This window comes from Dermacentor albipictus, chromosome 1, assembly GCF_038994185.2.
Source record: "Dermacentor albipictus isolate Rhodes 1998 colony chromosome 1, USDA_Dalb.pri_finalv2, whole genome shotgun sequence".
Classification (NCBI taxonomy): Eukaryota; Metazoa; Arthropoda; class Arachnida; order Ixodida; family Ixodidae; genus Dermacentor; species Dermacentor albipictus.
The window spans coordinates 425511601-425583689 of record NC_091821.1 but is presented as its reverse complement, the minus strand read 5'-3'; the positions used below and the strand labels follow the sequence as shown (position 1 = coordinate 425583689).

General features: G+C 43.9%; 1 protein-coding gene across 1 annotated transcript; it reads right to left on the bottom strand.

Annotated features, from left to right (window-relative positions):
- Positions 1-34602: 34602 nt before the first annotated feature.
- Positions 34603-67076, bottom strand: LOC135896556 (uncharacterized). Its single transcript, XM_065424989.1, has 6 exons — positions 66952-67076; positions 53634-53754; positions 52902-53053; positions 49733-49800; positions 41521-41607; positions 34603-35529 (listed from the first exon to the last, which is right to left on the bottom strand). The coding sequence occupies exons 2-6, from the start codon at positions 53748-53750 to the stop codon at positions 35396-35398; spliced, it is 558 nt and encodes a 185-aa protein (XP_065281061.1). The 5' UTR covers positions 53751-53754; positions 66952-67076; the 3' UTR covers positions 34603-35395.
- Positions 67077-72089: the final 5013 nt, after the last annotated feature.

The window sequence follows — 72089 nt, the reverse complement described above, 5'->3', positions numbered from 1 at the left end:
TGCAAGAAAATTATGTGAGCTGGAAATTATTGAAAAGGAAAATTGACATGCACCCGTATGTAGCAGAAAGCTACAAAGTAAACCCACACGGGTTTCTCAGAAACAAAGCTTCGTATTGGAAGAAAAAATTCCTCCTGCTCCGGGATACGGGTGCCACATACGAGTGAATGCCAATTTTCCCCTTTTCATGGACCTTCCTCCACCTTGCGCAATTTCAAGCTGATTTGCCATATTCAGTGTCCTTAAGCATATAGTTATCCGCCATTTCGCCCTCACGCGGCGATCTGCTGGACTCCTGGTTAGCTCAGATGTCAAAGCGACCGCACCGGAAAGGCTTTGGTGCAGGTTCCTGTCGCTCAAAAAGACAAATTTTTCTAAACCTACGAATATTTGTTTCTGAGGAACCCGTGGTGGATTGCATGTCTAGCTTTGTGCCACACGCGGGTGGATGTCAATTGTTCCCTTTCATGAACCTTCCTCCAAGTTAAGAAATCACGCCGAGCTGATTAACTGCGAATTAATAGATCAATCATGCCTGCTTTTTTATGAGCTAATGCGCGCAATTGATGGACCTGCAATATCTATTTTTATTACCTAGTTACAGAATAAGTAAACTCTATTTAGCACTTCTATTTTTGAAGCTTAATCATTTGGTGATAATATATGTGGACAATTTACAGGCCCTTAATCTAAATTCCACTTGCAACAGACGCTGCTATTGAACGTTTTTCTTTCAAATGCAATGAAGTCAATTCGGGTTCTGTGCAGGGGTTGTTTCATAAAAGTTTTTCTGAGTTTTACATGTATTTGAATTGTCAACATTGTAGTTGGCCTGAGCAAAGCCCACTCTTAATCGCTGTGTTTAAGACTATCAGAAAAGTCGCAGTGTCGCAGGAAAGGCGACGCATGGATAGAGATAGCAAATTATCGGTGTACTACATGAAGTAAGGTTGGTAGTTTCCCCCCGTGTATAATGTAATAAAGATTGAATGAATGAATGAATTTATTTCCATAAATATGCAAGCTTATGGAGGATATAAGGAAAAAAGTTACAAAAGGGCAACTTGACTAGTCCTTAATCCTTCTCGTGACAGCAGCAGCAGAAAACAAAGACACGGCAAAAAAAAGGGAGGATAAGAGAGAAAGAAACAAAAGAAAAACAATAAACGTTCGCATACAAGTGTACATACAGCAGATAACAATAGAAAAAATACATAACTCAATAAAAAGAAGCCTACTTATACAGAGATTAACGGCTAATAGGCACCAAAGTAATTTATTAACTTGTTTTTACTGCAAGAAAAGACATCAATACCATCGTTCATTAACTTATTTAATAAATGCGGTAAAGTGTATGAGAGCTTTTGTTTCGCATAGTTGGTACGTGGGTATGGCACAAACCAATATTCCGGAAATCTTGTAGCATGATAGCTTCTATTTCGTGTCAAGTTGGCTATAGAGATGACGTGGTTAATGTTTTTCTGGCATTCCTTACCTTATGTTAACGCTAAGCGAAAATTCAAGAGATCAGGAGCTTTAAGCATCTTTAAGTCTTTAAATAATGAATTAGTTGGAAAGTCAAATGGCACTTTGCACACAACACGAATGGCTCTCTTTTGCAGATGAAAGATACGATTAATGTTAGTGGCAGATGTTGTGCTCCAAACCAGGCAGCCGTAATTTAGGTGGCAAAAAAATAAAGAGATATAGAGCAGAAGTTTTACCTTCTGTGGAATCTGTTTAATAGTAAAAAGAAGACCTGAAACTTCAGAAAGCTTGTTTCTTAAAAAATTAGTATGACAGTTCCAAGACATATCATGATCAAAGAAAACACCTAAGGTTTTAATGGAATTCACGAGCATGATTTTGGGAGAGCCAAGTTTAATGTCATCTTTCAGGAGAGCATTCTTATTCTTGGTTTGAAACAAAATTGCTTTAGTTTTTTCTGTGTTGATTTTCAACCCATTTTCGACAGACCAAGTATATAATTTCTTAAGCACACAATTCGCAACTGTAAGCAGTGTTATAGCATTACTTGAGGAAAAGCACGTGGATGCATCATCAGCATACAAAATAAACTTGGTAGGGAAATCTACATTAACAATATCATTAATAAAGATAATAAAGAGAAGAGGGCCTAAAATGCTACCCTGCAGAACGCCAATATAAACTGGTTTAACTTGGGATGAAATGTTATTAATTTGCACAAATTGGCATCTATGACGCACATATGACCTAAGCAGGTCTAAAGCGATGCCACGAATACCATAGCGATTAATTTTATTTAACAGAAGCTCGTGGTTAATACAGTCAAAGGCCTTGCTAAAGTCTATAAAAATGCCTAGAGTAAGAAGGCCTTTATCAAAATTATCCAAAATGAATTCTTTTTGCTGAAGCAGGGCAAGTTGAGTAGACCTATTTTTACGAAAGGCAAACTGACAATCGGTTAAAAACCTTTTGCTTTCGAGGAAATCAGAAATTCACGCACTAATTAAAAAAATGAAGAAAAAGACATGCATTGTGCAACGTGCGCAAAGGCGAATGTAAACAGTTCTCAATCGATTACAGCAAACACTCGCTGTTCCAACACTACGTACGCAGGAAAACAGCACGCACACAGCCATCAGTCATGCTGACTCACCAAATTTTGCATCCACCCTAGTTTACCTCTAAGACAGAGCCCGTGGGCCGCGTATCTGCCCAGCCGTGCAGAGCCGCACACAACCAAGGCTGGCCTAGGCGGGAAGACGCGCTCTCACCTGCTCAGCAGCTTTTCGAGCGGTTTTTAATTGCTTTACGTATTTTTAGGTACTAATACAACACTCTGGGCTATGAGGCGAGCCATGTTGGAGGCCTCCGGATTGCAGATTTCCGAGAACTGGGACATTTTGCCATTTCATTGGCATCAAAATGCAGCTACTACAAAGAAGAAAAAAAATTGGTGCAATATTTAGTGGTTATGCGCCTTCTTTATTGCAGCGTACAAATTGACCAATCATGAGCGCTGTCCGAACAAAAACAAATTAAAAACTGAAAATGTGGCATGCCAAATAGCAGTACATGCTACAAACATAAGTTTTCATAATTGGCTTCATTATCGTGAGGGGTTCCCTTGTTTAGCATCCACATTGCCTCAAGGGTCTCCGAACTTTGAGGGCGGCCGTTTCCTTTTAGTTTGAAATAATATTTTCCTCTGTTCTAGAGCAAGGCATTGCTATTCTGCAACCTTATTTAAATGAGACGGATAACGCTAACATGTCAACTGCTTATCCGTCAACGCGGTTAAAAACACCCGAACGCGCTAGCCCATTTTGGGATCAGCACAGCACCGCGCACGGCAAGACACGGTGACGCGAAACACATAAGATGCGGCAGCTGGCATGCTTTTGCCCCTTCAAGATGGCGACGTGGCGGCTTCACTCGACGGGTGCTTCTTCCACTCCAGCAGTTTTGTTTTGACCGCCTTGGTCATGACCATCAGCAGCATAACAACCGCACAGTGCACTAGAAATTTGTCAAGCTTGACAAGGCACCGCGTCAGAAAGAGCGAAGTCTGGCGTCACTTGGGGCACTCTCGCCGTCAGCGCGCGGAGCGAGATGTCAGCATCGCGGTGCCACCCCGCAGCCGATACGCCCACATAGGTCGTGGCCCGTTTGCTTCTTTGGCCGTTAGCACGTAGTTCGTTTACTCAGCCTCCTCGGTGAACAAAATGAGGCAGGTATATGCTACTTTCAGAATTTTTTATACATGCATTCAAGAGGGTTGCCACATCGTTTCCCGAACAGCGTAGGCACTTCACTGAATACCCTAATACAATTCGCTGTTCTTAAAGGTAGACGTTTTTGTCAAATGTAGGGCGTAGCACTTACGGTCTTGGAACATAATTAAAAGAGTGCCATACGGTCGTTATTCGCAATGCATTTAAAGTACTAGCCGCCTCCGGCTGCTACTGATGAAGACTGCCGTCTGCAATACTGCACACAGACTGAACAGCACTTTTGTATAGAGGCATAAATGGGCTTATTTGGCCGCCATCATTCGCGAGAAAGAATGCGCAGGCAAAGGCCGCAAGAACATGAAGCATGCTCATGTCCCATGCTATAGGTCCGTTTGCCCATAGGACAAACGTATGTGGAACTTAGCCCTAATTAACTGTGCCTGAATTATCGACGCTTTCATTGACCCCAAAGGCCGATGATTGGACTCCGAGCAAAGTTCGTGGGTTCGAGTGCCTTAACTCCATCTTAAATGTGCCTGAATTCACGTCGTATTCATTAATACCAAAGATCATGGATTCGGCTCCCACAAATGGTTGTGGTTCGAGAGAGGTCGAGAGTTCGTAGCCGTAATTAAACCCAAAGGTGGTGGTTTCGCCTCACACCAAAGGTCGAGGGTTCATGGCCTTTTTATACCTTCCGTGTCGTCGACGCGTTTTCGATCAAGGTAGACTGACTGGGACATATGAGGCTTTTGCCTTAATAACGCCTTCGTCTTGCTTTTCATTTCAGTTCCTGTTCAGTACCATTCTACCTAGCGCCGAACATTTCAAGTGTTCAGGGCATTTATGTTATTTGAAAAAAATACAGTATATTCGTTTTCGCCGAATTTTCATCAGTTATCCGAAGTGTGTCGCTGCTCTCCTCAGTTCTTTACTGAACTAAAAACAAGGAAATTTATTTACATTTATTTGAAATAGGAAGCATCTTGTCGATAGCATATGTTAAATGGTTTAACAGTCCAGGTAAACTAGAACCTTGTTAAAAACTACTAATTCGAGCATTCCAGAGTTTAGTGAGCATTTCACGAATCACTAAGAAAATTCGCGCAGTGAGCTGAAAAAATCAACGAACCCCGAAAAATTTACATATATACTCAAGGAATAGGCTGCTGTTTGTATGAAGATTCAGGAGCTTCACTCAAATAACCGCATTGCAGAAAATGCGCATAAGCAAGTGTTTGAAAGCGACACACAGCCGCTATCCGCAATGTTGCATGTTTCGCTTATCTACGTAGCAGTTTGCAGTAGCTGTTGTATTGATGTCTCCATGAAACTCAAACTCACAGAAGCATTCGCTAAGCACCAAAGATTGATGAAAGTAAGAATTATTATTATGGCTGTATCAATTGTGATGTCCAGTTTTGTCCCATTTTAGAAGCAGTCAAGTATTCCTTCGTTATTCTGTTTTGTCTCCTTTCGTGAACTTCATTGAAAACTTGTCAAATTGATGACGATGCCACATGAAATGACGTTCCTACGGGGCGAATGCAGCACAGCTTTCTTCGTCGTAGACGCTCACCGCATCTCCACAGATGTCCTTGTACTGGTCCGTACATTGTTCCGGCAAATCGTTCAAAAAGTCCTTCGTAGTCCACAATATGCACTCTTTCAAGACAGAACGAGTAAGATGGATATACAGTAAGAGAGAGAGGAAAAACAAAGGAGGAAAGCAGCGTGAATCATCAGAACTGAACATTCTCTTTCCTGCCTTATGCTGGTGAATGTGGGAGGGGAGGTGGAGAGATAGGAAAGAAGAGATGGAGCACATATGCAAGATCACAGCCGTTCGCGATCGCCGCCACAATAACAGCACAGTATGACGTTCAAAACAACAAAAAGCGATTCACACTAGCGGAAGCAAACACTGGGTGGTTAACGGCAGACACTAGTTAGGCTACGCCATACCAAGCAAGACTGATGGGGATAGAAAGAAATGGAAAGTAACAAAACACAGGAAAGGGGGGGTGCAAAGAGTAATTTAAAGGAGTGAAAAATAAGCGCCAACCCTATGCAATGGTCAAAACTTTGCTAGAGGGCATAAAAGAGGCATAGTTATTCCGCCCTGTGGTCACAGCACGCGATATACCTACTAAGCAATAATTAAGCGTAAATGCCGAGCCAGATGTATGCTTATCTTTTCATCCGCTTTGTTCTCTTTGTCATTACGTCCTTCTGACACGGCGCCTTTTCTGGTGGCTTTGTGATCAAAGCAGACCGTGAAGTGTATGTTTGCTGTTTATGCGTAACGGTATTACATCCGGCTATAGTGCAAGAGAGGTTACACATTAAAAAGAACTACTCATTGTTGCTTACAACATTTTATAACATGCCCCGGCATTGCCCTCTCCCCTCACGAAGGTTGCCCCCATCGCCCACTCTGCTCCAGTCAGGCTTGCACGTGACGTGGTGCCGCAGCGAATGGAAATACAGGTGCCTTCCGCTCCTACAGACGCCGGTTTCCTCGCTCAATGGGCCACTTATTGCTTTTGCATCAATAAAGACTAACCATAAATTCTCAAACGAGCCTCTGTTCAAAGTTGTTACTCTAAAATGATGATGATAAAATGAACACCCACTTTGGAATGAAGCGTTCGCATGTGCCACCAAACTGGTGATCTAGAGATTTCTCGTGCTGTACCGCGTTATTCGTACATACATACATACATACATACATACATACATACATACATACATACATACATACATACATACATACATACATACATACATACATACATACATACATACATACATACATACATACATACATACATACATACATACATACATACATACATACATACATACATACATACATACATACATACATACATACATACATACATACATACATACATACATACATACATACATACATACATACATACATTTAACATTGCTGGAAGATTTTCGTGCATCCGCCGGAGGACTACCGGTGGTTCTATACTCCTTAACTCCTCCAATAAAAAGTCAGTTCCGTCATCTTCCATTTTTGTTTACGCAGTGTTTCTAGCCACGTATTCAGGCTCAATACATTATTCGCGTTCATCTAGGTCTCATCTCGCGAACCATCCAGATGCGACACCTGATGACTGACCAGCCGCCATTTATGGCGCACAGACGCGGTATGTTGAGAACTGTATTGCTCCAGAGGGAACATTAATTTAACTGGAGGCATCTTCGCGGTCGAAATGCCCTCCTTCTTTCCATCTTCACAGCACCAACCCCTCCGATATATCATATATCTTTTTGAAGGCACGCTATGAAAGTTTTAGCATAATCAGTCATGAAGCAGAGCGTTTAAAATAAGTGGTTGTGATGATTTGATGACGATAAGGAGTTGCGTATATAGTGCCGGGAGGTGACAAGATTATAAACACTTTTAGTTATTTAGTACGCAGACTCTCGGCTTCTTCATCGATTTAGGTCTGCATCGCCAGCGCTTTTGCGATGACTGGCTTCGGCAGTTCTTTGTACCTCGGTTAAAACTTGAAGTAACGTTCATCCTCACCTTGCCTGCCCCCGAAGGGAAACTCCATGACAGTGCAGCTCTTGTAGTCAGAGTAAACAAAATGGCCTTCTTGCACAAAGTCATAATCTGTGAAAAGATAAACAGGTGCAGGCGAAATAGCTTAAGCTTACAGTAAAAGAACACAGATGCCTGCAATGTAAACAAGAAATCGTGACACTGTAACTGGATGCGGCCATCAACACATTGTGAGCAGTTGTCTTGAAGAATTCAAAATATTTTTGTTTAATATATAGTTAACTAAATAGTGCATTGTACAAGTATTTATTAATTTCACTACTTAAACTGTTTTTGGACGAGTTCTGGTCTATGTTGCCAATACCGGATGGGGTGGTTATGAATTGCTTGCCTCGTATGTGGTTTAAAACAAATAACTGTATTGGCTGTTTCGCCGATATTCGTGCTCGGTGGGGAAGGCGAGGGCGGGCTTCAGTGGGGTTTTGGTGGTAATTGGACTTTGCACACTTTTCTTAACTGATAGTAATCACCTACCTGGCAAATATAAGTTGACTCATTTGTTTTTTTACAGATGGTGCAGTATCTACACCAAAGCTGCTACTTCCACCACCACCGTAATCCGGAAAAGCCAGTCAGAGAATACTGATGCTGTATAACTTTGAAAAGAAGCGTTATTGATGACCTAGAAGACTGCTGGAGTGAGGCTTGGGTGGAGAGCTGCTAAAAAACGCGGACCTCTCTGTTCAGCTTAAGGAGCAGAAGGGTTGTTTTGTTGAAGTGATTGAGTATGGTCGTAAAGCTTTCATGTAAACTGGACGTGAGGTTCCTGCTGCTCGTCGTAATAATTGTATTAAGGGGCTCAAAATGACACTGAGTCGAACCTAGATTTTTTTGTTTGCAATGCAGGACCAGTGTTATATATAAAAGGCGTTTTCTACAACTTCAAGATCCAAGTGCACAGACCACTGGCTACACTTTTCAAGTCGATGAAATCCCAGCGGTAACGGTGGATGGGATCGTCAGAAAGGCGAATAACATAGAGAACAATAACCTCTTATGCGACTTCCAGAAGTGTGAGCGCAATTGGCAGTGCTGCTGTTTTCCTTGTTAGCCGATTTCTCGGTGACCTACTTTATCTTTCGTGTCTGCGAATGTCCAGATCACTTAAAGCATAATCGTGTATGCTCTGTTGAGAAGCCAGCAGCAGTGCGGCGCATAAACGTAATGTCTGTCATGCTTAGATTGCACTAGCGTACAGAAATGACGTAACCCAATGCACAAGCTACATCCGTTCTCGCATTACAAAGATTGCATGCCTAACTTACGATAACGTTAGTTTGTATTTGAGGTTTAATATCGCCGTCATACTCGCTGTCTATGCGGGCCCTTTGTTTTGCACTCTCACCCTGGTTACTCCGAGGTGGGCTGTGTAGTAGCAATTTAGGCAGCCAATGATGCAACTCGGTTGAGTGAGGTGACTCGGGTGCCGGCGGTGGCTGGGTCGGTGGCTTTGGGCCCTAGCGGCTTTGAGGCTTTCATTCGATTCGTGCAACTTTGCGCACTTTGCAAGTTGAACCCGGTGTAACGGTAACATTTGACTTGTACCGTCTTTATCTAAGATAATAGACAATGACCCTATTGATTTCAGCATCAAAGTCGCGTGTAGACATCACTTAAGAGGGTCTTGATTTTTCATGTGTCCGAGGGAGGTTCCCAGCGTGTCAAAGGCCTGGTCCGCCTTCATTGTAGATGAATTAGGCGAGATGCACCGGTAGATGGAAAGCGTCCTTTATAATGCTGTGGCGAGAAACAAATCGATTTGTCCAATGTGGATAGCTGGCTATCTCGAGGTATTCAATCCATGATGCGTTTCCGGATAGGCCGGTCTCTAGGAAAACCCAACATTAGTTGTCATTTAGTAGATTGTTGCTCGCATGATACATGTTGCGCGCCTTGTTTTCCTTTGGCTTGTCACCAAAGAAGAGATGTCTGTCGTGCTAGGACATCGTGGCATCGTGGCAAGACGTACGACCCGCAGTACCGGTAGACAGTGCGAATGCCGTGTATGAAAGTGGAACGAGGACACGCATCAGTGACGGTGGTATCGTTTGCCGGCTGCAGGCTAAAATTTTAATTGAATTATCGCGCCTACAGGATCTCAGCCTGCCGGAGACAAGTTCAGTTCGCCTGTTAGCACTAGTGGCACATCAGCTCGAGGAAAGCCATCAGATCGCAGTACGGCCACATGATGAAAGTTTTGCCTCTGGTAAATATACACCATGCTGATGACGAACCGCATTCCATCGGATGGTTACTTAAAATTGGCTACGATATTCCCGATGTGGTGTCTTGTTGCGCGAGCCTTCTCTCGCCTTTTATTGACCGTACGTGTCGGATGCAGGGGCGCCGTATCCCAGCACCTGTCGAACTTGTGGCTAAAATTCTGGGGTACACTATACACTCCGGATGTGTATAGGTTTTACTTTGATAGATTATATCTACTAATCGCAGACAACTTTCTTAAGCGCCGTCACTCGAGCTCGAATTGACAAACGTATAGCCTGCTATGCCTCCTTGGAACGCGAGCGACAGGCTAAATTTGCCTCCTGTTGCGTCGTGCGTAGCTATTCTACTGCGTCAACTTTGCGTGCGACACGTATATGATCGAATTAAGGCTTCTTTCCAATACAAAAGGATGTCAAAGTAAGGCGCGCTGGTTGTATAATTGGTAATGTAAAGCAAGAATAGTACAAAATGTTTTCGTTAGATCTGGTTTTATCAAGGGACCACCTATACTAAATTAACTCAATGGTGATTCAACTCAAAAGAACGTGGAGAAACAGGGAGAAATAATGAAATGAAACAGCTTTAAGAATAGGCATCGTTATGTCGCTTACGTTTGTGTTGTGCTAGAACGTGTTTTATCAACGTAGCAATACGGTACGGTACGTTTCGTACTCCCTAACAGTCATCTAACATTCACTGTAACATGAAATATAGCCTGAATCTCCTCACCTTGTCATGCGCTGAAAATTGCCTCGCTTCTATATTTTTCGCACGATATATGATCATGATCGCCTACTTTTATCGGCCTAGACACAAGCTCTGTGTTCCATATCAGCTCTCCTTGGTGACGATTACAAAGTTTATCTTCCACGAAAACACTGCACTATATTCCCAATGTTTATATCTAAAATTTGCCCTGAATGAATTCGCCTACTCTCCATGCTTAGAAGTGAGCTAGCTTTATAATATAGTTTTACTTATCGTAATATGCGGTATTGGCTTACGCTTGTTTATTTACCTCCATACTTTTTTAGTGCAATAGTCGGTTTGTCACTAGCTCCGGCAGGCCATAAATCTGCTGACGCATGTTGTGGTATTACTTATTTTTTCTCAGTCATCACATTTAACGGACCTTTTAAAAAGATGCAGTGCCTTAAAACATTGATGGTCTATTAATAAATACTGATATTAGTAAGGACGAAGTCTGGTGTATCATGAAGCAATAGTAGATATCGCCGTGGGTAGCTCTTCTTCATGAAAAAAATCATACTTGCGACAGAATGTGCAATAAGGAATATATATATATATATATATATATATATATATATATATATATATATATATATATATATATATATATATATATATATATATATATATACATATATATATATATATAAACGAGAAGAAAGGGGGTTAACCGAGGGGCCCGATATTTATTAGTGATATAATAAGAAGCCAACAAACACTCACACCAAGTACAACATAGGGAAAATTGTATGTGCTTAATAGATGTGGAACATAAACGTGGAAATAAATGTGGAATAATAAACGTGGAACGTCTTTTTTGCCGCAGGCGTCACGAGAACGTGATCTTTTCGGGTGAAGGCAACTGGGCAATAAACCCACATATGCTGCCTGCAGGCATCAATGTTGCCGGATTCGAGACCCTCGTTATGTAATAAACGAGAAGAAAGGGGGTTAACCGAGGGGCCCGATATTTATTAGTTATATAATGAGAAGCCAACAAACACTGACACCAACTACAACATACGGAAAACTGCATGTGCTTAATAAATGAAATAAAGTAATGATAAATTAATGGAAATTAAAAAGCTTCATCCACTTTAATTTCCATTAATTTATCATTACTTTATTTCATTTATTAAGCACATGCAATTTTCCCTATGTTGTACTTGGTGTCAGTGTTTGTTGGCTTCTCATTATATGACTATATATATATATATATATATATATACGTGTGTGTGTGTTTGTGTGAGTGTGTGTAGACGTAGACCTCCACAATTTCAAGACTGCAATATTTACCATCGTCCACAGTGTAGGGCACTACATCAGGTGTCGGTCCAGGCTTGATGTGAAACGTAATGTTGGGCCTGTAAAAATTATTGCACGCAGGCAAATGATGGCGAGTAATGCAAGCGCGCCGGCAAAACCAAAGAAACCATAAGATAAAAGTTTCTATATGCTGCAGTTTATCAAATTGCATTTGAGATATATTGAAATGCTACCTTATTTTAAAAATGAGTGCGTGCTTAAATCCTGCTAACAAAAAAGAGGCACCCAGTTCAACCATTGTTCTCATATCTATTTTTTTCAAACACATCTATGCGCTGAAGGCCCGCCAATAACGTTGTACACGCAGCTATCTATGCTTCACATATTCCAAAGAACACATAAGCAAGATATTTATTTCTTTTTTTAAAGAGCATGTCTGTTAAAGAGTATTTTTAGGAGAAATTAAAGGGGATAATCCTGAACGATACAAATACAGAACTCCGGACCTTGTGTTTCGAAATAATTATAATTTCACTATTCGCGAGTTTGTTTATTCTCGCAGAATAAATAATGTCGTCGCAACGTAGATTACCGGGCACCGTTTAGCGCTTCACTAACTCTCACAAATGCACGTGCGTAAACTTTACCCACAGAAAATTTCAACTAAATCGTTCTTTTGTAGAACTCCCAGAACAAATAATTCCCGGCGTGTTGGTACAAAGGGTGGTCTATATATGACGTGAACATGGTATACATGCAAAAAAAATGACAATTTCAACGTCGTTGTCCTGTTTCTCTTTTTTTCGCATATAAGAATGAACTGTTCACAGTGTGAATCCTAAACCACGCCATTTAGAATACGTTCAACCTTGGCAATTTATTTCTGCAATCACGTTCGCGCAGAGTATGCCCTTGACCCAAAATTACGTCTTTGCATCGTCATTGTCGTTTTTCTTCCAGTTTTACGGTAATACTTCGTGGTATTCAAGGTGGTACAGAAGAATTCAGAGGCAATGGACAAACATAAGCCACCCCACAAAAGAGCGTCTTTGTAATTCCCGATAATCTTGCCGTAACATACTGATGCTGATACTCTTGCTTACGTCAAGTTGTGTCATGTGCGCATAAAGCAGCCCACGTCATTCGCTCATATGCAGCATCGGATGCTGAGCAGAACTGTGTGCACGTAGTGGGATTGTTCGTCCATCTTACAGCCAAGATTGGTTCACCAGCTTATTACGAAAGTGGTCCACGATGCCTTGGCAATAAAAACTACTGCATAGACTCCATAGGGGGATTTGTCATATAGTATGTAACCGTTATTTTCCATCGCTCATATTATACCGATGGTACGAATGATTGATTGAGTGGTCCAGTTACGCACACCACCGCTCGATGTGTCGAGGATGAGGCATCGTGTTGTAGGTATTGCCCAATGACGTGTTGCAACAATCTAATTGTGGAACATAAATAGTCGAAATTATTCCTATTGGAAAAAATAAGTCCATTCGTTAATAATATATATTAGGTATAAATAATGTAATATGAAAATTATCAATTCCCGCCTTAATCTTGATTGTGATCATGAAATCTAATCGTAATTCATCTTAATTCGACGTATTTCATTTTAATTCTACCTAATTTATCGGGTTAGCTTTAATCGAATTACCTGGATCTACCAAAATTATGCTGAAGTTATTCAAATTACGCTTGATTATCCTGACTAACCTTAATAAATTTAATGTTTCTCATTCAAAAATACGCCAAACTTCTGACACTGATTGCTCTTATTATGCTTAATAATAGTTAAATGCTTATATGATGATAAATACCCAATAAATCTCTAGTACGTTTTCTTGCACTTCATTAGCTTTAAGGAACCTTGTATAGCTTAAATAACATCATCGTAAATAATTTTATCAGTCGTTCATTAACCTGAATTTTCCGTAATAATTTTTCAGTACTCACTATATATAATTATTGTCATAAATCACCGTTGCCAAACATAACCATAAGGCATTCTCATATATATCGCTATTGGAGCCAATGCATACCTTTTCAGCGCATTGTATCACGCATTGCAGACAGATCGACGGACCAACTGACGGATTTCCGAGCGTAGTAACCCTAGCTAGAATACTTACGCATTAAATAGTAATGCAGATCTGCTAGTCACGCAAGCGCGTCGCTTACAAAAACGTACACTTTGCACACTGCAGCGATGATCGATTTAGTGTTCTTCCCTATTTATCGACGACTGTTTCATCCGCAGCCCAAATCTATTTCATCATATACAACAGCTATACAGGCCTTGCGCCTTAGTACCCCAGAAATCACGCCCCAGCTTTTCGTTCGAACAATTGATCATTATCTAGAGAATCAGAAGTGAGAGACAGAAGTCAGCACCTAAAATGGCAAACTGGCCTGAAAAAGATGCGTATACCCGACCCAACCCGTTTACTGGCTTATCTTTCATTACTTTGATGGCTCACCTATTGCTTCCCGCACTTATTCTACACCTGCTTGTTTTTGTAGAAAGTCTGTTTTAAACAGTGCTGTTGGTGTGAAGGTGTGTCCTGGCTTCAGGGCAGCTCGTCAGCTCGGATGCGCACGTGGGTTTTTACGAGACATTATCAAATTAAAATGACGGTTCTCATATAAGTTATGGGGTGAATATGTAGCTATTGCTCTTGCGCGTTGGTGCACCCATAAATCGACGAACGCACAAAACATTAGCTGGTAATCGAACTTGTTGTGATGAGATCAGTAACAGGCGTATCCTTGCTGCTACAGTCTTTCTAGAACAAACAGTGCTATAATGACAAAGCGTCCTTCCTTCAAATTCCTGAACTTGGGTTGAGTCTCTACCAAGTTCCGGCTTTCCACATCCACGAAGTGCACTTCTCCGCAGGAAACAAGGACAACGCGTTGATAGCGACAGGACAAGTGCACGCTTTTCATCGGATGGAATCCCGCAAAAGCCACATTGTGTTCGCTGCCTGGCAATGCGATTCGTTGTACCAGTTCACTAATGAAGCAATGAAGTTTGCATGGCTGGTGCAAACTCGTGATTACGCTGGGCTCAGTTTTCCACTGGCGTTGCAACATGACATGTCAGTACTTGCCCCGCTCCGCTTTTCACTCTGTTTATTATTGCGTTTTCTAGCAAAAATAAATAGCTGTGCGGCAGTTTGTGCTTCGCCTGTCTGCGTCTTTGTTCCTTTTTTATGTTTTCGCCAATGTAAAAATCAGCACAACGTAATCATGAGGTCACTGGAATTCTTAGTACGTTTGGTTCCTGGAGACCCTTTTCACCTCACCGTTTCCTGTCATCACCAGTATTGACTTGTCAACCACACGTAAAAAAGCTATCCACAGCTGCAAGTGTTTCTGTTGACCGTTCTATCAAATACATCATTTCGCTCGCTTTTATTTTGTCTTTCTTTATTTCAGAAAGCAGCCTGTCATGGTGTCCCTCACTAGTCAGTGGAATTGAAACTTACGATTCATTCCCTCCGAGACCTCTCAGAATAAAAACATAGGTCGCACTCAGGGGTTCTTCGCTGAAATCGGTTTGAACTGTTGTTAAGCAGTCAAGGTTTCCATCATTGTCTACGTCGTATACTGCTACGGCGTATGGAAAGCTTCGAAAAATCTGTAATACAGAACATATCAGTGAAGGCGGAAACATTCATAAGATTTCCGCGTGCTTTGCATAAGCCACGCTTCTGTCTCAGTATCAAAGACTGGTGTTTCCACTGTAATGCTACCATAAAAAAAAAACTTCTCGTAATAATGAAGTGACCTTGCCCTTCGGAGGAGAAGGGAAGGGGAGGTAGGCACGAAATGCTGTGCTGTATAAAATTTTACCCCTGAGTGTATTACAGAATCTGCTACGATGCACAGCACTAGCCTTCGTATCAATAACTACTACTGATCCTTCCTTGTCCCTGTCACACCTATGCGCCACTATTTTTCTCCGCACCTACTCCAATGGAAAATCCTACATGTCCTGCTCCATATTCCTGTTTGCTCATGTATGGCTTGTATAGGAATGAACAGGGGATAGTTATTATGGAGTGCATGTGGCATTCTCTAACAAGGTAGGCTTTTAAACCATAAATATTCTTTGCAGAATATTTTAAGGGGAGTTTTAAAGGATTGGAATAAGACCTGCATTGCATAAAACTATGTAGCATAGCAGAACACGTTGCTTCGTACACAGGAAATTATTATTGTGCACTCAATGAATCTTTGCTATCAGCTGTTTTCTGCACATAGCAGTAAAATGACCCCACAAAAGAGACGTAACTGAAGCAAATGCAGGAACAGCTCAACACACATACCTGGAAAGCATCCACAACATCGTGCTCTAGTTGATGCTTCCCTTCACCGCGGACATTTGTTAGCGACAGTGCCAGCATGTAAATTACAGTGAACGGTGCTTTAGTAGTCGCCGCCATGTTTCTGCGAAGAAAGGAAAACATTGCTCCTTGTTTTTACAACGCCAATATTCACAAAGGTGGTGCCTCTGCATATTCATAAGTGCCGAATCTCCCAAAACCTCCACAAATTTTACGAGTTTGGACCGGCTGTACGATTTTAGGAATGTGGTATCAAGTTTCCCGACAAGTAGGCTCTGTTCAGGAACAAACTTTAGATGAACCAAAGGTCGGGGTGGCGCAAGGCTGCACATAAAAAAAGAAATAAGGAAATGAGGACTCCTTTCACGCTGTTAAAAGCGACGCTGTAGGATTACAAATACGTACGATATGGCGCCGAGACAAGCAGTAAACTTTGGCAAATGTTCTTCGTATTAGTGTAGTATACTGATTACTGTGATATACACTGTGATATATTGTGATATACGGGGCTATGATCAATAGCATTTTTGGCTTGCTTACGGAGGTTTCGGTCATTGTTTCCGCGGGTATGAGCCATCGATTATCACAGTTTTCGACATCTGCCAACTAGCCTTCACGCGGCGAAACATTACTACGCCACTTGTGGCTGGGAGTGGCGTTCACAAACGCCTACTCCTATCGTTTGGGAACGGCCGTGAGCCCAGTGTGCGACTCCTGTGGGTGCGAGAAAACCATCGAACACCTATTGTGTACCTGCCCTCGCTACGATGCACAACGCCTCTCTCTGCGGGCAACTTTGCACCGACTGCACTCAAGACCATCTACTGAGTCAAAAATACTCGAACCGTGGCTACACCCCTCACTAGTACGAAAAGTGATTCGCGCACAAGTACAATACTTGAAGTGCACTGGCTTAAGAGACCGTTTACAGCGTACCGGTGCATACTGTCCACCCCACACGCACTCAGCGCTTACTGTCTCCCTTTTTTCCTCTTTTTTCCTCTTTTTTTCTCCTTTCCCCCCGAGTGTAGGACAGCAAACCGGATGCTCGTCCGGTTTCATCTATTATACCCCTCAGGGCCAAGGGCATTACAGAGGAGGAGTGGTAAATTCAAAAGAATGAAGAAGACAAATACAGTTGGTTAGATGAGTGTTTATATGGCACCTGTATATACAATATTAGCTAAGGCTCCACGGAACTGTTCCTAACTAATAAGGCCTACAACTTCGGCGGGAAGATGGTTCCAGCCACGTGAGGTCACGGCAGGAATGATTGTGAAAAACTTTTAGTGTTGCATGACGAAATACCGACTTTATACTGATGATCAATGCGGCGGCATACATAAATTTTATGGGGGATGAGGGGATCTCGTAGAGTATGATGGTGGTACAACTTGTGGAAGAGGGCAATGCGAGACACTTTTCGGCGAGATGCCAGCGATGGGAGGCAAAGATTATATTTCATGTTAGTTGTACTTGCTGTGCAGTTGTAGTTAGCAAAAATAAAACGTACAGAGTTATTTTGAACCATCTCGATTCAGTGATTAGGTCAGTCAGTGATTCAGTCAGTGATTAAACCTTCATGAGAAGTTTCCCATACCGCAGTTGCGTGTTCGAGTTTGGGTCATATTAAAGTTTTATATAACAAAAGTTTCAAATGAGTAGGTACGTTGAAAAAGTTGCGACGTAGGTAGCCAAGCATGCGATTAGCGTTTTTAATTATGTTCTCAGTATGAAGAGACCAGCTTGGGTTAAAAGTGATGTAAACACCAAGGTATTTATATGAAGAAACTGAGTCCAACGACATATTGTTAATGTAGTACGACGGCATTGTAGATGCTTTCCAAGAGACGCACATGAGTTTGCATTCCTTAAGATTTAGCTCCATTAACCATTCATTGCACCAGTTCCCTATACTGGTAAGGTCCGACTGAAGTAATTCCATATCGTTAACATTGGAAACTTCTCTGATAATGACGCAATCATCAGCGAACAGATGGATATGGGAGTTGATAAGCGAGGGAAGATCATTAATGTAAATTAGGAACAGTTGGCGTCCAAGGACGGAACACTGTGGAACACCTGAACGGACCTCTGTAAAACCGGCGTTAATGCCATTAGCACAAACAAATTGCGAGCGGCTGAGAAGGAAACACTCAATCCATTTCAAAAGGTTACCGATGATGCTAAGTCGTTTTAGTTGATGAAGTAGTAGTTTGTGACACACCTTGTCAAATGCTTTTGAAAAATGTAAGAGTATACATTCAGCTAGTGGCAATTTGTCAAGAATATGGTGTAGTCCATGTGTAAACGATATTAATTGGGTTTCACAGGAGTAAGATTTCCGAAAACCGTGTTGTGCTAACGTAAAAAATGAGTGCAATTCAAGGACGTTAACCAGGTAGGTAAAAATAATATGCTCGAGCATTTTACAGCATGTACTGGTGAGAGAGATGGGACGACAATGATTAGGGGGTGCTTTGCTGCCGGATTTATACACTGGAATCACTTTGCCTATTTTCAACTCATTAGGTAGCGTACAATGGTCAAGGAATTGCTGGAAAAGTTTCGACAGTGTGGTAGAAGAATAATATGAAATGTTTTTTAAGAACTTCGAGTTCATACAATCGTACCCGGGAGCAGAATGAGTGCATAGTTCATCAATCAGCTTACCGATACCGGATGGAGCAACAATTATGGAGGGCATGGTAACATAGGTTAAGTGCTGCGTACTTGGTATATGTGTGCTAGATGTGGCCGTCAAATTTTCTGAAAATGTATGGTTTAGTATGGTGGCAGAAAGGCCGAAAGGTATTGGAACACCGGAACAGTAGGCTAAGGCAAGGCTGTTGTCAGTCGAAGGAATAATTGCACGCCAAAATTCTTCAACACCCTTTTTAACCTTCTCTTTTTGACCTCCTTGCATTTCCTCTCCTTGCTCTCTCTCTTTCGACATGTTCTATATGATGCATTTTTTGCTTGCTTAGGGCGCATGAGCCATTGCTGATGATGATAGTCTTTTGTTCGAACTCTTTTGTCCGCGGACACGATTGTGCCATTGGAAGTAGCAGTGTGAGTCATTGCTGACAATGATAGTTGTTGCTCGCACTTTTTGTGTCCGCGGATGCTATTGTGCTTTTAGCGTGTAGCGGTAAATAGCTTCGCTATAAAATACATCGAAAAGAAGGCTGTGAGGCTTCCTGTGTGTTGCTCTTGTGTGGTAGCGGAAGACACCTACACGAGAAGGCAGTTGCTCGAAGCAAGGCGATTCGGACAACTGAAACTTGCGAAAGTGTCTAGAGAGAAATCATTACAAAAGGCACTGTGGTCTAAAAAAATGTGTTTCTCCATAGTCTATGCAACCGAAAAAGGTGAGTGTTCAGAGAAAACTTTAAAAAATCCGAGGACCTTAAGGCACTCCTTTTAGTGGTCAGTTTGAAAGCAATAATGTCCTGTTGATGCCGCTTGCCGGTCCTTTGAGTTTGGAACTCCTTGCGGGCTGGAGAGTGCGTTGAGATGCATTGCCAACGCCTCCTAGAAGCACAAGGCCGGTGCACTTCGATCCGTAGCGTAATGCTACCTAGCCCTACTGCCATAGAATCTAATAGGGACGCTCCCGAGTAAGCCGCGGTGATTTTGACATCCCAGCTTTCATCATTCCGGGATCGGCAATAGAAATTTCACTCAATGTAGCATGATGTCATAATGCGGATGCGGAGTGTGCAAGCCTGCCAGGCTAATAGATCATGGTCAAGCGCGCAAAAACAAGGACAAAGTGTGGAGTAGACAACACAAGCGCTTTTAGGTACAGACATGAAGGAAGTGAGCCTGATGTACTAATCGCTTGTGCTGTCTGCTCCTCACTTTGTCCTTGTTTGTGTACGCTTGACCATGATCTGCTATGCGTAACCATGCAACTAGCCGAAAAGTCGGTGCTCTTGAGCTGCTATGCTAAGCCCAGTGGGCAGGACACTCGGCTTATGAGCATGGGGTCGTAAGTTCGAAACTCATAACCACCAACGTTATTCCTTCTAAATTTATTCTGTTTTTATACTGTAATTTCTTTACAATGATTACCGAGGCGAAATTAGAATGCAGGCGGGAGCTTGCGCGGTCAAGGAACGCGTTGATACCACACGCCTCCGACAGTGAGGGCGACGTTGTATCGCGGCGGTGCCCTCGCACAAGACTTAGAGCGCCAGCGTGGCAGCTGCCATTCTCCTTCGTCCCCTCTGCTCCGTTGGGGCGCGCAAGTGATATGACCTGATTCCTATCTTATTTCACTATTGATTGTGATCTGCATTTTACTGCATCAAAACCCACTACTGCGAGATTCCAAATTGGGACTAAGAGTAGATCAAAGTAAATATAAAATAAAATAAATGTACCAGTTCAGGCTATGTTCTCTGCCGAATGAAAACGCCAAAGAACAAAAGGTATCTAAATATCCTTAGCGCAGAAGTATATGTATTCCTTTATGAAAGTGTGTTCTTCGCCGAGGTTTCACGCCTCTGCTGAGTCGGTATATTGCCTTGTGACGTTGGCAGGTGCTACAGATGGTGCAGTGTTGGACTGGGTCGGTCACGGAAATTACTTTCATAAAAGTTGACAAATCCCGGTGACTGTGAAAACCGCAGAATTGTGAATCTTGCGTGTCGGGTAGTGCTGGTTTCCGCCTTGTGGCAAATTGCCTAGTCGCCCCATAACTACATTCTACGAAACACCTTCTAGCAAATGAACAGTGTTATAGTATTTTTTTTTTACCCGCTTCATGGAAGCTTCACTGTACATAGGTTCCACAACGTCCGTTGGCTCTGCATGCCTTTTTGTAATCTGTTTGCCTAAGTGTTCCTAGATTCTTTCGCTTTCTACCTCCCTTTGTGCCGCCAGCTACTCTCCTGTGGTATATTTTAAAAGTTATTACTTTTGAAAGAAAGTGCGCAATAATGGAAGGAAAACGTTCAAAATGAAAATAACTACCTTAAAAACACTGCGAGCTTTCTATTCACCAAAGTTAAACTTTCTCTTTGTTGCTCCACTCGGCATCTTCAATGGACAGGTAAGCAGACAAAGCTGACGCTCTGGTTGGCATCGCAGCTGCATGAGCGGCAGCCGCAACTGGAAGAAATATTCTTTTCCAAGCCATTTGCGTGTGAAATATCTATAAAGAACCCATCGGTCTAGGTTACAGAGAAGGCATGTTTTTATGGAAAATCTAGGAATGGCATGCGGCTCAACCAACTTCCAACTTCATTTAAAGCAGAATAGTTCCAAACGCCTTGCTGACGTATCGGTAAAAAGGAGCAAATAACTGTCTTACCTTGGATTTAATTGTCGCTACCAACGTAATGCTGTCCTAAAAAGGACGCACCAACTCAAGCGGAAAGGTCTCTGCTGTTCCGTGGGTCAGACTTTAGCTACTTTTATACTATTTGATGACTATTTCCACTTTAGTGTTACTTGAAAGGATCGAGTGACGCGAAGTAGTTCAAAACCTGCATTCCACATCAATTACACCCCGACGTAGAGAAAATTCGAAATGCACAAGTGCTGGCATAATGTTGCTTGCTGTTAATTAAACATACCCTTTAACCCCCCGCTAAGATTGAAATTGGAAAGGTCAGATTGCAAACTGATTTTGTATTACCTCTGACAAGTTGTAAGTTAAGAGGCCTCTAGAATCAGATATGATGCCCATTTGTGCGGCGAAAGGCAACAACAAGTGATAGCCTAATCTTGACATTTTGCCATGCACGTGGCACTGTTCGAACAAAACATGTCTTAAATTTCTCAGTGCTTCAAACGTAAACGCTTCTGGTATGTGGTTTTCGGCATTACCTTTTATCTGCTCCGTTGGCCTAAATGTGACAAAAAGATTGCTCGCGTTTTTGTTAGGTGCAGGGAGGTAACTAGCTATTACAGATTGGGGAGGATCTGTTTTCCTCCCGCACACCCATCACTTAATAAGCAGCAGGTGGTGGTATAGCAACTCCTTCAAACCAATATGTATCCAAACCCGGTTACTTATAATCGCTATCACGCAGAACAATATTAGGCCAATTATAAATTTTGTCAATGAAGGGCACACCTGTCAATTGTCAATGAAGGGCACACCTGCATCACATTATCTGGGCATGCCCTCGGGTGCCCGAGAGGGCTGAAAAAATTTAGTATTGCAAGCAGCGGAACACAGTGCTGGTCAGCTCAGCCCCCGAGCTGCGCACAAATTCTTGGCCATCTAGAAGGCCGAGGATGCCGTCGGAGCCCTAGGACTTCTGGTCGCCATAAAGGCGGGGTTGGCCCCTCCGCCAATCATCCGGCTAAATAAATAAACGTTATTTCTCACTATGCAGATATAGATGTTTCGTTTTCATTTATTTGAATCATGGTATTTTCACATTGTTTTCAGGGACCGGAACACAAAAGCGCACACGACATGTACGTCAATTAATAAATGATTGCGCACATCTTAATATCTAAGCCAGTCAAATGCCTGGGACTACTGGTCGATTCGCAAGTACAAAGCCCGAATCAATAAACAATACTGTAGGCTCGCCAATACAATGACAATAAAGCAACGTTATGAAAGTGTGTGCTCTATGAAAATCGTCATTTGCGGTTCGGCTTCCAAGTATCAGAACACTCAGCAAACACAACTGCCTTTGTGAGAAATAATTCACCAATCAATACACAGCAGCTTCAGAATTATTCCGATGAATTAAGTTTTATTTCTAGAGTCGTGCTTCACGACAAAGCCATCTGGATTCCCTTACAGATTATGCTTACCGCGATAACACCTTTATATAGCATTTAGTTTGGGATGCACCATTAGATAATGTAAACGATTTCACCAACACTAGAACAGTTACTACAACAATTCTTGGTATTTTGTTGCTGTTATCCTGGTGCAGCATATTTCGAAAATGTTTCGGTGTATACACTGCACTCCTGCTATGGCCTCCTACAAGACTGGCACCATTGTAAATGAATTGCTATTATTACTACTAGTAGCAATCACAACATACTACTACTAGAGGTGCAGCGGTGTCGTAGAGGTCGAGCATCCGCCTCGCGTGCAAGAGGACCATGGTTCGAATCCCGGAGCCGCGCAATTTTTTACCAGATAAAAAAATCTGCGTGTTGAAAAATTGCACGAACAGGCCTGGAGTGCGGCCTGACCCCGCTGACCAGAACCGGTAACGCACTCCTTGATCAGAGCAGGATTGGCCACTCTGGTGCAATACTTAGCCACAACCTCCTATATGAATACAACAATCCAAACCCCGGCCCTCATTGTCCAGCAGCTGTGAAGAAACTGACCATGGTGGCGGTCAGACCTGTGACGCAGCAGAGGGTGCTAAGAATGTCGGGGTCCGGACAGGCCGCCATTGGAATCTGAACCTGGCAACGTTTAACACTAGAGCGTCACCTAGTAAGACGAGTCTAGCAGTGCTATTGGATGGATTAGCGGGGAGCAAATTGGGTATAATAGGGCTCAGTGAAGTTAGGAGGACAAAGGAAGCACATACTGTGCTAAAAAGCACGCACATCCTGTGCTACCGAAGCTTAGCAGAGAGGCGAGGACTAGGAGTCGGATTCCTGATTAATAAGAATATAGCTGGTAACATACAGGAACTCTATGGCATTAACTATAGGGTGGCCGGTCTTGTGAACCTTAACAAAAGGTACAAATTGAAGGTCGTACAGGTGTACGCCCCTACATCCAGTCATGATGACCAGGAAGTCGAAAGCTTCTGTGAAGACGTGGAATCGGCTATGGGTAACGTCGAAACAAAATACACTGTACTGATGGGCGACTTCAATGCCAAGGTAGGCAAGAAGCAGGCTGGAGACAAGGCAGTGGGGGAATATATGGCATAGGCCACTAGGAATAGCTGGCGAGAGCGATTAGTAGACTTTGCAGAACCAAATAATGGACGGATAATGAATACCTTCTTCCACAAGCGAGATAGCCGAAAGCGGACGTGGACCAGCCCGAATTGCTCTGAAAGCGGAAAAGCTTTTTATTCGATTCCATTCAATCCCATGCACCACAATGCCTTCACAGAACTGTCATAAAAAAGCCAGCTCACATTTTCATGATAATGCACTGCTTGCGTTGTTGTTTCTTAACATAAAAGAGGTTACACTACTAAGTAAACATATTTCATCTACTACTGCTTATGTGAGGCATGATGCAAGAGAAATTATTGTCGTTATTTATCATAGTGTAAGGGCCTAACTGTGCTTTGCATTATTAACCATAATGTAGCTATGTCAATCCTGTGAGAGAAAATCTTTCACTACACTCCCGCAGAAGGTTACTGTTGGAATCCCTGCAGTGAAAAGGCACATAATGAAGTGGCACTTGCAGGTGTGGCTGATAACCAGTGCCTGCTAGTAAGGGTATGTTTCTACAGCAAATTTATTGAGTTACAAGAGTCGAAATACTAATGGTGGGTCATTGATTCACCAGCAATATTTAACACGGCCTACACGTTGAGAGCTTTGGAAATAAGTGCGTATTCCTATTGCAAAACCCAGTACCCAATATCCAGTGCAGCACCGGATTATGGGCACATGTGCCGCGCGCTGGATGCTGGGGCCGCTGGGCAGGAGGACAGAGAGAGAAAGCAACAAAGAGCGTTTTGGTGCAATAAAAAAAGAAAACATAACCGCCAAAATAAACATGCTCTGACCAGGATTCGATCGCCGGACCTACAAATCCCAAGGCCAGTACTCTACCTCTGTGCCACGCCAGGAGCCGAACATAGACGCATAACTTTCCACGTCAAGGACCGAGAAGCAGTTTTAGTTGAACAGAAATAAGTCTCGCTCAGTCATGGTAGATGCACTATCACCCAGCAACTAAAGCTAGCGCCTGTACCAGAAAGAAAACATGGCTGTGCATATTCAGTAGTATGCTCGGAAGTGCCACAACACTGATTTTCACCTGCGATTGGCATTTTAACTTCGAGAAAAGTCCTAAATGAACCGCCGACCTAGGACGCTGTATGGGCTGTTACTACCGATTTGGATAGCCGTTTCTTGTTCTTCACGTGACTGATATGCAACATTTTCTTAGTTCACTGATGCCTTTCAGTCGGCAAGTCTGTTTATTCATATATCTACGTCAGAGAAGCGCAAACTAGGCATGTGAGCCTTCAGCGACAGCACACATATACCTGTGTTTATGACGCGTCACATCGGTGCTCATCGCTACTTGTGCTGGCACTGTAAACATGAAAAAAATAGTTTTTTTAGGAATACTGATGCGAAAGCTGAATTATGGTGATTTATCATTGTTAGACTTCTTGATTCCTGATCCTAGACTCACCGAGAGCGTGCAGACGGACTCGGCGGATACGCTTGGCCTAAGCTTCGGTGGGGACCGATCTCGGCACCTTTTTCTTGACGATCTTATTCAGTCAGCTGTTTCGATGCACTTTGTTTGCGATTAGGTGGGAAAGCAGTCCACAAGCGATGCAAAAGCGTCCATGGTCTATCAATGATATGGTAGGCATGTCGCCTGCAAAACAGAGTGTGGCTCCGCCGCATAGATTGGGTTGCTTCCCAGGCAAGATGGCGGGCCTACGCGCAACTCTGCTACCTTTGGTAGCATATACAGTAACTCTACGCTAGACAAGACACCAGTAAGCAATCGCAGGAGACGAAATATCTGATCAAGAAACGCCAATGCCAAGAAACGCCTCTAACCCTACAGCTAGAATAAAACTGGCAAACCTTTCGAAGTTAATCAACAAGCGTGAGACACCGGACATAAGGAACGATAATATGGATAGAATTGAACGTATTTCCAGGAACGAAGGAAGCCTAAAAGCAGTGAAGAAGAAACTAGGCAGTGGCAAGAATCAGATGTATGCTTTAAGAGACAAAGCCTGCAATATCATTACTAATATAGATGAGAGAGTTCAAGTGGCTGAGGAATTCTATAGAGACTTATACAGTACCAGTGGAAGCGAGAATATTCTAGAGGAATTTCACATACCACAAGTAACGCCGGAAGAAGTAAAGAAAGTTTTGGGAGCTATGCAAAGGGCGAAGGCAGCTAGGGAGGACCTGTTAACAGCAGATTTGTTGAAGGATGGTGGGCTGATTGTTATAGAAAAACTGGCCACCCTGTATACGCAATGCCATGACCTCGAGCATACCGGAATGTCATAGCTATATATATATATATATATATATATATATATATATATATATATATATATATATATATATATATATATATATATATATATATATGTATGTTACTCGGAGGAGATTCTGGTATGCTACCGTGCACTGGAGAAGGGATAAAGGGAAATAAACGAGGGAAAGTATAGCGGAGAAAAAAGCAAAGGCACGAAAAGAGAAGGTTGTGAAAGTTAAACATATACCGCCGAAATGTAAATGGCGTAGTATACACGCCTGATAAAGCAAATGGCAATTTTCGGACACTTTTTCGTGACGCAAATGCAGTTAATAAACACGTGTGCCCAACCGAACACTTCTGCCTTCGAAATTCAACAAAAATTGTCCTACATTAAATACATCATAGCTACAGTGCATAACCAAAGGTATGCGAGAACATTGCAAGCGCTCCCGATTAGATTTCTGAACGGTCGTGACATAAGCTTCGGTTTCCTGTCATTATCAGGAATAAGAACAGCTGCCTCGGAATAAGCATTGTATACTTTTTTCATTGATATGTAACAGATGAGGAAGTAAGAACATCTGCGTCGGAACAGAAAATACCAAAATTTTAGGATAAGTGCTCTGCGGCAAATAGATTAACTGTCTAAGGTTCACACGGAAAGAAGAAAACAGACAGGTATTAGGAGAATACTGAAATACGTACAGTCACGTTAAATTTTACCACATACGTAGGGCCTGTGGTGGAAGCAGCCCTAAACTGTACGGCTACGTTTGCACAATAAATATTGGTTGAATATTTACGAGTTATCGGACAATGTTCAGCTCTTCAATTTTTAATATGTCGGCGCCGCAATGCAGTCTTGGGAGTCGTTTGACCATGTTTTCGGCAATATTTAGGGCAATATTGCTATACTTTTTAGCCTCTTCCCGTGACATTTGTTCAGCGTATCACCACTCTTACAAGCCTATCGTTTGGCGTGAGACGCGTCTCTATGTATGAGAAATTTACAGAATGGCGTCGCATATGTTCTAGCGAAGGAGTGTCACCTAATCAGAATGCGCACGTGAAGCGAATACTTGCGTACATTCCTGATCTATCGCAAGCGCCAGCAATTGTGCTGGAATGTAGGGTGATGAATGTGTGATTAACCCACGCCTGGACCTGTACATCACATTCCAACTACAGGCGACAGTGCGCGCCGCTATCGTCGCGCTTTGAGCGCTACTTCTTTTTCAGGGCACAAGCGCGCGAAATATGGTGTTAGATTCTTGAGTCACAATTTTGTAATTCTGATTGTTCTTCACCGTCACTTCAACTTGGCAGTAACAACGAGCTACATTTTCAGCGTGTGAATACGCGCAAATGAATTATACTTGTTTTATTTATTTATTTCATCATACTGCAGGTATAATAACCTACACTTTTTCAACTTCCGTTAACTTTTCTAACACAATATATTATTGCGATAGCAATTACATGGACACTTCAGGCGCGTTTCTGCCGTCGCCGCGGGGTTCCGTATAAGCGAAAGCCTGTGAGGATGAACTAGCGAATGCCGTTCAATGTCGCGTGCGCGAGTGAGGAACGCCGCTCAGATGCGTGCCTTTTCCTATGGCGCGCAAGGCAGAAGGGTAAGGCTAGAGAGAACGGGCTTTCTTCTCCGGCTGCTGCTAAGGTGCCTCGATGTCTACTACGGCGTTAGTCATGCGAATCGCGGACGCCGTAGTAGACGCCTTTGGCGGACGCCGTAGAGACGTGTTGCCATCGCTGGTTTGTCCTGAAAGTGATCTGCGACGTGACCAAAGTGTGCGCACGCGCGGGCCTCATCTTCAAAGCGATCTGCAGTGTTTGCAGAGGGCGCGTAGTGCCGGTAGCTTGGTATGCGCTGGGCTTTCGACGTTTCGTTCCGTTGAAGTGAGAGATGCACGGTGGTCAATTGGCTCGCGGCTGCTGCCATGATTCGTAACTGCAGCGTTTTCACGAAGAGTTTCCGCTGTCATGGAGCGATAAGTGTTCATGTTTACGTGTGAGAGCATTACACCATGCTGTTTAATTTATTTACACCGCGTTGAAGGGCTAATTGGCTTGAATCTATGATAGTGGCACGCACTAGTTACGCTAGCAGTCGAGGAAAAAGAAGTGTGCGTGGTAGCTGCTGCAAAAAACGAACTGTAAACGGCCGTTCGCTTAGAACTGACTGACTGGCTTTTCCTCTCGTGACAAACTGGTGGAGGTTCTGGGTACGCATCCATCGTGTGTCTACGGGTCCTGAGCCAGATGCTGCCGACGCCAGTACCTCAGGGACGGCAGAAATCTATCGAAGCAGCCGTCGCCTCCAAGGTCTTTCACCGCAATACAGTCCATTGGCAAGCTCCGTGAGGAAGATGTCAACAACTACCGAAAGGCAAACCGAGGGTATCCCAAATGCTGCCGTACCATGCATTCTCAACGCGCCTCGCACGCCTAACCCGTTCCATGGTGATGGCTTTGAGGACGTTGAAGACTGGTTGGACCATTTCGACCGGGTCGCCGCCTTTAACGACTGGGACGATCGCCGTAAGTTGAACGTCTACTTTTCCCTTTTAGACGCGGCGAGAGTATGGTATGAGAACCACGAAGCCTCATTTACCAGCTGGCAGGAGTTTTACCGACTGGTTTGCGATGCCTTCAGCACTCCCGAAAGGATAGAAAGAACCGAACAGGCACTGTCTTCGAGGTTCCACATGTGAAACGAAACCGCCGCTATGTTCGTCGAAGACATGACGCGATTGTTCCGTCGGGCCGATCCACTAATGCCAGGAGACAAGAAGGTGCGTCTATTAATGCGAGGCATAAAGGAACAGCTTTTCGCGGGCCTCTGCGCAATCCTCCTACAACAGTCTCTCAGTTCGTTCGTGAGGCAACAGTCATGGAACGTATGCTTCGGCAGCGGCTCTCGTAGTATGAACGCCAGACCACCATGACTGCTTCATGCTCTCTCGTACCTGCAAATGATGACAGGGAGTCCCTTACCGAGGTAATAAGACAAATTATTCGAGAAGAATTGCAGAAATCTTATGCATCGGCTCTGGCACCTCCCAGTGCCATGGTTCATACGGATGTCATTCGGGAAGAAATCGGCAAAGTGGTTCATCCCTCGCCACCAACACGACCCGAACCTCCCACGTTCTCGTACGCGGATGCTCTTCGGGCTTGCGTGCCGTCGACGGGCCGTTTTTCGCAGCCGCCTGCTGGGATTTCTCGACGCTCCCCAAGTCCGATCTACCGCACTTATCCACAAGCACCCTTTCATCCTGGTCCGCGCAAATCTACAGTATGGCGCACCCCCGACAACAGTCCGTTGTGCTATCACTGCGGGAAGGCTGGTCCCATGTATCGCGAATGCCAGTACCGACGGATTGGTCTGCGGGGATACCATCCGGACGCCCGTTGCCCACGCTATGGCGAACTCCCGCACGAAATCGAGCAATACTTAGAAAGTAACCGGCTTCCTCCTGCCCCACAGCGAAGACATCCACGGTCACCTTCACCTCGTCGGTACGCATCACCAAACCATGCTCGACCCTCCTTTGGTTCCGCTGGAGTCAACGGTGGAAGCCCACGCCGGGGAAACTGAAAACGGCTACCTCCGGGGGTGAGGCCGCTGTCATGCGAACCGTCAAATATCCTCCGCCGACGCCATCCCCTCGCGATGTACCGCTGACGCGTTCATTCGAAACTGCAAAAAGAACTTCTGCTGCCATTACTGCTTCCATCGACGGTTATCCGGTAACTGAACTTGTCGATACAGGAGCTGACTAATCGGTTATGAGTGCTTCACTGGCCACTCCGCTACGCAAGGTGCTGACAGCGTGGGACGGCCCACATCAGATTATGGCCGGAGGACACCTCGTGTCACCCATTGTACGATGCACCGCCAGACTTGCAATTTCTACTTCGACTTTCGTAGCGTCTTTCCTTGTGCTGCCCAAGTCTTCTCGGCTAGTTATACTGGGTATGGATTTTCTCCAGGAATATGGGGCGATCATTATTCTTCGTGACTTGCTCGTGACTTTTTCTAACTATGTTTCTTCGGATTCGAGTGTGAAGGATGAACATCACCGCGTGGCTTTACGCGTGGTCGATGACTGCGTGAGGTTACCGCCTCGAAATGGCATCTTCGTCCTCGTTGAATGCCCCCAAGGCCAACTAGGAATAGGCATCGCCGAAGGTAACCTCACCATAGTGCTGGATCACGAAGTTGGCGTCGCACGAGTTCTCGTAGAGCTCCAACATAGGCAAACCACGATTCTAGTTACCAACTTCAGTGGTGAATACAGGCACTTTGCGAGGCATACCACCATGGGCTACATTGAAACGGTGGCCGAGTCCAACGCCTGTGCTTCGGTAAGGACAATCTCGATTCCAGAACCTAGCAATGTGGTCTTGATGAGTCACATCAACGTCAACCCACAGCTAGACCAAAACGAGAAGGAGCGGCTCCTTCTCGAATTAAAGAACATTTTAATGCTTATTATTCATGTTTAACCGCCGGGGCGTCAGCGTCAGCAGGCGTTTCTTCCGTTACGACACCCCGTATCCGAGCACACGAGGGTTCGACCTCCCCATGTCAGGACAGGACAGTTTCTCCGCATGTCCGCTACTATTTGACAGTGCTCATTAAAGATTAAATAGTGCTGGCACGATATAGACAAAAGTCGACGGACGTGAAGTGTACTAAGTCTTTATGCGAGGTGTCTGGTAATCACTCACCTCAATTAGTGGGTTAACAGCGGTGAATGTTCATTAATCACTCACATAGCATAAGCATACCTTCTATGAAGAGAGCGTTCCAAATTTAACAAAGCGAAGAAGCCAGATTCGAGAACCCTACCGCAGATACCGTTCTGAAAGCCTGCGGCAATCAATCCACACAGGAGCTTTTTTTTTTTAGACATCAGTGACGCACACCCGCGGACTGACATACTTGTTAAAGCGGCTTCATCCTAAGTTTCATCGCGGAACCACAAGCGCACGGAACGCCGCCCGTGTACCGCGGCTACCTACGATGGAGGCGCACGCACTTTTTCATCTAGCAACATGGTCGCAACGGCTTCACTCGACCCCCTAGGCCGTGGCTGGCACTGCCACTGAAAAAGTTTAGTAAACTCCTTGTATATAACCGACAGCATGGTTGCTAATAAATTGTGTTGGCTTGGATAGGTTTGGCATGAGACCGATGACGCCACCATGTCTTCTAACGTGCTCCTATGTTGGCGTTCGCATACATTAAACTCTGTCCTAAACAGACGCGCAGCGTAATATGATGCAGAAGTGCTTGAGTCGAGCTTATCTAAGGCGAGAAACTCCATTATAAAATGTCTATTCTCTAACTTGGGCAGTAAACCCATGTTTATAGTTTTCCCGCAATCGCAAGAGTCACGAGTATGGCCCCCGCAACCACAAGAGCCACGGTATGGTCGTAACTTGTGGCGACAGCTCACTTGTAACCACGGAGGATCTTTTTGTCCCCCGCTCCTTTCGAAATGCGCTTGAAGCTGCTTACATCGAGGTTGGCCCCTGCTTTATTTTAATAAATTATGTCATCATTCATTCATTTATTCTTAAGCTGCTGCAGAAAATTGCGTGCCTTCATCTCCATAACCACCCGCTCTGACACCTGGACTCTCCCATCGCAAAACAACGTTGCTCTGTTGCAAATGGTTGGGCGTCGCATTTACAATATTCTAGGATGGTCAGCAGCATGGCGTGCAGTTTTCGGTGAGTGACGAGACAGGATAAAGCCCCTTCTCTGCCACTTCCACAGTCAGGGCTCTGCTCCTTGAACTGCTGCTAGCCGCTCTGCCGCCAGACCACTCTTGGACAAAAATATTCTGGAAACTTGGCCTAAGCATTATTCCATTCGTCTGCGCTTCTTGAAAGCGCCTGCACTGGGTGTAGTGCATCGCTCACGCTTGCTACCTCGTCATTCTTTTTCATGTCTTCATTTTTTCTTATGTCTGTTTTCCTGTTTAGATTGACTGCAAGTCGACAACACTTAGGTCATCGCATGAAGGAGGGCGGGACATAGCTATTGCTGCACGGTGTAACATTTGAGGGAGAACGCTGCGGCTCCAGGGGATCGTAATGCCTAACCACTCGTATCTGTGTTGTTATAGCGGGCTGATAGGAAATCACGAAATAATACAGAGAAGGCATTCCTTTTGCGATACATCTTGTGACTAGGCATACGGGAAAAACCATTTCACAATCTAACCCGAGCCAGCAAAAGGAGAGAGAGTAATGTTGCATGTCGTTACTTCAGCATACAAATATGAATTATTCAAGTGCGATTAAAGAAAATTGGCAGACCCCTTCTCACGATGACTGTCGACACTAATGTTTTTCAGCAATGAATAAAAAAAAATTATACGTCTTATTGCCACCATACAAACGACTTATGGATGAGGCATGCACTGCAGTGGGACTCTTCTTTCGCACTCACCTTAGTAGAATCGGTGCCATATAGCCCCGCCACCCCACAGCCTATGCATGGCCTCCGAAATGCGTGGTGCGCTGTTGCTTGCGAACGCTTAGAATCACGTCATGCGGTAACCGCGCTCCTCTATCGTACTTCTTTCTGGACACGCTTCACCCTCTAGTGACCCTTTCGAGAAGTCTGCGCGTGGTGTCCGACACGAAAAATGTGGGGTGCCATGCCATTGCCTGCTGAGGCTGAGAATTATTCCCCTACTTACCGTACACCCAGTGATACATACCCAAGTCAGTGATTCATTCAAGAGCTGCACATACCCAGTCCGTTTATGGCGCAGCCTGTTACAGCGTCGCGTTGCTACGTCGTCGGCGTCGTCATCAGCGTTAGCATGGAGGACCGTATGGATGCTTGAGCATGCTAGTATAGATGCTGTTTTAATGAAGTGGGGTGCTCTGGCCATGAGCTCTGGAACGTAAAGCCATTCCAAGCTTTTGTATTCCAATTGTGCAATCAGCCTTCGATGTTTGGACCACATATTGTTGCACCCCAAAACCCTATAAGTTCCAAAGGGGCATATTCCCGCGACCTCACCCAAAATGGACAAAAAGCAGTCTGTCGCATGGCGGCAGTTACGCACTATGATGTAACCGAATCCTGTGCTCTCGCACATCATATCTCGGATATATATCAAACTGACAAATGCAACACATCTGAATCCAGAGCCATTCTGGAGCATATATTATGAGAATCCCGAGGGATATATAATATTGACGTGAACGCGGCCTCTAGCAACAGCCTTCGCAAGCGCTGGGAAGCCGCGCTGCGCTGCGCCACCCTCGAGTATCAGCTATGGGCCGTCCAGCCGGCCGAGGATGCCGCCAGCACCAACGAACTCCTGCCCGTCCCCTAGGCGGGGCCTTGGGCCCTCCCCACCAGATCGCAGGCCCCACAATAAAGTTATTTCCTCCTCCTCCACCAATGCGCCTATTTTTCACGCGATGTCCCGAAAACCGCAAAAACGCCCCAACTCGTGCAGGTCACCTTGACGCTCTGAGTTCTAGCGGTTTTGTAACGCCGCGTTTGAGACAGGCGAAGTGGGCGAAGTTATGTACGAAGAATGTACTGCAGTGGGATTCTTGCATTGGCTGTGCTCATGGAAACTCTCTTCTATTGAGCGTGCTCCTTGGCTAACTTAGGCCAATTGGATAACAAAAATATACATGTGCCAAAGAAAACAGATTTTTTTCTGAATAGACGAATACTGGACCGTTCCAAAAGGAACACAAGATTGATGACCGACGATCGCTGTCGCACATGCTACTCGGAGCTGCCGAGGACCATATATTTATTTTCCTAAAATAAAACATTGTGCGCGGCAATATAGTGTTATCGATACCTTTCAGCACGTAAACGGCATCGCTCTGTCAACTCTTTGCTGTGGATCGGTTTAGTGGCATTTTGCCCTTTCTTTGCACGCCAGCGTGATTTTCGACCTGCCACCGCAAACTAGCCCAGAGGAAGCGGGCCAATCGTAGACGTTGGGACCACCCCCCTCATCCGGTTATCTACTTTCGCCATGCTAGCTAGGCTTCATCGAAACTCTCTTCACTTGAGCCTGCTCTTCGGCTCATTAAAGCAAATTAGATAACGGAAATGGCTCAAAATAAGCAATGTTGCTTGCTTTAAAAGCTAAAGCTAAAGTGACATTCTAAAAGTCAGAAGCGCGTTTGATTCGCCTTTAGAAGCAACGCTGCAGGTTACCGCCCGATGCTTGTGTCAGTGTTTACGAAAATTTGGCGTCATAAGATTGGAATAAAAACAGCTTGGAATAGTTTTACGTTAGAGGGCCCGAGATATTATAGTCTTGACAGAATTCTTTCTCCGAACTTTAAACATTTTATGCCGATGAAAATCAATCATGAAAAGTTTCACACATAGCATATGCTTCTTAGATCTCTTGAGTCAAAAATTTCAAACCAATATTGAGCCACACAAATTGAAAGCAATGTAATTTCTCTGGCGCCGGTTCGAGTGCTCTTTACGGGTAGTACAGAGAAGGTTGCACGATGGCATGACCGGTCCCACACGAAGTGCGAAAGCTTTCAAGGGAGCCACAAATTTATGGCGCCCTACACCGGCAAAACAGGAATGGAGGAAAAGAGAAGAGAAATTCACAGAAATAGCACAGCTGGGACCCTATAACATAAAACTATTCAAACGTGTTTTGATTCCAATCTCTAGAGGTCAAAGTTACGTAACCGCGGACGCATACATCAGGGCGGTGGCCAGCAGCGTTACTTGAACAACCCAGTTAGAGGCTCTCCTCGTTTATCGGAGGTCACATTTGTTTGCTTTAAAAGGAAACAGGATTGGCTACCTTGAAAGGGTTTTATTATCGAACTGGCTGGAAAGAGGTGAGGAGCACGCAGAAGTGAAGATTGTACCGATGGGGCGAAGGTAACACAGTGAAAAGGATAACGGGATGAGGACAGTGGTGTCGACTTCTGCAATTGGCCCACTTCCCCTGGCACTGCTTGCGATGGCAGGTCGAAAATTTGGCCGGTGTTCTACGGACGTTTAAGCTGAACCAACGCGGCGGGTTTCAAGCTTTGCTTACTTTATTTCTTCGTGGAAGCTGCCGCTCAACCCCAAACTTTATTATCTTAAAACATATTCTGTGTTGTAGTACAACCCTTCTAAACTGAGCTTTTTGGCAGTTGAACTTGCGTTTTCACTGCAGTGTAGTATTTCTCAAGTAATCTGTTCTGTCCTCCTTCATGAATTTCAATGGCAACTTGTCAGAGTTGAGGATGATGCCAAGTGAAATTACGCTCCTACAGATGCGTCACAGGTTTCTTCGTCATAAGACTCCACCACCTGGTCGCAGGTGTCAACGTACTGGCGCATGCATTCCTCCGGTATATCGGCCAAAGCTTCTTTCGTAATCCACAATAGGCAGTCTGTGGAGAAAGAGAACGAATGAGAATAGAAACAGAGCTACAGAAACAAGAATTAAGAAAACGCTGGGCGGGCAAAATCATATTCGTGCTTGGCTACCCCATACTGCTGAAAGTTCAGTGCATTAAGAGAGCGAAACAAGTCACAGCGTATCTGCACGCTTCGATTCAAGTGAAGTCTAAAAACCAAGAACACGTAGCCTCGCCGGTGCGCAAAACCTTGCGTCCCCGCGCCTCATGCATGCGCAGGTGGTGAAGGGCCGATATTGCGCACCGAAGCGTGGCGGGAGCCCTCATATCTTCTCAAGACAAATCTTTCACAGATGCAGTATATGGCTAGCCCATTCGTCCGTCCGTTTGTCACCTGTACGTCGAAAAGTCCTCCAGCGCAACCCCATGCGCACGCGCGAAAAAGAAAAATAGAGGCGCGCGATTGGCTGTGCTAGTAGTGATGTCGTTGCTCTCCGTCACAGCCGAACTCGCTTGCAGCAGTTTTTCTGCGGCTCCGAAATAGGTACACCACGCATCATATCCACTCCTGAGGAACAGACAGCTTTCGATCAGCAACGCCGCGAGCAGAACCGGGAATGAGGTCGTCTATGCCATGCCGATGGTACAGCCCAGGCAGAAAAGCAGGCTCGCGCAGCCGAGCGCATTAAGCCACCCCCCCCCCCTCATCTGCGTACCGAGAATCCGGCAGTCGTTCGAGCCGTCGTTTATTCGACCATCGGGATTAACCGAGTGATAGACACCGGGACCCCATGTTTCAGTTTTGTCTTTACCCAGTGTACGGAGTGCTTGGGCGGTGATTTTTGCTAATCTGGCGGCCTCACAAAAATAGGAAGCGGTGTCTACCGAAGCGCAATTATCACAGCCAAGTGGGCGCGCGTCTTCAAGCTTCAATCCACCATTGCTCGCGAAGCGCGCAAACGCGAGGTGCGTGGACACGAGCTCTTGCGCGCTGGCACACGGATGTGTAGTTTGAATTTTAGCCCGTAACCATGGTTTTGCTATATTGGTGCACGGCGTAGACGCCAGTGTCGGTCTGCTTGCAATGGACAGTTTTATCCGAGTTTCGCCTGCCTACTGGTTCACACTATTTTACCGCACTCAGATAATACAGTCTGTGACAGCGCAAGAATTACAAGCAAGCCGCACCCACAAAAACGCAGTGCACCGGCCCTTTACATTTGAAATTGCGCCAACCACCTGGAGTCTGCTCACAGTTTCGTGAGTTTGCTATTCTAATGTAAATGCTGGGCTAATTGCAAAATAAAAGCTCGATGTTTCAAGCTGAGACGCTGAGATTCCTTTAAAGTACTAGGTGTACTTTTCTATGAGAAAATGACATGGGATGACCACACAAATTACAAAGCATCTAGACTGTCACATGTCATTGGATCGATTTACACTCATAAGCACCTCCTCCCTATAAAAATGAAATTGCTACTTCAAAATTTATTGTTCTGTTTTCATCTAAATTATTGTCATTTGGACTGGGGGGGAAATATCCCTCCCGAACCTACGAAAATTACACATTGAGCAGAAAAGAATGCTCAGAATAATATACAGTGTAGCATATGACCACTCATCTAAACCGCTCTTTAAGAAAGACAACATATTGCCAATTCATGATCTGTACGCATACCGCCTAACCTCCAAATACATTACCGAGGTCAAAAACAACGTCTCGTTCATTGCACAACTGGCATCACTGCAGAAAAGAAATTTCATGTATGCAACCAGAAACACTGATATTTGGTACATACATTCATTCAGAACAGGTTACGGACAACATATGCTCCGAAACACTCTTCCATATCTCTTAAACCTGTGCCAACATTACAATTTAAATCTCCAACTCACCCGGCCAAAACATTTGCGTCGTTTTGTTTCAGGTATACTCGAAAGGGCGGCACTTTCTGTTTGAAATGTACGACATGATATTATGCACATCGCTTTGATTTTTGGAAGTCTACATTTGTGCAAAAATTGTCATTTGTTTGTGCATTGCGATATTCCTTTATGTCTGTACTCATATGCTTCTACTGTTTGGCTTTTTTTCTAAACATCATGTATTGTATCGGGGAGGCGAGAGCCCCTCAAGCTGGATATCTGGCTTTTTCTCTCCCCCTCCCACATGCTTGGGATGGAACATAAAGGCATTATTATTATTATTATTATTATTATTATTATTATTATTATTATTATTATTATTATTATTATTATTATTATTATTATTATTATTATTATTATTATTATTATTATTATTATTATTATGTTACCTTTGGCTAGGCATTATTATCAGGGTAACCAATAAAATTTGCCTTAGGCATTCATGTCTCATACTATAACCGTTCACACAAAGATTTGTTTACATGAAAAAAAAATGCTCTTTTAAGCACAGGTAGCGGGACTACAAAATGACGCTGAAGCTCACTGAACATCGTTCTCACTTACTGTCCTGCGCTGCTGAAGCGACTGGGCAGTATCGTGAGAACAAGCAGAGCTAAAACAGTGTAATATAACTCTAGTGTAGTTTTGTCACACACTGCACACGGCCTAATTCACAGACACAATAGTTTATATGCCTGAAATCATTATTGGAATTGTAGAACATGATATTGTGGGGCATGTGTTTCACACGGCTGGTGTAATGTTGCATTCAATAAACACGCCCAGTCAACAAAAAGAGCGGAATAAGACAACATTCAAAGATCCTCGAGTGCTTCTCACGCTTCCCGGCAACTGCAGCTTATGTAAACGTAATGTTTACCGGCAAACACTGGCCGCGAACGCTATGGATGAAGGCGAGCTTTCTGGTAGAAACGCGGCCACGGAGGTCGTGCAAAACCGCGCCAAGAAAAATACATCAGTGGCAGGCTTCTGTAATTGTCTCACACTTTTAATATTTGAGTGTGACAAAATTTAACGTAAGAGCATAGCCTGTCAGGGCTTTATTTCATTACATTTGTTTGGGGGCTGTCATTCTCATAATTCCGTCAAGTAATTTGTCAAGGATGTAAAAAAAAAAGTATGAGCAACTTTAGGGGCAGAATCATGCTGCAATATAACCCCCATATACCGGATGTCATATATAAAGACAGTGCATACACGCATACCTAAATATGTGCGGACATTTTCGCTCATGGACAACTTCACTTACACCGACCCCGGATTTTCAGTGACACAGGCACTTTGCACTATCGGGTTAAAATACATTCTTCAGTGGACTACGGTATGCAATATAGAGAACTCTGGCGCTGCAGTCGTCGACTCACTATGAGAATGATGGGAAGTACATATACTTGTATTATCTTCATGCTTGTAAATTCAGGCATTCTTGTGGCTTTGTTTATTTAATTTTATATTCTTTCATTGTCATAAATTTCAGAGCAATCTATACCCTACGAAGTGCAGAGGACGCTCCCCACACGCACAATCGCTTCGAATTTCAAATATTAAGGTTGTCGAGGTGGCCAAGTCGAAATGCGCCAAGGGTCTCAAGGCACTTGCGTGCCGGCAATAAATCCACAAGAGCGTTTCACATGTCGTGTCGATGCATGCTTCCCTGGAGTAATGGTTTCGATATTAGGTCTCTGTGCTAGAGGACTTGCGTTCGAATCCTCCCGTCGGGCAAATTTAGTATTCTTAACCTAATTATTCATTACGCAGTAGATTGTTGAGAATGATGAGCTTACAAAGCCATGAAGCAGCTCGAAGCCAGATGGATGAATTTAGGCGAATCCATGTACTTCCCGTAAATACCGTGCTGGGTCAACCACTCCCATTGCAGCTCCCGTAGACACTAACGCCAGAGTTCCCTGTAGTAATTATTGTATGAAACTGAAATGTTGGCATACAGTACTTGTAAATGGGGAACATGTGACGTCGTCCAGATACGAACTGTGCGCGCCTTTGCCACTGACGGGCGCTGATATAAGCGCTATGCCCTCATTTCCATTAGCCAGTTCTCACAGAAGTCATGTAACCATTCTGGCTGTATATATTTCACGACAGAACATTAAACAGGGTCATTTTTGGCAATTATATGATGAGCGTCTGTGTCTATGTCATTCACACGTGACATCATGTTTCTTTACCTAGCAAGCAAATGTTTACTGTAAATTCTATGGCCAGCCAATCTACTATCCTTACTATAGCGTAACGGTCTATAATGCAGTGTTACAGCTAATAATGCTTCATCTTTCAGGAGAAACTGCAACTTTTCATTGTAATGAATTATTTTTCTTGCCAAATTCGAAAATGCGCCTAAAATCAAGCCACCCAGTATTCTAATAAATAATACATGATAATTTTAGGCGACCGTAATCTTTGACCTAGGTGTCTCTTAATTGCACCAGCACCTCGGCATTGGTTGTCGTTAGGTTAAGCGTGCGAAGGTCTTTCCCCTGGTGCGATATACGGGCGAAGAGCCAGGGTGGGCAAGGAGGAAGAGCAGCGTGCTACATGGTGGGCCATAACCCCCTAGAGAGCGCTGCACGAAGCTCCCATTACGCGCCCTCTCAGCTGCTGACGTCAAAGCATGTAACTAGCACGCGCGCGCAGATGTTGCGATAGAGCATGGGAGTGCCGGGAGAAGAGAAGCGAGAGAAGAGCGAGTGACGTCACGTCCGCTATGCTAGGCATATGTTCAGATTATGCCAGGCAACTGTTTTCCATTATATAGCCAGTTAAATATCATGAACCTTCTTGTGTGTGGCGTAATTATTGATGTCAATCCATCTGCCTTCTACTTCCGTGTTTCCAGAAATTTCACCAAAGGTGTGCTAACCTGGCGAGTCTCTGAAATACGGTAATCAGTGATTTGAAATATTTGTATTTATTCCAGCGACTTCACTAACTGAACTTGTAACTAGACTTATGCTATGACATCATATGTATAGTGAAACCCGTAAATTTGGTTTTGTACTCTTCTTTTTCTATTTTTTCTGATTTATTTTGAATTTCTTCCAGGCTCGTCAGTGCTGTGCAAGAAACAAGACTGTTACTCGATGCTTGTGCCACTATTCATCAATGTGTGTGAAGAAAGCTCGCGACCATACTTGTTTGGGTGGAAAAAGCATTACTTCAATTCAATACGGTGACTTCACAGAATCGGGGATATCTACTCCACCCTCAAGGTGTCGAACGGAGTGCGGTTACCTTTGTTAGCTGACAGAAAACGTTAGCGCCTCAATACAATATAAAACAACGAGATATAACAGTATACCAATTGAAACATTTATATTTTGTTTTGGACATGTCGAGGACGTGGCCAGCCTGTCAACGCTCCTTGCTCTTGACAGGGTGCCAGCACATGCCCTCCAAGGGGCATGCACCGAGTTTTCTTTTCATGTTCATTGGGACATGTTCATGTGGACGTCTTTCTTCCAAGTGCGCTGCTTCACCATATTCTTTTTCTCATTGTTCTACCATACAGCACGTAACATACGCATAGGTTTTACCATTAGGTTTTACTGTAATGAAACCGTCAGGGTTCTGAATAACTCACCAGGCATTATTACTCGGTCTTCTAATCATTTCTCCTCTAGCCGTGCCACGATGAGCCACAGCACCACTGAGAGGTGAACGCACACAAAAAATGCTAGCGCGCCCGCACCCAGCGGTCACGTCCACCTGCCATTCACCGAGACCATGGGCACCATGGATGGCCGGCTCCTATAAATCGTGGCCTTGGTGACATACCCACCTAAGCCACCTGCATGCCCCCACCAATTTAGAAGCAGCTTTTCCTTCTTGTATCACATATATATTGAAGATCCCCTTAGCAGGCTTTAGCTTTCGATCGATATGATACTTCGTACTACTGCAGGGGAGCGGGCAGGAATTCAAACTTTCTTGAAAACGCAGTCTCCGTTACACTTCAGCGATCGAGGTGTGCATCGCCACCACTGTTGCAGAGATTCACGTGAAAAGTGCTTTGTAATTCTTATTAACTGAATGAAAAACGGCCACAACGGTCATTCTTACCTTGCCCACCTTCGAAGAGAAATTCCAAGATGACGCAGTTCTTGTAGTCTGTGTAGTCAAAATGGCATTCGTGCACGTTGTCATAGTCTGCGAAATATTGAACGGAGAAATATGTTTGCATGTGCATTGCAGACAACATTGGTGGGCTTGTGCGTACTGCATTAAGAAAACAAACGCGCTAGATACACACCGGACGAAGAAAAAGGCGCATGGACAAGCACTTCGTCCGTCGGCATTCTCTGTTCGTTCTGTGTGCCTCAAGGACTGCCGCTTCTACCACATATGGTGTCTCGTGTGATCACATACTTCTTCTTCTTTTATTTCATTTTGCTAGAACTTAATTACCAGGAGCTGTCTATGCCTAGGATCTGGCGGATCGTGTCCGCGCGCGCACCAACAATATTTCATTATGGGCCGATCCCTGAGGTACTGCAATACTGGGCCGACCCGCGGAGAAGGTGAAGCTCACCATTAAGGTGCCCAGATACATAGCTTCGCTCAGCAACCTTCTTCACAGAGTGGAAGGACACAGAGTTTTTTCTTGAGATCTTCCGCGACTTTTGTTCGACGGAACCTACATCACCATCCAACATAGGGGCTTCCGGCGTGCCCGTTTCAGGTCGATGGGTTGCCGTTTCTAACACGTTTGTCTTATGCACTAGAATTAACTGGTGCTTTAGAATTTCGCTCTACACTTCATCTTACCTCGGACAGCGTACTGGCGTTATCTCGATGTTTTTTTACGATTGGTTCTCTATGCCGAGGGACGAACGCCCATGTAAGAAGCAACCTGAAGTATACGCCCGTGACACCAGCGTTCATTGCTCCCATTGCACGCAGATTTGAACTTCGAAGATCGCTTCCTATCCGGCAGGAGTAACCACGCCCCTGCTCATTTTCCAGTGCGGGCTGACAGCTGTTGCGTTTTCGCGATGGCAATCGTGGGCTCGTCATCTCTAAAGCATTTTAAGCATTATTTTAGGGTAGATCATACGCACAAGAACCTCAAAAACACGGAGCATTTATACGAGCCTGTCAAAATGTTGACTGTCAAATGTCGAAATGTCAAAAAACAAGACATGCGACAAGCAGTCCGCGTAGTCCAATCGCGCATTTTTCTTTTTTTTTCCCCTTTCTATGCGTGAGTATTTTTTCTCGCTGTCTCCCCTTGTTTCTTTCCCAGGGCAGGATAGCCACCTCGATATCTGTCTTCCGGTTAACCTCCCTGCCTTTCATATCTCTCTATCTTTCTGTTTCCATAGCTTCCTTTGATGCGTGTCGTGTTATAAATCGCGGGACACATACACAGGATTGAACTTAGGAAGCTTTTTACATACTGCAGGCTTTCCCTCAATACTGGCCGTTTTAGGAAGAAGCAGCTGCAGGACAATCTGATGAAAAGCATTCTCGTGGTATTGCACACAATGTGGACTTTTGGAAGCACTCTGATTGAAATTATGCGTTTTGGCGGGTATGGAAAGCCAAATATCGTGGCTGTCTTCGGGGAATTCTATACGCTGTCTGCGAATCTTTCAGGCGGCCGTGCACCAGAACGAAAGCACGGCAACCTGTGTGGGACTTTACATATTTGGCTATTCCTGACTGTTTCTCATTTAGCTTAATTTGCACTGATGCTGCAGCATCTGTTCTTGACAGCGTGATTGCTTTCTTTAAGGCGTCTTCATCAGCGGATTCCGACTGTTCCTCATTAAGCACTTTGCCTTGATGCTGGTGTATCTGTCCTTGACAGCGGAACTGGTTTCCGCAATACGTGTTCATGAGCAGATTGAGCAGCTTCGTCGGCACGTTCTTTGCCCATTACGCCTCTGTGGCTAGGGAGCCACTGAAATGTGACGTGACGAAATGTGAAGGAGCACTCACATTTCTAGAATTAGTTTCTCATAGGATCTACGGCGTAAGGCGGAAAGTAATTGAAAACACTGCATTCTTGAGATGCTTCCTCACGAATTATGTGAGGGGTGCTCCACGGCTTAGATGTTTAGCTGTTATCTTGGACATGAAGTGGTGACTTTCGCAGGAAAACTCATTGATCCTGAAGAAATATCCATGGTGCTTCAACCATCACTGTACGTAAGAGTATGATCGTCGTATTTTTGTACAGCGACAGCATCGTAAATTGCTCGAGAGCTGGTGATAAGGGTTGTGTCTTTGTAAAATTCTTGGAACTGTCATTCGTACTTGTGGCTGAACCAAGCGCCAATGGGAATCCCAACTCACGCTGGAGCTGTTTAATTGGAAAGAAGGTATACACGATAAGGCAGTATCGTCTGACAAAAAGAGGCAGGCATGGTCGGTCTTCTGGCAGTTAGGCTAGATGGTGGAAACTGGTGTGAGCAAGGTGCTGGACGTGTGCTCTGAGTGCTTCCGTAACAATGTGAATATTGGATGAGTAAACAGGTGCAACTGCAAAGGTTTCTGATCTTGACGTACGTCGTGGCAACCCTAGACAAACCTAAGAGCCTGGGCTTAGCACATTCGTTTGTGCTGACGTTAGTTCTGCAGGTATTGGTCAGCGCTGCCAAGCTGTACTTCAGATAGCTGAGAAACAGCGTGTTGTACAACTGCGTCATCGCGTATACTGAAGTACTCTAGGTTCGTTCTACAAGGAACTTCAAAAGAGGAGAGGCGACTCTCAAGTGCTTTTTAAGTAAGCCACATGGGGCTCACTAAGGCCTTGGGCATCCCGACATAAGAGGTATTTCCTACATCTATAGATGTGGTGTATGAAGGCATTGGTTTGCGGCTAAACGCGACCTATCCATATATTTCATGGGTCATTTTGAGGCTTGTTTGCAAAGGTTCGTCATTATCAACGTTACGATTTTCGGAGCTTTGCACGCCCTTAAAGACTCGTCACGCCAGATGCCCATGTCAAGACGTCATCTCCATAGTTCGAAAAATTTCACCGTATTTGTAGGCATGCTACAATGAGCAATGTTAAACAATGAGCAAGATGCTGAAAAGTGTGGGTCTCAAGACACCACCCTGCGGAACTTCACGGTGTGTATTGTTGAGAAGTTGAGCCGTCTTCAGTTTCACAAAGAGAAACAGCATATGCAAATAACTGCGTGTCCAACACTAGAGTCCACCGCCGAGACAAACCATTTCCATAACCTTAAATAGAGCCTCATGAACATTGTCACATGCTCCTTTGATATCCAGGAACATGGTGGGAGATAATCGCTTACACGCCTTTTGATGTTGACTGTACGTAACGAAATCGATGACATTGTCAATGAGGAATTGGTGATAACTAAAGCAAGCCATGACGTCGCGCTAAACTTCGCAGCGTTCCAGGTATCACTCAAGTCTGGCAAGGATCATTGCCATCGCCTGCCCGACTGGGTGATATGAAGTAATCTCTAGCGGAGATTGGCCAGGTTTGAGGAGCGGTAGCAGGCGATTGGTGTCTCATTCTAGAAGAGCATTTCCGTCCTGCAAGGATTCACTGAAGATCTGCAACAGGGCACTTCGCGCATGTTTACCGAGGTGGTACAACATGCAATAAGATATACAATGTGCGCCAACTGACGACGAGCGATTACATGATACAGGTTCCACGTCGAGCTCTTGAGTGGTAAAGAGCAAATCAATGCGTGATTCCCGTGTGACCGGAAGGTAATAAAAAGTAACCGAACTTGCACGCGTTGATTCGCCTGTAATGGAGGAATTTGAGTGCTTGCAAATGATGCCACACAATCGTTGCGGAACACGTCTAGTTTCGAGCAGAAACGTCTGCATCGATTGGACCCCTGTCTTCGACTTCGTCTTCCACCTTGGCTATCCCAACCCAAAACATCGGTACTATACTGAATGCGGCTTCACGTAGCTTTTACGAGATCATTTGCTTTCCGTATCAAAAGGGAAGACAGTACTGCGTTTGACCACTGCGGCAGCGAAGAATCTATCGTGCACGTTATTCGACGTTGACCCAGGCAGTCACTCGCGACTGCGTTGGCGCGTCTTGATGACAGGTATTTGCGGAGTAGACAGTCCTGGAACACCGTCCTATGCACTCGTCCAACCATAAGCCGGTCAAGGCAATCTTGGAATTTTTGCGTTCGAGTGGCCTGCTAGAGGCTCCATAGTTCGTACGCATGTTCCGACCTACTATATTTTTTTCTTGTGGATTTGCTTGTTCTCTCCTCTATTTTTCCTGTCTTTAATTTCCACTACCCTTCATCCGGTGCAGGGTAGAAAACCAGAATCTTTGCCGATTAACCTCCCTGTATTTCCCAAGCCGCGTATCTCTCTCTCCGTATGCTGCAGCGATGCGGCGCGCAGATACTGCCAAAAAGAGATCATTTATGATTTTTTTAAAATATGCAGTCCTGCTAATACCTGGTGCTAAGTGTGTTGGAACTACGCATTTTCGAGAGTACGAGCTGCTCAAGGCTTCTTTGTTTTTCTGAAGGCGCGTCGATGCTATAACGGCATGACCAAATTTTCTGTGATGCAGCTTTGTTCTGAAATAACTTGGGCGTTGTGAGAAATGCGTGCACTGTGCATAAAGTGATTGAAATATGTTGCTCGAAACATCTCGTTATAATTTGTGAGGTATACAAGCATAAAAAGGGGTCGTTTTCATACAGGGGTCGTACAGCATAAAGCAACTCCAGTCCAACTACATTTCTTACCATCTCCTGACGTAAAGTTTACATAACCGCCGCCGCAACTAGCGGGTGACGACTTGCAGGTTATTTCAACAGCGCAACTGAACGATGTCCTTGTTTATAGGAGGTAAGTTTTGTATGTTTTGAAAACAGGTAACATCGCTTACCATAATAGGTTTCTATCATCTGACTGGCTGACGAAGAGTGAGAAGCCCAAAGAAATAAGAAGGGTTTTAGTGCGACCAAGCTAGACCAGTGAACGTAAATAACAGTGGAATAATGCCGATGCCAGCGTCTGCGATTGGTCCGTTTGCCCTTGTTTAGGTTGAAATGGACCGTCTAAAACCGTAATGACATTCAAAAGACGGCTAAAAATGCCGTTAGCACAGAACCTCAGCAAATAAGAGCTCGCAAACTGATGTTTTGAAGTTACACTCACGCCTGCAACAGTTACACTCACGCCTGTAAAATAAGAACAATGGGCGGCTTCCACAATTTGCCAGGCGGAATATCGACATCGCTCTCGATTCGCAGCGTTGCTGGGAGAGAGTTCTTTCTTCTTTAGAGGCTACTTTGATGGAAAAGTTCTGCCTATTAAATATCCACTGCTTTTTAAAGTAACCGCTGCAGATGTAAACACTACCGAGAGTGGGCTTTGCGCTGCGCCATAAAAAAAGTAGGTGCTTAAAAATTGACTGGAGACGGAAATTCAAGACGACGAGCAAAACGCGAGCAAGGCAAAAGCGCGAGCCGACATTTCGACAAGTGGGCTTGTCTTCTTTAAGGACACATGCTTTCCCTGGCACAGTACACTTATGTAGGGGTCTTATAAAAAGGAGAGGTGGTCACTTTGATGAATTTAAACTCTACATCCTACAGTCAAATTTCCGTTCTGCACGAAACATTTCTCAAAGAAGTCGCCAAGCATTTCAACCAAACAGGTCATAACTTTGATGAACTTATTCTCTACATCCTGAAGTCAAATTTCCGTTCTGCGCGAAACATTTCTCAAAAACGTTGCCGAGTATTTCAACCTAACAGGTCATGACTTTGATGAACTTAATCTCAACATCCTGCACTCAAATTTCCATCCTGCGCGAAACATTTCTCAAAGATGTTGCTGAGCATTTCAACCTAACAGGTCATTACTTTCATGCATTCAAACTCTAGATCCTACAGTCAAATTTCCATTCTGCGCGAAACAATTCTCAAAGAAGTCGCCGGGCATTTAAACCTAACAGGTAATATCTTTGCTGAACTTATTCTTTGCATCCTACAGTCAAATTTTCGTTCTGCGTAAAACATTTCTCAAAGAAGTCGCCGAGCATTCCAACCTAACAGGTCATAACTTTGATCAACATAATCTCTGCACCCTACAGTCAAATTTCTGTTCTCTGCGAAACATTTATCAAATTCGTCGAGCATTTCAACGTAACAAGTCATAACTTTGGTGAACTTAATCTCTACATCCTACAGTCAAATTTGCGTTCTGCGTGCGACATAAAATACAGGCAATCATACCTCAACAGTAAGTTCAAGACGTTGCAACCAACAGACATAAACATTTCAAAGGGAGCACTAGAATCTATTCGCTATGTCAAATTTCGAAATACAGGAAATAGCACCTAAGTATTTTTCGTTGAGTAGCATAACCTTTTTTTTTCATTCCGCCTTGCTTTTTTTCCTATGGTTCATGTAATATTTAGTACTTTTTTTCCGCAAGCACCGTGTTATGCTGTTTCTTTTGTTCTCTCCGTCAGAAGGATCATAGCTTGCTGACCTCCAACGGAGCACATAGCCCCTCTCGCTCACCCCGTCATCCAGGCATGTTCCACGTAAAGCACACGGCTGGCTGACACACCGCGCTACTTCAAATTTCTCCACCAACGTTGAATAGTGCACCTTGCTTTTCAATTCTACAGCCCCGCCGCTAACACACCGTCGGGCGTTCCCTCGCCCACCCTGCCTTACCATCTTTCCCTTTCGAAACAGGCCTACCTACGTGTACAGTTACGAGAAACGCATGTCACCATGAAAAAGACAAGTGCACTTGTTCAAACGTTGGCTCCCGCTTTTACCTTCTTTTGCTCATGTCCCGTATTAGAAACATGGTTATAGTTGCGTCATAAAACTGCTTATTTTGTAAATTCCAAGTTCCTTATCACCAACGCTTTTGTTGGTCAATGGGTCACTTGTTCAACAACAGAATATACTTAAACACCTAAAGGCCACAATCATACTGCTAGAACTGTACATCACTTTTTGCTCCTGAGATAGTACTTGGTTGCAGACACACCGATTTTAATCTATTTCTTGAGTACACCAAAAATATCTGTCTGGCACAATGTAGGCTGCTCGACCTCTGCGCTAAAGAAGTTCAGCGGAGCTGGGAGGAAATATTGCGACATAAACTGACACCAATACATCCTGACACCATTGTATGATTATTGTGTTTCTAGAAAACAACGATCGTAGTCTATTCGGGAATAAGCAATCGGAGCCTGCATCTAACGCCTTCGCAACAGCCACGTCGCCATCATACTTCTAAAGATGGTTGTCGCGACCTCAAATTCTAAGAGACCTCTGGCGAAAGCCCAGCGAAAAAGTTTATGGGGCTACAGTCCACTATTGAATATTTCGAATCAGGGGTCTGCGAATATTTGAAAATTCTCTTGGCGGTTGAATAATCTTTGCTGCTTCATTCGCATTTGTTTCAAGAATTCATAGTTTGAAGTCATTACACATTCGTTCCGACCGAATTCTATCAGGTGTACTAGGAATTGCACAAGAGAGAAAAGATGCACATGGAGGCTTCCGATTGATTCTGCTGTGGGTATTTCACGTTTGTCCGGCAGTTAAACTGGAGCCCATATTCATAAAATCTTTTCAAGCTACAAGTGTATTTCAAAGCAAGGCAAAGCCCATTGTGACTTCGAACGTATTAGCAAATCGACCAAAGGCACACATCACTTACAAAGCAACAGATTTCGTCCACAGTTTTTTATCGAACTTCTTGAAATCACTTCTGCAAAGTAGTGTTCGTCATCTCCTGCAGCCTACTGATCGGATGCATCAACTTAAGGAAAAAAGATATATTATTTGTCAACGTCACCACGTTTCCATTCTTCTATAAAGATGATCAATGATAGAACTCTATCAACATGCAAGGTGTGTCTTACTGTCATTCATGCTGCACCAGATGCGATCACTATTTCTTAGTAGAACTAGTAGCAGTAGTAGAAGAAGAATACTACTAGTTGTAGCAGTAGTAGTAGTAGTAGTAGTAGTAGTAGTAGTAGCAGTAGTAGTAGAAGTAGTAGTAGTAGTAGTAGTAGTAGTAGTAGTAGTAGTAGTAGTAGTAGTAGTAGTAGTAGTAGTAGAAGTAGTAGCAGTAGTTAGTGGTAAGCCTAACGGCATCAGTAGCAAAGCTTTGAGAGTGCAGCAGCACGCTACTAAAGAAGATACACCTTCTTAGCTGCTGTTAGGGAACCAAATTGTACCCCTAGCATCCACGTGCCGAATCAAGAATGAAAAAAATTCTTGGGAGCACTTCACCATTTCAAGGCTGCAATACTTACCGTCGTCAATAGTAAACGACGTTACATCGGCGGACGGTCCTGGCTTGATGCGATATGTTATGTTGCGTCTGTAATGATTGTCAAACGTTTTTGAAATGAATTTCTCACATATAGACAGGGTTGAAAATTTAAATGAAGCTGCATCTATAGTGTAAAATATTGCATTTCTTATTCGTTTCATGGTAATGACGCGCAATCAGCAATTCTATAAACAAAAGAAATGACACGTACGACAGTTGCAGCTTTTGTGCTTGTTTTTTTTAATACAGCTACGCATAAGAAACTTCCCAGTAATTTCAAAATCGAACGCAGCCATCGTTTACTTATAGTTTTATAATTGAGAATGCATGCGGGAATGATTTTATATTTTCGTTCTAAACACTTCCCTGCGACTATTCTGCAAGCAGACATACCTTACCACATAATATATATATATGTATATATATATATATATATATATATATATATATATATATATATATATATATATATATATATATATATATATATATATATATATATACATATATATATACACTTATATATATATATATATATATATATATATATATATATATATATATATATATATATATATATATATAAGTTATATTATGAGAAGTCAACAAATCCTGACACCAAGGACAACATAGGGGAAATTACTTGTGCTTAATATGTGAAATTATGGCACGATAAACTAATGGAAATGAAAGTGGATGAAAAAACTACTTGCCGCAGGTGGGAACCGAACCCAGAACAACCGAACCCACAACCTTCACATTGGTTGTGGGTTCGGTTCCCACCTGCGGCAAGTTGTTTTTTTTCATCCACTTTCACTTCCATTACTTTATCATTACATAATTTCATTTATTAAGCACCAGTAATTTCCCATATGTTGTCCTTGGTGTCAGCGTTTGTTGACTTCTTATGATATGACTTATAAAAATTGGGCCACTCGGCTAACCCCCTTTCTTCTTGTATATATATATATATATATATATATATATATGCTTTGTCGCTGTCCGTTAATTCTCCCGCCTGATTTCAACTGCCATTGTGCTAAATAGGACTCAGCCAGAGCATTCTCAGTATCATCAACGTCGCTACGGAATGCTCGAAAGCACATCACGCATGTGCTACGAGGTTGAAACGGTACCGACATTCGTCGTAGAAGCACCGTCGTCGCCTCGTGATGGTTCACGTCACTGGATTAACCCGTACCGCAATCGTCTCACCGTGCAGTCACCTTATGTCGCCAGTGTGGCTCCTCCACGCTGCCGAGACAACTCTAGCAGACAAGACGCAATCATCACTGTGCACTGCCATCGCTCTGGAGCGAGTCTCGAGTACGTGTCGCTGCATCCGAGAGCTAAAAACTATTGTTACAAGGCCTCTTTCAAGCTCACGCAGGATTTCTCATCAATACTATTATTTTTAGAATGAACAGTTAACGTCTCAGGTACCCTATGCCGGCAACAGACCACTAGCTGGCTAATCATTTCTCATTGTGTTTGCGAAGCTGATGCTTACCTCTTCATTATAGAAATTTTTTGCACATCGAGTCCCTCTGTGCTCATGATATGCGGCTGCATTATTTCTTGGGTGTTTGGGACTGTAGCAGAAATTCAGCTTGGGGCAGCATGCATGCTGTGTCTGCCAATTTCCGGCAACACACTCTATAGCTTCATTGTACAGCTGACGCGTGCTCCCTATTTGAGTGTTCTGCGGAAGGGAGTGTAGCTTTAATGTTACATAATAGCAGTGGCTTAGGCTGTACCCGTAATAGTAACGTGGCTACAGTAGATCCCGTCTACGGATTCACGCGTGGTTAATAACGCATGAGTGATTCGATCCTAGAAGCCCTGGAAGAGTATTATTATAATTTAAGTACACCACCCTTGCAATAATGCCAACAGCCTTCACAAAGGAGTGTAATGTCTCGCTTTTTGTGTAATGCACCGAGCATGTTACTATCAATCTCGCGGTGGTGTATTTGTCGATTGAGATCTAACCGCGTAATCTATGAAGAAGCCTTTTGTGGATGAAATCACTAATTATAGAATATATCCCTTATCGGTATCATGTGTATGCAATCGCTTCAAAATGAAACAATCTTGTTTCTAGTTATTATTCTGGGTTTGAGAATATAGCCTACCTTGCACAGAACAACAGGGAATTGTGTTGCTGCTGTGACTAGACTGGAAATTGTCTCAAATAGAATTTTTTGAGGCGTTACTGTCTTTTTTTACAGACACTTCGAATATCAACGCAGAGCTGCTAATATTCTTGAGTGCAATGTGGCAGTAATGTCCCGAGCTTAGCATCTCGGGTGTCATCACTGCTACCTATAATCGTCGATCGGCGGCCATTTTTCTCCATGCACGCAAAGTATGGCTGCAAAATATTTACTTAAAATTCCACGCACCAAAAAAAAACAATCTGACCAGAAATTTCTACATAAGCTGCCTTATGTAGGAAATCCTGCTAAATACATCCTTCCTGTCTATGTTATTTGTTTTCAAGAAGAAGGTTTCTTTAATTTCCTTCCTGGGTTTGGCATTCGTCGAGGTTTCCTCGCCGCATATATGTCTTCGTATACATAGAAAACGTGGACCTGTCAACTACCTGCGGTCTAGTGTATGGCCTAGTAGGCCACTTCGATCCCTGGGTTTTCGGAAGTTTGGGAAGCAAAAAAGAGACTCGAAGAAAGGGACATCACTAAGCGGTCTCTTGTTTTGCTTGCGGTGACTTCCTAAAATCATGAATCAGTAAATGGCCCACAGCCCCACTCTGCGACGATAAATTGGTATGAGCCACTAGGTACGTGCCCATTCTCGGCGAGTACCCTGAATGGATGTGTCACTGCGACGCAATGGTCCTGAAGTCTTTAATCTATTTAGATAAGTGTCCTACTCCTCTGCCCATGAACCTGTTATAAACACTCTTCTTTTAACAAGCCTCATACATCGTCTTCCTCTTCGCTACGCATACAGCTGATAGCTACGATGACAATGCGGCGCTTGTGTGATGAGCTGCTACTGCTACCTCGCTTAACCAAAAAGCTTCACGTCAGTTAAATTCCAACAAGGGCCTTTGGTTGACGTATTTTCGGTTTTCTTGACACAGCCTGTCGCAATACCACTCTACGATTTGCATCATCAAAGCTTACGGTTGGCGCCCTCCAATGCCGTTCACAAGTAAAACGTAAGTTGCCTGCAGTGGTTCATCGCTGAAATCGGTTCGAACTGCATATACACAGTTGAGCTCTCCATCAGCGTCTGCATCGTAGATGGCCATGGCGTACGGGAAAGCTCGGAGAGTCTGCAATATAAAAAACACTACTAACAGTCGTACATGTCGAAAACAAGTATTCTGTATGACCGAGATCCATCGCCCATGTCTCTTGGTACCCACTACGCATGTCCCCAGTGTTTCGTTGCCTGGAAAAAAAAAGAAGCACTAGCACTGGCAAGGACAATAATTTCTAGAGAATTCGGCCCACTTTAATTTAAATGTGTAGTACAAATTTGGCGCTCTGTAAAGAATTACCTTTATGTGTAATGCACTATAAAATTTTCTTACTAATTTCTTGCTAATGGTACTTTGACCGATTACTGTTAAACTCTCATTTGACGAAAGTTGTTAAATATGCCTTCGCCTTTCAAGTGTAAAAGCTATCAAATTATCGGTAGAAAGATTTAAGCATGCATTGTAGAAATGTTTAACAGTGCTATGATGCATATGAATATTTATCTGAGCATTTTAATATACCATGCAACTGAATTCAGCTCGATTCTTCTTTGTCTGTAGTAAAGGATAATTACTATCCATACGAAACAGCAACATCGTCTAGCTATTGAGAATCAACTAATAAAATGCGGGCACAAGGAAACCTGCGCACCTTGAAAGCGTCTGTGACACCGTGAACCAGCTGGTGCTTCGCGTCACTGCGGCCGGGTGGTAAAGCAAATACCGACGCGGCCATCGTAATGAACACTGCCTTAGTAATTTGTGCCATTTTCCTGTGAAGAAATTGAAAAAAAAAATCACTGCATCATACAACGCAAAAAAAACAGTTAAGACAGTTTCAGTGTCAGATTTTATATGAAACCCCGAAAAAGGTTCCCTGCTTCTTTGCGAGCACCAACGAAAGAACAAATGCAAATTTTAAGAGAATGGTGACTCTCCTGTTGGTGACACACTCAGAAAGTGTGAAGTGTTGATGGCGTTTAGCAGTTTCCAAAAAGTAATATTATCTGCAATATTTCGAAGTGTCCTAAAACAGCTATTGGAGGCACGGAGTCCAGATTTGTTGAAATTGAAGAGCATTTTAAATGTAATGTGCCACGAATCTATCACTTTCCTGGTTGTGAACCGGAACTCAGTTTTTATCCTACACACCAGGCTGGTTGTTGCCTTTTCCGGTGTCCTTGTTGACCTAAACTAGCTAACTTGTTTATATTTGGCCAAAATGAGAGGCACGTACGTTATGGCTTATGTGTCTACATAGTAGATCCGATACTTTCTTTGACTATGTGACCGCCTTTTCCATGCTAAATATTTGCAAAGTGACCCAACTTCTAATAATAAATTCTGATTCTGATAGCTGAAATTGTGTTGGCTGATTATGGCTTTTGCAAGAAATTACGTATGCAATTATTCCTGACCGTTGAGAGTGCGTTCCGAGCGGCGCAAATTTTAGGCCCCTGCTCTGCCGTCACGTTTAGTGGCATCGAGATCAATATTAAGGATTCTTGAGAGGAGGACGTTTAGCAAATATGTATGCGAAACTAAATGCGTGTGGAATAAGTACAGATATTGCAATGCATTTCTTCGCCAAATGTTCCTCTTGAAAACGAAACTTGAAATGTTATATGCCCATTGTGCGCTACGTTGTTCAGAATTTAAAAAAATTTACTTTGAACTACATTCATATTTGATGAAAACAAGTGGCACGTATATGTTCTGTATACGCAAATTTCAGATTGGTGGGTTTAATCAAAATTGTTGCTCAGTTGTTGGTTGTTAATCGGACTACATGGACTAGTGCAATTTGTTTTCGAATAAGTTTTTTTTCGCCGGAGTCTTCATTATAGGGCCATTTCTACACGTCCTCAATAAGGTAGCACACATTCAATATTGAAAAAAAAAGGAAGACGCTGTTGTAATTCCAGTACTATTTCGTCACAACAGCACGCCATGCAAGAACCTGTCGTGGATACCAAACAAACAAATTGACGTAACAGTTATCCGTTGCTTTTAGAGCTGTTAGCAAACGCTTCCATCAGTACTCTGACTCTGAGAACTTCATTTCAAGGTAAAATGCTTGATGATGTACTAGCTACATTCTCAGTGAGGAGAACTCTCAACACTCCCGTAGCTGTCGCGGCTATAGATTCGAAAAGGAGAAAAATAAGAAGTCATTGACAACACCTCCGGAAGGCTGAAACATCTAATAAGTTTTGCTTAATTAAACCAATTTGGCCATGAACAACACAATCTCGGGATTCCAATGTCCTCTTAAGTCTGATGAAAATACGACACTCGTACGGCGCACGCAACCACTTGCTGACTCACATTGAACCTCGCATCTGTGCGAAATGTAGCTGAGAGGTTGACGGTCATCCACGTCATACATGAGGACCAAGAAACAGACGCTTACAGGAAAAAACACTTCCCTCTGACTTACAGACAACATTCGCCTCGCTATCTAGCAATGTTAGAGTATTAGAAACAGTATTAGATGTTTTTCAATGACGTCCACTTGCTACTCGTTATCAGCGCAAAGAATTCCTTGCGCGGCCTATCTTGAGTAGCCACTTTTTCAATGGCAGCATTATGCACAGCGCACGCCTCTAAGCCCTTACTCTGGGAGGGCCCTGACGAGGCAGTAGTGCTTTAGATTGTCACATATTTTTATAGATCACTTGTTCGTAGCATGTCATTTATTTTCGTCCAACATATAAATGTACGCAGCATACAGCCCTGTAATAGTTCTGCTTAAACGAAGATTTTCGCATTTTACAGGGAATGCTTTTAGGCCACCTTACAGCAACGTTGCATATACCTTTTCACACTGACCTCCACATCGAATGCATCATACCACTGCCTGGCGCTCATTGGCCTTCCATGGCTCTTGCGCCATAAAACACCATTATTCATCATCATCAACTGGTACAAACTTTGCAGTCTTGTCTCTTGTATGTTAGAATGTCCTTTAAGAACATCGCTCTTTATTCCAATGCTGAAAACAATCTGCTGCCTCAGAAATAAGTGCATGAATCATCGCGTACATTACACCAACGCAAAGCATTAGAAGGGAGAAAGTGACCATTACATTGGAACTAAGAATCTAAACCACTAAAGTGTTCCTTCTTAGCGCATGCATGAGGACAATCACGGTCTACTGCGCTCTTCAGTGGTGCACCTGGCTCTATATATTGGAGAATTTAGCGCCAGACGTTTTCAGCATCAGCAGTGGACACCGTCCGGTAACGAGCAGAAATATTACAAAATAAGCTATATGAATCCTGTAGGTCTCGGGAGACAGCAAGTTAACATGCCTGAGCTCTGACGTAAACGTAGCAATGGAATCTATTTGGCAATGCAACATCTACACCAAGTTCCCGCGGAGACAAAATATTACAATGCCACGCTAGAAACAGTTTTCTTCTGAACATTCAGTGATATTAAGATAAATGTCACTAGTAGAGACTATTCAAGTTTTTTTCTTTCCGATAATGACTTGCGATTAAGGCATAATTCCTGATATGTATATATCAATTATATTTCTGCTGTGAGTCATGTCTTGTATATGAATTGAGGCACAGTTTTGCGGAATGCGTTTTAACGTATCCAGCGGTAATGGCTGTGGCTCGGTAGTGGAGGACGGATTGCAGTAGGAGACGCGAGTTATCTGATTGTAAGCCTTGACATGCCCAAGTTGGGTGGTACTTATCTCGCTCTATCACTGGGACTGAGCGGTATAGACACGCAGCATCCAGAGTTTAATGCGACCATTTCCACGTTGAGATCACAGCCGCTGTAAGGGTGGCCCCGGCCCAAAGCCTTCTAAGCAGACCTTCCTGCGCCCCAGTAAGGTGAAGAGGGGCCGGGAGGCGGCAAACGCACGTCATTCTAGTTGAGAAAGCGCTGGTTTCGGGCTACAGTGCCATATTACATCTTTACTTCTTTGCATGATGCGTGTGTCTTGTTGCACTGGAATATGCCTTCAGATGTCTACTGTTATGTTAAACTTCAGTGCTCAGGGCCAGTACTGTCCTGCCAGACCCGGTAAACAACTCGTATAAGATCTCCAACAACACTGCAGCAGCGCCTTTTGTTGAAATTGCCTTGTCTATGGAGAGAATCATTTGCGAAGGCGTGCCCAAGAATAACAAATGCCAGAAAATGCGTACGGGCTCCGGAGAGCTAAATACGCGTATTTACAGAATTACATAGCTGGTCCCACGCTGTTCTCGTACGATTTTTCTCCATGTGTGTCCGAGTACGTGTGTGTTTGCATGTGTGCACCAGTGTGTCCGTTGGTACATGTGCGTGTGTGTGTTTAGGAACCAACCAATATTTCGCGAAGGAGCAATTTTTTCTGAAGTATGGCATGCAGACAAGGTATTACATGCACGTTACACGCGACGGGGTGTCAATGCTTGGCGAGTGTTGTGCGACGGAGTCAGCGCACAGGTAAGGCCGGAGAAATCGTTCAGTTTTAAGTCGATTCTACGTCTGTCTTACATCTTTGTTTTGGCATCTGTGTCCTTTTCTTTAATGACATTGCTGTACGCCTCAGCAAGGATCACAAAAAGTTTTACGAGCACATGGTAGGCAAAATTAATGTATTAAATTTAAAATCAGGAATTTTCTGGATAAACATTTCGCGTGTCCACGTTAGAGCTTTTGCATACTTCTGGTGGGTTTCAGCAATTTCTAGGATACTCCACCAGGTGGATCGTAAACTGCTGGACTACCATTGTAGTAGGTGCTTCTCAGATGAAATTTTAATAGGCAAGTACCAAACTGATTTAAAGAATTGGGTAATTTGGACACTACTCGTCAATAATGCTATTGGCTTTCTTTGGGAGCTTCACTCACTTTGTGGCACACTTTTAGGTACCCGACCCATTTCACATCTAATTTGGTCACTGGGCGTGTGCTACAGCATTTCTACCGCTTCGCAATTCAATGACAAAATACAGGGTGAAATTTCCCAGGTGTGCGGCAGAATCGAACTTGTGTCGTGTCTATTTAGATAGTTTTGCCTGAATGCGTATTCCGAAGCGCCGGCAGCGGCTTTCGCGGTGCCGTCGCTAGATGGCGTAGCATGTTCTGAGAGATGCGCGAGATAGAAGCCCCGCTTCTCTGCAGGCGGTTCGGCGGCGGCAATTCGCGGTGTCGCTACATACCTTAAATGCACATTCCATAAAAGCCGATAGCCATCCCGATATGATTTTTCTCAGATGATTCTTATAGTGACAGGCTCTTTAATTTCCAAGTCGTAGTGGAGAGAAGCTCGCACACGACTGTCTCGAAAAACAGTGCTCTTCCATTGAGGTTGCCCATGGTTTCGCGATATTGAGTCTGCCGTAACACAATATGAAATACACGATTGTAAATGTTTATCTACTGCAAAAGCGCCGAGTTTCTTTTGTTGTATAAGTGAAATCGTGAAATTTAGCCTAGTGGAGGAACTCTTTTGGTGTCATGTTTCACTGCGACAGCAGTTAGCAGCTGGAACGTGGGTCTGCTGTGTCCGTACAACCGTTGCAATACGTTGTCGTCGTCACGACAATATCGTAACCATCAAGTCGTTGTTGTCGCCATGACCGCGTTGTTGCCGCGAGGCCACTTTCTTAACCTTATGTTCGCGTTTGCCATATTGCGAAGAAAAACAACAAAAATAATTCCTGGCTAATCAATCAGTCAATCAATGTCCCTAAAACCATTAGTACAATATTAGGCCCCCCATGTAAGCAAAAGTGCTTGCGTGTGTGCCTCTCTATAGGATCATTGTGTTAATGCTAAACAAACACTCAAAGAAAGAAAAAAAGTAGGGAAGAAAGAAATGGTCATCATGCAACGAATGCGAAAGTCAAAACCAGCTGATACAAGCACTAACACATTTTAACAAGAGTACACATGCGGCATGAATACGCATGGATTGCACCCTGAGAAATGCATGGAATTAACATTAAAGAAGGGGAAAAAAGGAGATGAATATGTTTATATACGGATTAACTGTTAACTTTGAATCAGTACCCTAACATTTACTGATCTTATCAAAGATCAGTCTCAGTGCTTATGTTAAATGAAGTACAAAGGAATATAACGTACCCGACATACTTTATCGTAATTGTTAAAAATACGAGGCATAACAAATTTGATAGAACTGATGCCCCTGCGACAATGACTAAGCAGCCTGACAAGCTAATCACTGCCTGGCATGCGGCGAAGTGAGCGATTTTGAGCGCCACGCAGACTCTGATAGGCGATACTGTGGCCAACTAAGACAACCTAGGGCGCATCGCGAAGACGTTGCCGTTCCGATAATGTTGGTGTCCGCTGTCAAAGATTGCTCATGTCGTAAATGATTTCAACGCCAGAGAAATCGCTAAAGTCAACCGAACAATTTGTTGTAATTATAATACGTGACAAAAAATCATTTCGTTGATTGTGGCTCGTGTTTTGTCTACTACATTCATTTTTATGAAAAATTTGGCACCGTGGAGAAACCGGACGCCTCGATCGGCAGTACAAGGCGATATATACTGTATCGTCTAGCGGAATACTTTATTAGGCTATTGGTGATGACGCATGAAGGAAGTAGATGAAAAATTCAAAAGAAAGGATATATACTGATCCAACCCACTCGATGGAGTCTACGTGAAGTGAAACCATAATGAAGCTGTCATTAAATTGCTTCACAAGTAGCGCCGATGCGTAGAATTGTGCTTACTTTCAACTTGGGCAACATCTAATCTCATGCTTGTTATTCGCATGTTTATTTTTCACTACCACAGAACACCCAACTTCATTTAAGAGGAAGCTTTAGCTCGAGCCCAACTCCTACGCGGCCTATTCAAATGTATTCAAACGTAACACGCAAAAACGTTTAAATGTTTTTGTTACGTTTGAATACATTCAAATGTATTCAAACGTAACACGCAAAAACGTTTTTCTGAGATAACCCGTGGACCCATTTTGATGAAATTTGTACCATTGGGGGAGAATGATAAATTCTAGTGACGGGTCGAAGCGGAATTTCCATCTATGGTTTGAATTTTGTTAAAATATTTTTAAAGTATTCTCAAGCTCGAAAAAAATAGACGAACGAAGTTTATAAACAGATAGCTGTGCATCAAAGACGGTTAACACGCTTCTGTGAACGGCATCCATTAGCTCGATCAAAGCGGAAAAAAATTGAATGTTGAATCAACTCAAAATTGAATCAACGCGAATTTTACGTTGCGTACAAGTGTTCTGCAAAAGCTGCATTTCCATATTTCTGAATTTCTTTCGATTTCATTGTAACATAACAATATTGTCCGCATCAGATGTACTATCATTTTCAATTCATATCATTGCGATATCATTTATCTTTGCGTAGTTAAAGAGTTGTGAACTTGATAGATTCGTTTTCTGAAAACGTTTTATTTCTGCAAATATACAATAAAAATTGACGACCGCAATAAAAATTCATAACCTGCAGTCACTTTAAATTTAGTGTTTTTCTTTTAAATGCACCAAACTTTGCCAAATTTGGTGCGGCAGTCGCGGAGAATATCCAATTCTATATTCATGTGTATTTAGATAGGAGCACTCGAGCTAAAGCTTCCTCTTAATGTAATTTCTTGCTAGTGCTCTACACCGCTCACAGGTTATGGCGAAATGCATACTCCAAATAAGGCGGGTACACAGTTTTGGATGTCGACGCAGTAGTGTCGTCAGGCCCAACGCGACGTATGATGCTTGTCGAGGGATTAATGATGGTGACAGCAGTACACAGCGAAAAGCACGACACCTACCAAGCAACATTTAGGGATTCTGTGTATCTTGTGTGAAAATGGCATACCACCATCTTGGAGGGCGTTCGATGTGTGCCAAGAGCGGGCACATGCCCATTAGCGCATATACATATGGCTAAATAAACACAATTAAAACAAATTAAAAAATAGCCTAAATACAATAAACTATTTTAATAATATGTCGCGGTTCTCTAGAGATACATAAGGCCCGACATTATTTGTTCAGACTCTGTAGAAATTTATATTTTTGTTACGCAGACGAAAGGACCGTTTACTTGCCCTGCTGTGTCGATCAGCATACATTGCCCATACAAGCCCGTTTACTGGCACTGTCATTAGGCGAACATATAAATGTCGTATTTTCATTCTTGTTTTTGCCCTATGTATATCTGCGAAGGTGGTGGCGTCGAGCCTAGGTAGAGCACCGGGCTCCTAATCTGAAGGTGGTAAAAGCGGGTTAACCGAGCGATCTAGATGGGATGGAAACCACGAGATGTCATATCCTCCTTCGCTGCCCTCCCGAGTTCTTTGAAGTGCTTTGTTCACAATGCTGTTCGCCTGTTCAGGCACGAGGGCGAACGAGAAGGATAGAGCCACTGTGTGCGAGTCCGAGAAAACTATAGGGGGAACTTTTGAGCTGTGAAAGGCTAGAGCCATCGCCACTCCCTCCGCCACATGGGTCAACTTCGTATAGACAGAGGCTGCATTAACCAGGTTACCCCCGCGTTTACAATGGAGACAGCGAACTTATGCCCATTGTCATATCTGGCAGCATCCACTAAGAAGGCACCTAATTTCTGGTGACTGATATGTTTAAGGACTGACTTGGCTCTCGCTAATCTCCTACACTCGTTATGCACTGGGTAGATGTCTCGTGGGGCGGGGTCAACCACGATACGAGTTCTGGTTTCCCGGGTGAAGCTAACTTTGGTCGTCGGTTCATGTCTGGATTGAATACCCGCTTCTTCTAAAACCTTGTCTCCTGACTTAGGGGGTGATAGTCTCATTATTTGAGCCACTGTGTGAGCTTCCATTAGCTCATCCATGGCGTTGTGGAGTCCTAGCTGCAGCAGCTTCTCGGTGCTCGTGGACTGCGGAAGGCCGAGCACGCGCTTGAGGACAGTTCTGATTAGGGAGTTGAGTTTGACCTTTTCTGCTTTACCCCAATTAAGGTACGACGTGATGTAGATAACATGACTCAGGAAGAATGCCGGATAATCTCTGAGTTGATTGTCCTCTTTGAGACCGCTTCTTCGATTTCAGACGCAGGCTACAAGCATTAGCACATTACTAGCCTGTCCAGTGAGCCTGTTGAGGGCCATTGAGTTACAGCGCTTGGCCTCAACGGGGAGACCAAGAATTTTGACGGAGTCTATCCTCAGTAGGGGATGTCCACTCTTAGCTCGAGTTTCTATCGGCAGAATTTCCAGAGGCGCAAAGTTTCTGAACCTAATAAGTAACCTAGTCTTTAAAAGACTAGGTTGCTTACATCTTAAGCTGCATCTTGCTCTTCAAGAAACTAAACTTCTTACGTATAAAACCCTCATTCGCCCCATCCTCCAATATGGCTGCGTTGTATGGAATCCATACAAACACTGTGACGTCGAAAAACTAGAATCAGTGCAAGAAAAGGCAGTGCGTTTAGTTTGTAGGAGATGTGACAAGAAATTTTCACCGTCTAACTCTCTTCCCTTACTTGGCCTTACTCCTCTTGCAGAGTGTCGCGAACTTGAATGCCTAAAATTCCTTCACACGTTGATCCATTCTCTTCTCGTCTCCTCCCTATATAACCATTTGGCTTTTTCCCAACCTTGATGTACGAATAGTCACCATGCGCTACATATCTCTACCTTTTTTGGCCACGCTGATTCCATTAAACACAGTCCCTTTGCATCAACAATTGAAGTCTGGAATTCATTACCGGGCCACAACCATTCGTTAGCACTGAAACAAATCGCGCAAGGTTCTTCATAAATGTTTGTATCTTTGTTGTTCATCCTACTTCTGCAATAGCCTCACTGAGGCTGCAGTATGTATAAACAAATAAATAAACCATTTTCTGGACTGTCGGTATAACAGTAGCTCTGACTATCCAGGGGAGACTTCAAGGCTTCTGTTTGAAAAAATGTTTTCCGTAGACTCCAACACGCTTTGTAACGAGCGTTCAAGCACTGCTAGCCAGCCGCCTGGTGCCCAGATTGTGATGTCTGCATAAATGGCCTGACCCACATTCGGGATCGCAGCGAGGCGACAGGGAACATGTGCAAGGCTATATTGAATAAGATTGGGGAGAAGGCCGAGCCCTGTCCGGTGCTGCAGGTTCCTAGTGGTAGGGTCGCCCCGAGACCGCGCCTACTCGGAGGAGTGTCTTGCGATCCATGAGGAAAGATTTGGCGTATTCATGAAAACGCTCACTCAGTTTAAGAGATGAAATCTCCGTCAGGATGTGTTGTGAGGTCATGGAGAGGCCCAGTGTGAGGATCCCTCTCACGTCGCGAGTAAGCTTATCAACGATTGCTCTGTTAAGCAAAAGCATAGCCCCCCTGTTGGAACAACGCCTGTCTAAAGTCGATTAGGTTGTATCTAAAGAGCTCCTTGTTTTCAATATGTTCGGTAATCCTCTTATGTATCGCATGCCCCGCAACCTTGGCGATACATCATGTAAGGGAAATGTGGCGTCGTGACCAATGGGAATTCAGGTTCGGTTTCGGTGCTACAGAGGCCAGATTTTTCGCTGAATGGGCCATTTCATGCTTTCACATCAAAAATACGCACGACCACCAAGCTTGTTATGCCCGCGAGATTTTTACGAATTTTAATATTCACAGGTCGGCCAGCATGCTTATAGTTCAAAGCCCACGACAGGTGCTCAAAGCGCCGTTGCCTATAGCGCAAAGTAATTGGTTGTACTGTTATATGTGTCTCCCAAAATGAATTTTGTTCTTGTAGCATGCCGAGTCGAAGGTACCGTCATTTTTAAATAAATTCTTAAGGCGGCAGTTTTTAGTCCAATACTTCTGGCCTTCATGACAGTGGGTGATGTCTCATCAAATATGTCATCATCGTCATCATCATCAGCCTAGTTACGCCCACTGCAGTGCAAAGGCCTCTCCCATACTTCTCCAACTACCCCGGTCATGTACTAATTGTGGCCATGTTGTTCCTGCAAACGTCTTAATGTCATCCGCCCACCTAACTTTCTGCCGCCCCCTACTAAGCTTCCCTTCCCTTGGAACCCAGTCCGTAACCCTTAATGACCATCGGTTGTCTTCCCTCCTCATCACATGTCCGGCCCATGCCGATTTCTTTTTCTTGATTTCAACTAACATGTCATTTACCCGCGTTTGTTCCCTCACCCAATCTGCTCTTTTCTTATCCCTTAACGTTACACCTATCATTCTTCTTTCCATAGCTCGTTGCGTCGTCCTCAATTTCAGCAGAACCCATTTCGTAAGCCTCCAGGTTTATGCGCCATACGTGAGTACTGGTAACACACAGCTGTTATACACTTTCCTTTTGAGGGATAGTGGCAACCTGCTGTTCATGATTTTAGAATGCCTGCCAAACGCACCCCAGCCCAATCTTATTCTTCTGGTTATTTCAGCCTCATGATCCGGATCCGTGGTCACTACCTGCCCTAAGTAGATGTATTCCCTTTGCACTTCCAGTGCCTCGCTACGTATAGTAATATGCTGTTCTCTTCCGAGACTGTTAAACATTACTTTAGTTTCCTGCAGATTAATTTTCAGGCCCACCCTTCTGCTTTGCCTCTCCAGGTCAGTGAGCATGCATTGCATTTGGTCTCCTGAGTAACTAAGCAAGGCAATATCATCAGCGAATCGCAAGTTGCTAAGGTATTCTCCATCAACTTTTACCCCCAATTCTTCCCACTCCAGGTCTCTGAATACCTCCTGTAAACATGCTGTGAATATAATTGGAGAGATCGTATCTCCCTGTCTGACGCCTTTCTTTATTGGGATTTTATTGCTTTCTTTGTGGAGGACAACGGTGGCTGTGGAGCCGCTATTCATATCTTCCAGTATCATTACATATGGCTCATCTACACCCTGATTCCGTAATGCCTTCATGACTGCTGAGGTTTCGACTGAATCAAATGCATTTTCGTCATCAATGAAGGTTATATATAAGGGTTGGTTCTATTCCGCACATTTCTCTGTCACCTGATTGATAGTGTGAATATGGTCTATTGTTGAGTAGCCTTTAAGCAATCCTGCCTGGTCCTTTGATTGACAGAAGTCTAATGTATTCCTGATTCTATTTGCGATTACCTTAGTGAATACTTTGTAGGCAACGGACAGTAAGCTGATCGGTCTATAATTTTTAAAGTCTTTGGCATCCCCTTTCTTATGGATTAGGATTACGTTAGCGTTCTTCCAAGATTCCGGTACGTTGGAGGTCATGAGGCATTGTGTATATAGGGCGGCCAATCTTTCTAGGACAGTGTTTCCACCATCTTTCAACAAATCTGCTGTTACCTGATCCTCCCCAGCTGCCTTGCCCCTTTGCATAGCTCCCAGGGCGTTCTTTACCTCTTCCGGCGTTACTTGTGGGATTTCAAGTTCCCCTAGACTATTCTTTCTCACCTTATCGTCGTGGGTGTTACTGGTACTGTATAAATCTCTATAAAACTCTTCAGCCACTTGAACTATCTCATCTATATTAGTAACGATATTGCCGGCTTTGTCTCTTAACGCACACATCTGATTCTTGCCTATTCCTAGTTTCTTCTTCGCTGCATTTAGGCTTCCTCCGTTCCTGAGAGCCTGTACAATTCTATCCATATTATGGTTCCTTATGTCCGCTGTCTTACGCTTGTTGATTAACTTAGAAAGTTCTGTCGGTTGTATTCTAGCTGTAGGGTATAGCTTCCCAAGTGTGCCGCACTCATTTAACTGTAGCTGCAGTTATACTACAGTTATAAGTGTGCTTAACATTATAACATTCTTAACTGCCTTATTCATTTACATCGCTAGTCCTCGATGTGTGTTTTTTGGCTGAATGTATGAATGAATACTTTGTGATGTCTGTGAACGCTTGTTTGGATGACCAAAGTTGGCTGCTATCTTTGGTCTCTCATATACAATGCCCGATGTGTCGGCTTATGAGCGCTTTCATTTCTTGTCTTTTTTCACCTGATTGCTATATCTCTTATTATTTATGGTTATTTGCGTATTCTTGTACATAAACTCACTCATGTAACAGTCCCAAGAGAGTGATACTATATAAAAATAAAAAATGCACCAGTGCTGGCAATGCCTTCTAGGGAATTATACTGCCAAAAGCAAAATGTATCTGAATATCAACTGTGCAGAAGTTTATGTTTCAAGCGTATGATTACTTGTGAAAGTGAAGTTTTCTATGCCCCTGCTGGGTCGGCATATTGCAGAATGACGTTGGCAGGTCCTGCAGATGGTGCAGTGTTGAACTGGGCGGATCACGGAAATTACCTTGATCCAGGACACTGCGTAAACCCCATTCTGGTGAATCTTCTGTGTCGAGTAGTAGGGGTTTCTGCGTTTCGCCAGATTGCCTAGTCGCCACGTAAGCACATGCTACAAAAGACATTGAAGCCTATGAATTGTGTTATAGTATCTTTTTAGCCGCGTCATGCAAGCTTCGCTTGACATAGGTTCTACAACGTCCGTCGCCTCTGCGTATCTTTTTGTAATTTGTTTCCCTTAGTCTCCGGAGACGGTCTCAGTTTTTATCTCTCTTTCTGTAGCCGATTACTATCCTCTGTTATATTTTGACACGTCTTACTTTTGCAAGAAAGTGCACAGTAATGTAAGCAACATGTAAAAAATAAAAAAATGACAACCTTAAAAAGCCTTCGAGCTTTCTAGTCGCCAAATTTGAACTTTATCATTATTGCGCCCAATCGGCATCTTCAGTGGACACGTACGCTCTATACACAAAATCTGCCACTTTGGCTAGTAACGCAGCTGTATGAGCGGCAGCCTTAACTGGAAGATATATTATTGTGCGATCTATTTGCATATAACATATCCCTAATGAACAAATCCCCCAAGTTGGAGAGTAGTGGTGTCTTTATTAGATATCTACGGACGTAATACTGCAGAACCAACTTGCCATTTCAATTGAAGCAGGGTAGTCTGAATCGCCTTACTGACGTATCGATAAAAAAAGCAACTCCCTTACCTTGGGTTTAAGTGTCGTTATCAATGTAGCCCTTGCATGAAAAGGACGAACCAGCACAATGGGTGTTTCTGCTGTTCCGTGACACAGCCTTTAGCTTTTTCAAGCTCTTTTATGACTATTTCGACTTCATTGTTACTTGAACGGATCGAGTGACGTGTAGTACAAAACAGGCATTCCGCATCCACTGTGCCCTGATGCAAAGAAAATAAGAAGTGCACAAGCGCTAGCATACAGTGGCTTGTTGGTAATTAAACACATCCTTTAACCCCCCGCTGAGATTGAAATTGGAAATGCCAGATTGTAAGCAGCTTTTGTATCACCTCTGACCGGTAGTCAATTAAGCGGCATCTCCTATTATATATGAGATCCAGTTCTGCGTCGGAAGGCAACAACATGTCAGAGTCTAATCTTTACATTTTGACATACACTTTGCACTGTTTGAACAAAGCATGCATTTATATTACTCGGTGCTTCAACGTAAACGCTTGCGGTATGTGGGTTTCCGCATTATCTTTATGTGCTCTGCTGCCCTAAATGTAAAAGAGACATTGCTCACGTTTTGGCTACCTACAGGGAGATACCGAACCATTACCGACTGAGGACGGTCCGCTTTCCCCCACGCACCCATCCCTTAATAAATAGCAGGCGGTGGCATGGCGCCTCCTTCAAACCAACACGCATTCAAACTTTGTCACCTATAATCACTATCATCCAGAACAATATCCCGGCAAACGTAAATTTTCTCAAGAAAGGGCAAACCTGTATCACAATATCTGGGCCTGCCCTCGGGCGCCCCGACACGGCCAAAAAAAATAAGCATGGGAACCAGTGGCAGACTGTCCTGCTCAGCTCGGCCAGGAAGACCAAGTCTTGCCGTTCAGAAGGCCGAGGAGGCCTCCAGAGCCGAAAGGCTTCTGGCCACCACTTAAACGGGGTTGCTCTCCCCGCCCCCATTCTGCCGGCTACCTGAACAAGAGTTCTCTCTCTCACTCTGTTTTTTTTTTATATGAATAAATCATGGCATTCCCACGTTGTTTTTAGAGACCGAAACACAAAAGCACACGCAAGTATGTCTATTAATAAATCCTTGTGCTCAACCTAGTATCCAAGCCAGTCAAATGCTTGGGACCTATTGCCTGTTCGCAAGTCTAAAGCCGCAATCAATAAACAATCGTGTAGGCCCCCCAGTACACTGACAAAGCGCCTTGTTGAAAGCGTGTTCTTTATGGAAATCGTCATTTGCGGTTGTGTTTGCAAGTATCAGAACTTTAAGGAACCACAACCAGCATCGGAAGATCTAATTCACCAACTAATACACCACAGTCTAAGAATTGAACCGATGAAGTACATTTCCTTTTCAGAGTCGTGCTTCACGACAAAGCCATCTGCATTCCTTTACAGAATACGCTTACCGCAATCACGCCTTTATATACCATTTTCGCATACATGTTTAGATAATAGAACCGACTACACTGTTAGAACTGTTACAACAACAATTCTCGGTATTTTGTGCCATTGTTGGATTATAATCCCTGTGCGACGTATTTTTAAAATGTTTTCTTTGTATACACTGCCCCCCTGCTATGGCCTCATACGAGACCAGAAGCAATGTAAATACTACTACTATCACTACTAAATGTCATAGGCATTAGCCCGCTTCCCATGGCCTTTCTTGCGGCGGCGGGTCGAAAATCGTGCTGGAGTGCAACCGACGGTTAAGAATGCTCTAAAACGTGCCGTGAGCGAAAATCACCTAGCATATCCATGCTGAATACGTTAAAAAAAGCGCTCGACAGCATTACACCACCACGCAATAAAAATTTATTACAGGCAATAAATCTATTCATCCCGTTAGCTCCGAGTAGCCAGTGCAAAAGGAATCGGTGGGTAGCAACCCTTAATTCTTTCGAAAATAGGCAGTCTCCCGCTATATTGTAAAAAAATGTTTTCTTCGGCATATTAACACCTTTACCGCATACTAAGGCGCGTGTGTTGTCGTGGTTGGTAAGGCAGAGAGCTGAAGTGGGCGCCGCGCGAAATCTTTCGTCTGATACTTGAGGGCTAATTGCGAAAGGGGTGCAGAATCTGACGTAATTACTTTCGTATTTCTCTATCTAATCACGCGTAATAAGTGTGTACACATTATATTAGATAAAAAGGTTTCGCAATTTCTTTGACGTAGTGCGATCAAAAATCAGAGGAGGAGTGGCCCAAAACTACTGATCAATCGTGGAAGGCTTATTACGAGCGCGACTGCTTGCTCAACCCATTGAAACGTTCCGTGCACTTCGAGAGCAGGTGCGAGGGCGAAGGTGTATCACGTGGCCACTGTATTTGCCGTGCTACAATGGTTATCAAGAAAACTTCGCTTTCAGCCGCCTTTGCTTCCGTACACTGAAGCAAAGTGGCAGAGACACAACCAAATAAAAACATGATTCATTTGTGTCACATAACTCTCTTCGAACTCTTCTTTTCACGCGGGAGCCACTAGAAATGCTCTGGACGGCTCTTATTGTCACCAGACTGCCCGTGTTCTGCCATCGGATCAGAGCGCTCCTGCTGTAGTTCACCCATTAGAACGCATGCAGGTATACTCTAACGGCAGCACTTTGGGGATGCTTTTAAGCTCTCCTGTTCGCCCAGCGGAATGCACCATTAGGTGCTTCAACTCTAAGCCGATTGAAATTAGCACATCATTATTCACTCAATGAGCCTAACGTCTTAACCCGACTGAACTCAATGGCAATGATCCAAACGCGTTAGGCAATCACATAGTCGTTGCCGCCGTCGGAGGTGACCTGCGCTCCCATTCATGCTGCGTACGCGGATTGAGCGCGGGGGATAATAGTGTCTCCTCATATGCGGAGTGCGCTTCACTGCGAAAACGACGTAACGAATTGAAAGCACAGCCAACTCTACACCAAATAGCCTCGGTGATCGGGCAAGTACTGCGTTCTTTCTCCTGCTGCAGAGATGAGCGCATGTATAACCTATGCGAAATAGCGTTCTCATTGAACTGTTCTGTGTATGCTTTGGCCTGAGCAGTAAATGTTATGCTTTATGTATTATTTCACTGGGCGCTGACCACACCGATTGTTTTCCATCGGTCTCGTCTCATGCTACATCGAAATTGGACGCCTACAACGTCGGTGCTCATGACCTGAGTGTTCTCAGACGCGTGGTGGCCAGGGCGCTGCTCCTTCAGCCCAGCAAGCGTTGTCTTTCACGCTGCGTCACGCCAACATGTCGTCTCCGCGTATGGTTGCAACAACGGTTAAAACACAGCTCAAGCGGTACCCTGAACTTTGCGAATGCGGTCCGCACTTTACCTTTCGGACAAAAGTGCCAATCATCTTTTTCATCTGTTTTTTTTTTCCTCTTTCTATACCTTAGTAACCCGCAGCTGCTAATGATAGGTCTAAATTTGTTTGTTTTTGAATACAAATCTTTTTAGAGATTGAGCTTGACTCTTCGTGTGTTCATTGTTGGTGATTACCCGCAGGTAATCACCAACAATGAACAGTGACAGGAACAGTGTCACAAAAAAAGGTGCACGAAAAAGGCACATTTCTTGCTTTGCTTACTTTATTTACTCGCGGAAGCTTTCGCTCAATCCCAAAGTAGAAACTACTAAAACGTATTCTGTTTCGTAGAAGAACCATCCTAATGTGAGCTTTTTGGCAGTTCGGCTTGCGGTTTCGCTACAGCGTAGTATTTCTCAAGTAATGTTCTGTTCTCCTTCAAGGATTTATGTCGTAACTCGTCACAGTTGATCACGAAGCCACAAGACATCACGGTTCTACAGAATGAATGCGGCGCAGCTTTCTTCGTCATACGACTCCAGCGCGTCGTCACAGGTGTCGACGTACTGGCGCATGCACTCTTCCGGCATATCGAGAAATGCTTCCTTCGTAGTCCACAATAGGCAGTCTGCACAGAAAGAGAACGAATGATAATACAGAGTTATAAAGAAATCAATAAGAAAACCCAGAGGAAGAAACATCAGATCCGTGTTTGGTTACTCCATACTACTGAAAGTTTAGAGGAACAATAGAAGTAAAAAAAAAATCGCAGCGTATCTGCGCGCTTCGCTTCGAGTGGAGTTTAAAGACCAAGCTACACGTACCCTTGCCGGCGCGCAATACGTCGCGTTAACGCATCTCGTGCATGCGCAGATTACGGACAGATCGTACTCACCTAAGCCTGGCGTCAGCACAGGTATCTTCGCCAGACCAATCTTACCGCGAAGCTGAATATAGATAGCCCACTCGTCCGTCCATTTGTCACCTGCACACCAATAACTCCTCCAGCGCAACGTCATGCGCATGCGCGAAAAAGAAAAAAAAAAGAGGCGCGCTATTGGTTGCGCCTGTAGTGATGTCATTGCTCTCCGTCACAGCCATGAGCGCGCGCAGCAGTTTATCCGGCTCTGAAATCGGTAGACCACGCATGACACTTCCTCCTGAGGGGTAGACAGCTTTCGATCAGCAGCGCCGTAAGCAGAACCGGGCATGAGCATGGCTCTGTCGTGCCGATGCTTCGGCCCGAAGACAAGAGCAGGCTTGTGCAGCCGAGCGCAAGTAGTAACTGCGGGCCGAAAAACCGGCAGCCTATCTAGCCGTCGTTTAATGAACCGTCAGGATTAGCCCAGAGAGAAACACTGGGATCGCACGTTTCAGCTTCGCTTGTTAACCATGTGTAAGGAGTGCTTGGGCGGTGATTCTTGGTATTCTGGCTGCCTTACACAAATACGCAGCGATGTCTACCAAAGCGAAAATAATCAGCCAAGTGGGTGCGCGTCTCGTAGCTTAACTCCACCATTCCTAGTGCAGCACGCAAACGCGAGGCGCGTGGACGCGATCTCTCGCACGCCGGCACACGTACGTGTAGTTTGAACTTGAGCCCGTAACCATGGTTTTGCTATATTAGTGCAGAGCGTAGACCCCAATGTCGGTCTGCTAGCAATGGACAGTTTTATCTGAGCGTCGCCTGCATGCCCAGTTCAACCTGTTTTAACGAAGCATAACTGCGAGTCGGCCTAGTTGGAACAGATTCATTTTTCAAAAACATTTTGTGCGCAAACCAACAGGGACGAAGAAAAGGAGCAATGCAAGGACGAGCCCTCTCCTTTCCTTTTC

Excerpts from the sequence above, each read along its gene's own strand:
- LOC135896556 (XM_065424989.1), bottom strand. The coding sequence starts at position 53,750 with ATGGCACAAATTACTAAGGCAGTGTTCATTACGATGGCCGCGTCGGTA. Across the intron at positions 49,801-52,901 it reads GGCATTGGAGGGCGCCAACC|ACGCAACATAACATATCGCA; the intron begins GTAAGCTTTGAT and ends CAATCATTACAG. Across the intron at positions 41,608-49,732 it reads GTCGTTTACTATTGACGACG|ACTATGACAACGTGCACGAA; the intron begins GTAAGTATTGCA and ends AATATTTCGCAG.